Raw genomic sequence first — 72,089 nt, forward strand, 5'->3', positions numbered from 1 at the left:
CTTCGTGATGAACTATAATATGCAATGGATGAATAAGACTATTCCCGAGCTCTTCGCAATGCTGAAAGCTGCGGAGGTAGAAATCAAAAAGGAGCATCAAGTGTTGATGGTCAAAAAGACCACTAGTTTCAAGAAAAAGGGCAAAGGAAAGAAGAAGGGGAACTTCAAAAAGAACAGCAAGCAAGTTGCTACTCAAGAGAAGAAACCCAAACCTGGACCTAAACCTGAAACTGAGTGCTTCTACTGCAAGCAGACTGGTCACTGGAAGCGGAACTGCCCCAAGTATTTGGCGGATAAGAAGGATGGCAAGGTGAACAAAGGTATATGTGATATACATGTTATTGATGTGTACCTTACTAATGCTCGCAGTAGCACCTGGGTATTTGATACTGGTTCTGTTGCTAACATTTGCAACTCGAAACAGGGACTACGGATTAAGCGAAGATTGGCTAAGGACGAGGTGACGATGCGCGTGGGAAATGGTTCCAAAGTCGATGTGATCGCGGTCGGCACACTACCTCTACATCTACCTTCGGGATTAGTATTAGACCTAAATAATTGTTATTTGGTGCCAGCGTTAAGCATGAACATTATATCTGGATCTTGTTTGATGCGAGACGGTTATTCATTTAAATCAGAGAATAATGGTTGTTCTATTATGAGTAATATCTTTTATGGTCATGCACCCTTAAAGAGTGGTCTATTCTTATTAAATCTTGATAGTAGTGACACACATATTGATAATGTTGAAGCCAAAAGATGCAGAGTTAATAATGACAGTGCAACTTATTTGTGGCACTGCCGTTTGGGTCATATCGGTGTAAAGCGCATGAAGAAACTCCATACTGATGGACTTTTGGAACCACTTGATTATGAATCACTTGGTACTTGCGAACCGTGCCTTATGGGTAAGATGACAAAAACACCGTTCTCCGGTACTATGGAGAGAGCATCAGTTTTGTTGGAAATCATACATACAGATGTATGTGGTCCGATGAATGTTGAGGCTCGTGGCGGATATCGTTATTTTCTCACCTTCACAAATGACTTAAGCAGATATGGGTATATCTACTTAATGAAGGATAAGTCTGAAATATTTGAAAAGTTCAAAGAATTTCAGAGTGAAGTTGAAAATCATCGTAACAAGAAAATAAAATTCCTACGATCTGATCGTGGAAGAGAATATTTTAGTTACGAGTTTGGTGTACATTTGAAACAATGCGGAATAGTTTCGCAACTCACGCCACCCGGAACACCACAGTGTAATGGTGTGTCTGAACGTCGTAATCGTACTTTACTAGATATGGTGCGATCTATGATGTCTCTTACTGATTTACTGCTATTGTTTTGGGGATATGCTTTAGAGACGGCCGCATTCACGTTAAATAGGGCACCATCAAAATCCGTTGAGATGACGCCTTATGAACTGTGGTTTGGCAAGAAACCAAAGTTATCATTTCTGAAAGTTTGGGGCTGCGATGCTTATGTGAAAAAGCTTCAACCCGATAAGCTCGAACCCAAATCGGAGAAATGTGTCTTCATAGGATATCCAAAGGAAACTATTGGATACACCTTCTATCATAGATCCGAAGGCAAGACTTTTGTTGCTAAATTCGGAAACTTTCTAGAGAAGGAGTTTCTCTCGAAAGAAGTGAGTGGGAGGAAAGTAGAACTTGACGAGGTAACTGTACCTGCTCCCTTATTGGAAAGTAGTACATCACAGAAACCAGTTTCTGTGACACCTACACCAATTAGTGAGGAAGCTAATGATGATGATCATGAAACTTCAGAATAAGATACTACCGAACCTCGTAGATCAACCAGAGTAAGATCCGCACCAGAGTGGTACGGTAATCCTGTTCTGGAAGTCATGCTACTAGATCATGATGAACCTACGAACTATGAAGAAGTGATGGTGAGCCCAGATTCCACAAAATGGATTGAAGCCATGAAATCTGAGATGGGATCCATGTATGAGAACAAAGTATGGACTTTGGTTGACTTGCCCAATGATCGGCAAGCAATTGAGAATAAATGGATCTTCAAGAAGAAGACTGATGCTGATGGTAATATTACTATCTACAAAGCTTGACTTGTCGCAAAAGGTTTTCGACAAGTTCAAGGGATTGACTACGATGAGACCTTCTCACCCGTAGCGATGCTTAAGTCTGTCCGAATCATGTTAGCAATTGCCGTATTTTATAATTATGAAATTTGGCAAATGGATGTCAAAACTGCATTCCTGAATGGATTTCTGGAAGAAGAGTTGTATATGATCCAACCAGAAGGTTTTGTCGATCCAAAGGGAGCTAACAAAGTGTGCAAGCTCCAGCGATCCATTTATGGACTGGTGCAAGCTTCTCGGAGTTGGAATAAACGCTTTGATAGTGTGATCAAAGCATTTGGTTTTGTACAGACTTTTGGAGAAGCCTGTATTTACAAGAAAGTGAGTGGGAGCTCTGTAGCATTTCTGATATTATATGTAGATGACATATTACTAATCGGAAATGATATAGAATTTCTGAATAGCATAAAGGGATACTTGAATAAGAGTTTTTCAAGAAAGACCTTGGTGAAGCTGCTTACATATTGGGCATTAAGATCTATAGAGATAGATCAAGACGCTTAATTGGACTTTCACAAAGCACATACCTTGACAAAATTTTGAAGAAGTTCAAAATGGATCAAGCAAAGAAAGGATTCTTGCCTGTGTTACAAGGTGTGAAATTGAGTAAGACTCAATGCCCGACCAATGCAGAAGATAGAGAGAAAATGAAAGATGTTCCCTATGCTTCAGCCATAGGCTCTATCATGTATGCAATGCTATGTACCAGACCTGATGTGTGTCTTGCTATAAGTCTAGCAGGGAGGTACCAAAGTAATCCAGGAGTGGATCACTGGACAGCGGTCAAGAACATCCTGAAATACCTGAAAAGGACTAAGGATATGTTTCTCATATATGGAGGTGACAAAGAGCTCATCATAAATGGTTACGTTGATGCAAGCTTTGACACTGATCCGGACGATTGTAAATCGCAAACCGGATACGTGTTTACATTAAACGGTGGAGCTGTCAGTTGGTGCAGTTCTAAACAAAGCGTTGTGGCAAGATCTACATGTGAAGCGGAGTACATAGCTGCTTCGGAAGCAGCAAACGAAGGAGTCTAGATGAAAGAGTTCATATCCGATCTAGGTGTCATACCTAGTGCATCGGGTCCAATGAAGATCTTTTGTGACAATACTGGTGCAATTGCCTTGGCAAAGGAATCCAGATTTCACAAGAGAACCAAGCACATCAAGAGACGCTTCAATTCCATCTGGGATCTAGTCCAGGTGGGAGACATAGAGATTTGCAAGATACATACGGATCTGAATGTTACAGACCCGTTGACTAAGCCTCTTCCACGAGCAAAACATGATCAGCACGAAAGCTCCATGGGTGTTAGAATCATTACTGTGTAATCTAGATTATTGACTCTAGTGCAAGTGGGAGACTGAAGGAAATATGCCCTAGAGGCAATAATAATGTTATTATTTTATTTCCTTATATCATGATAGATGTTTATTATTCATGCTAGAATTGTACTATCCGGAAACATAATACTTGTGTGAATACATAGACAAACTAAACGTCACTAGTATGCCTCTACTTGACTAACTCATTAATCAAAGATGGTTATGTTTCCTAACCATAGACATGTGTTGTCATTTGATTAACGGGATCACATTATTAGAAGAATAATGTGATTGACATGACCCATTCCATTAGCTTAGCACCCGATCGTTTAGTATGTTGCTATTGCTTTCTTCATGACTTATACATGTTCCTATGACAATGAGATTATGCAACTCCCGTTTGCCGGAGGAACACTTTGTGTGCTACCAAACGTCACAACGTAACTGGGTGATTATAAAGGAGCTCTATAGGTGTCTCCAAAGGTAAATGTTGGGTTGGCGTATTTCGAGATTAGGATTTGTCACTTCGATTGTCAGAGAGGTATCTCTGGGCCCTCTCGGTAATGCACATCACATAAGCCTTGCAAGCATTGCAACTAATGAGTTGGTTGCGAGATGATGTATTATGAAACGAGTAAAGAGACTTGCCGGTAACGAGATTGAACTAGGTATTGAGATACCAACAATCGAATCTCGGACAAGTAACATACCGATGACAAAGGGAACAACGTATGTTGTTATGCGGTCTGACCGATAAAGATCTTCGTAGAATATGTGGGAGTCAATATGAGCATCCAGGTTCCGCTATTGGTTATTGACCGGAGACATGTCTCGGTCATGTCTACATTGTTCTCGAACCCGTAGGGTCCGCACGCTTAAGGTTTCGATGACAGTTATATTACGAGTTTATGAGTTTTGATGTACCGAAGTTAGTTCGGAGTCCGGGATATGATCACGGACATAATGAGGAGTCTCGAAATGGTCGAGACATAAAGATTGATATATTGGACGGCTATATTCGGACACCGGAAGTGTTCCGGGTGATTTCAGAGAAAACCGGAGTACCGGAGGGTTACCGGACCCCCCCGGGAGAAGTAATGGGCCATATGGGCCTTAGTGGAGAGAGAGAAGGGCAGCCAGGGTGGGCCGCGTGCCTCCTCCCCCCTGGTCCAAATTGGACTAGGAGAGGGGGGGGGGGCGGCGCCCCCCTTTCCTTCTCCCTCCCCACTTCCTTCCCCCTCCTAGTAGGAGTCCTCCTTGGCGCGCCTATAGGGCCGGCTGGCCTCCTCCCCTTGCTCCTTTATATACGGGGGCAAGGGGCACCCCTAGACACACAAGTTGATCCACGTGATCATTTTCTTAGCCATGTGCGGTGCCCCCTTCCACCATAATCCTCGATAATATTGTAGCGGTGCTTAGGCGAAGCCCTGCGACGGTAGAACATCAAGATCGTCACCACGCCATCGTGCTGACGGAACTCTTCCCCGACGCTTTGCTGCATCGGAGTCCGGGGATCGTCATCGAGCTGAACGTGTGCTAAAACTCGGAGGTGCCGTAGTTTCGGTGCTTGATCGGTCGAGCCGTGAAGACGTACGACTACATCAACCGCGTTGTGCTAACGCTTCCGCTGTCGGTCTACAAGGGTACGTAGATCACACTCTCCCCTCTCGTTGCTATGCATCACCATGATCTTGCGTGTGCGTAGGAATTTTTTTGAAATTACTATGTTCCCCAACAAGCCCCAGACATCAAACGGTTCAATAACAAGAGAATAATTCATAGGAATTTCTTGACGTCTACTAATATTACCAATTCTTTGACATTCATCACAAGACAAGACAAACTTATGGGCATCCTTGAAAAGAGTAGGCCAATAAAAACCGGATTGCAATACCTTATGTGCAGTTCTGTCTCCAGTGTGGTGTCCTCCATAAGCTTCGGAGTGACACTTGCGTAGGATCTGTTCCTGTTCATGCTCAGGTACACAACGTCTAATAACACCATCTACTCCTTCTTTATAAAGATGTGGGTCATCCCAAAAGTAATGTCTCAAATCATAGAAGAACTTTTTCTTTTGTTGGTATGTGAAGCTAGGTGGTATAAACTTAGCAACAATGTAATTAGCATAATCAGCATACCAAGGAGTACTACGAGAAGTACTTATAACATTTAATTGTTCATCAGGAAAGCTATCATTAATAGGTAGTGGGTCATCAAGAACATTCTCTAACCTAGACAAGTTGTCTGCTACGGGGTTCTCAACTCCTTTTCTATCAAAAATATGCAAATCAAATTTTTGCAGCAAGAGAACCCATCTAATAAGTGTAGGTTTAGCATCTTTCTTTTCCATAAGGTATTTAATAGAAGCATGATCAGTGTGAATAGTTACTTTAGAATCAACAATATAAGGTCTGAACTTATCACAAGCAAATACAACTGCTAAAAGTTCTTTTTCAGTAGTAGCATAATTTCTTTGAGCATTGTCTAGAGTCTTACTAGCATAATGGATAACATTTAATTTCTTGTCAACTCTTTGCCCTAGGACAGCACCTACAGCATAATCACTAGCATCACACATAATTTCCAAGGGTAAATTCCAATAAGGTGGCTGAACAACAGGTGCAGAGACTAATGCTTTCTTAAGTATTTAAAATGCTTCTACACAATCATCATCAAAGACAAATGATATATCTTTTTGCAATAAATTAGTCAGAGGCCGAGAAATTTTTGAGAAGTCCTTAATGAACCTCCTGTAAAATCCGGCGTGACCAAGTAAACTTCTTATACCTTTGATGTCCTTGGGACATGTCATCTTTTCAATAGCATCAACTTTGGCTTTATCAACTTCAATACCTTTTTCGGAAACTTTGTGCCCCAAAACAATACCTTCATTAACCATAAAGTGGCACTTTTCCCAATTCAAGACAAGATTAGTTTCTTCACATCTCTGCAACACTCGATCAAGATTGCTCAAGCAATCATCAAAAGAGGAACCATAGACGGAAAAGTCGTCCATGAAAACCTCACAAATCTTTTCACAAAAGTCAGAGATATAGCCATCATGCATCTTTGAAAGGTAGCAGGTGCATTACATAGACCAAAAGGCATACGTCTATAAGCAAAAGTACCAAAAGGGCATGTAAAAGTAGTCTTTGATTGATCTCTAGCCGACACAGGTATTTGAGAGAAACCAGAATAACCATCTAGAAAGCAATAGTGTGTATGTTTGCATAATCTTTCTAGCATTTGATCAATAAAAGGTAAAGGGTAATGATCTTTCTTAGTAGCTTTATTTATTTTGCGGAAATCAATTACCATCCTATAACCTGTGATAATTCTTTGTGGAATCAATTCATCTTTATCATTAGGAACAACAGTAATACCTCCCTTCTTAGGGACACAATGGATAGGACTTACCCACTGACTATCAGCAACGGGATAAATTATACCTGCCTCCAGAAGCTTGAGTATTTCTTTTCTTACCACTTCTTTCATTTTAGGATTTAGACGTCGTTGAGGATCACGAACTGGTTTGGCATCTGCTTCCAAATTTATTTTATGTTGACATAGAGTGGGACTAATGCCCTTAAGATCATTAAGAGTATATCCAATAGCAGCACGTTGCTTCTTCAGAGTTTTCAATAATCTTTCTTCTTCATGCTCTGAAAGGTTAGCACTAATAATAACATGATATATCTTCTTTTCATCAAGATAAGCATATTTAAGATTATCAGGTAAAGGATTAAGCTCAAACACGGGATCACCCTTGGGTGGAGGGGGATACCCTAAAATTTCAACATGCAAATTGTGTTGCAGAATAGGTTCTTGTTTAAAGAATACATCATCTATTTCCCTTCGTTCGTTCATGAACATATCATTTTCATGGTCTAGCAAATAGTGTTCTAAAGGATCACTAGGAGGTACGGCAATAGAAGCAAGACCAATAATTTCATCCTTACTAGGTAATTCTTCCTCACGATGTTGTTTACTAAATTTAGAGAAGTTAAACTCATGAACCATATCATCCAAGCCAATAGTAACAACATTCTTTTCACAATCTATCCTAGCATTAACAGTGTTCAAGAAGGGTCTACCAAATATAATGGGACAAAAGCTATCTTGTGGAGAAGTAAGAACAAGAAAATCAGCGAGATATTTAGTTTTCCCACACAAGACTTCAACATCTCTAACAATCCCAATTGGTGAAATAGTATCTCTATTGGCAAGTTTAATTGTGACATCGATATCTTCTATCTCAGCAGGTGCAATTTCATTCTTAATTTCTTCGTACAAGTCATAAGGTATAACACTAGCACTAGCACCCATATCACATAAGCCATGATAACAATGATCTCCTATTTTAACAGAAATAACAGGCACGCCTACCACAGGTCTATGTTTATCTTTATCACACGGTTTAGCAATTCTAGCAGTTTCACCATCGAACTGAATAACATGCCCATCAATATTATCAGACAAGAGATCTTTAACAATAGCAATATTAGGTTCTACTTTAATTTGCTCAGGAGGTACATAAGTTCTGATATTGCTTTTACGACAACAGTTGAAGCTTTAGCATGATCCTTTACTCTAACAGGGAAAGGTGGTTTCCCAACATAAGAAGTAGGAACAATACGATCATTATAAGTGACAGTCTTTTCTTCAATTTTAATAGGTGCAGCTACTTTTACTTCTATGGGAGGATGATATTTAAACCACTTCTCCTTAGGGAGATCAACATAAGTAGCAAAAGATTCATAGAAAGAAGCTACTATCTCAGAGTCAAGTCCATATTTAGTGCTAAACTTACGGAAAATATCGGTATCCATAAAAGATTTAACACAATCAAACTTAGGTGTCATACCTGACTCCTTACCTTCATCGAGGTCCCAATCTTCGGAGTTGCCTTTAACTCTATCCAATAAATTCCATCTGAATTCAATAGTCTTCATCATAAAAGAGCCAGCACAAGAAGTATCAAGCATGGTGCGATTGTTTCCAGAAAGCCAAGCATAAAAACTTTGCATAATTATTTCTCTCGAGAGCTCATGATTGGGGCATGAATATAACATTGATTTAAGCCTCCCCAAGCTTGAGCGATGCTTTCTCCTTCGCGAGGCCAGAAATTATATATATAATTGCGATCACGATGAACAAGATGCATAGGGTAATACTTTTGATGAAATTCCAATTTCAATCTTTTATAGTCCCACGATCTCGTATCACATAGCCTATACCATATCAATGCGTCTTCCTTCAAAGATAAAGGAAGACCTTCTTCTTAGCAACATCATCGGATACACCTGCAAGCTTAAATAATCCACGAACTTCATCCACATATAATAAGTGCTCATCAGGATGCTTTGTTCCATCTCCTGTAAAAGGATTAGCGAGCAGTTTTTCCATTATACCCGAAGGAAATATAAAAGGAGTTTCATTTTCAATAGGTTCAGTAGGTTGAGGAGCAACTGTTTGCTCTACTGGACGGGGTGAAGATACCCCGAACAAGCCCCTCAGAGAATTACTTTCCATAGTAACAAGTGACAGTAAATTTCAGCACACTATATAAATTTTTCCTTACCAATTCCACCTACCAGAAGCGCTACACTCCCCGGCAACGGCGCCAGAAAAGAGTCTTGATGACCCACAAGTATAGGGGATCTATCGTAGTCCTTTCGATAAGTAAGAGTGTCGAACCCAACGAGGAGCAGAAGGAAATGATAAGCGGTTTTCAGCAAGGTATTCTCTGCAAGTACTGAAATAAGTGGTAACAGATAGTTTTGTAATAAGGTAAATTGTAACGAGCAACAAGTAACAAAAGTAAATAAGGTGCAGCAAGGTGGCCCAATCCTTTTTGTAGCAAAGGACAAGCCGGAACAAACTCTTATAATAGGAAAAGCGCTCCCGAGGACACATGGGAATATCGTCAAGCTAGTTTTCATCACGTTCATATGATTCGCGTTTGATACTTTGATAATTTGATATGTGGGTGGACCGGTGCTTGGGTGCTGTTCTTACTTGAACAAGCATCCCACTTATGATTAACCTCTATTGCAAGCATCCGCAACTACAACAAAAGTATTAAGGTAAACCTAACCATAGCATGAAACATATGGATCCAAATCAGCCCCTTACGAAGCAACACATAAACTAGGGTTTAAGCTTCTGTCACTCTAGCAACCCATCATCTACTTATTACTTCCCAATGCCTTCCTCTAGGCCCAAATAATGGTGAAGTGTTATGCAGTCGACGTTCACATAACACCACTAGAGGCTAGACAACATACATCTTATCAAAATATCAAACGAATACCAAATTCACATGACTACTAATAGCAAGACTTCTCCCTTGTCCTCAGGAACAAACATAATTACTCACAAAGCATATTCATGTTCATAATCAGAGGGTTAATAATATGCATAAAGGATCTGAACATATGATCTTCCACCAAATAAACCAACTAGCATCAACTACAAGGAGTAATCAACACTACTAGCAACCTACTAGCACCAATCCCGGACTCTGAGACAAGAATTGGATACAAGAGATGAACTAGGATTTGGAGATGAGATGGTGGTGGAGAAGATGTTGATGGAGATTGCCCTCTCCCGATGAGAGGAGCGTTGGTGATGACGATGGTGATGATTTCCCCCTCCCGGAGGGAAGTTTCCCCGGCAAAACAGCTCTGCCGAGGCTCTAGATTGGTTCCGCCTCGGTTCCGCCTCGTGGCGGCAGAGTCTCGTCCCGAAAGGTTGCTTCCTATTTTTTTCTCATCAAAAGACTTCATATAGGAGAAGATGGACGTCGGAGACCCACCAGGGGGCCCACGAGGTAGGGGGCGCGCCCCCACCCTCGTGAGCAGGGTGTGGGCCCCCTGGACTTCATCTTTGGCGATGATTTTTTCTTTATTTATTTTAAGATATTCCGTGGAGTTTCAGGACTTTTGGAGTTGCACATAATAGGTCTCTAATATTTGCTCCTTTTCCAGCCCTAGAATTCCAGCTGCCAGCATTCTCCCTCTTTATGTAAACCTTGTAAAATAAGAGAGAATAGCCATAAGTATTATGACATAACGTGAAATAACAGCCCATAATGCAATAAATATCGATATAAAAGCATGATGCAAAATGGACGTATCAAACACCACAATGTAATGGTGTGCCCAAATGTTGTAACCGTACTTTATTAGATATGGTGCATTCTATGATGTCTCTTACCGATTTGCCTTTATCATTTTAGGGTTATATGCATTAGAGGCAGTTGCATGCATGTTAAATAGGGCACCGTCTAAATCTGTTGAGACGACAACGTATGAACTATGGTTTGGCAAGAAACCTAAGTTGTCGTTTCTTAAAGTTTGGGGATGCGACACTTATGTCAAAAGGCTTCAGCCTGATAAGCTCGAACCCAAATCGGAGAAGTGCGTCTTCATAGGATACCCTAAAGAAACTATTGGGTATACCTTCTACCACAGATCTGAAGGCAAGATCTTTGTTGCTAAGAATGTGTCCTTTCTAGAGAAGGAGTTTCTCTCGAAAGAAGTGAGTGGGAGGAAAGTACAACTTGATGAGGTAATTGTACCTTCTCTCGAATTGGAAAGTAGCACATCAGAGAAACCATTTTCGTTATGCCTAGACCAACTAGAGAGGAAGTTAATGATGATGATCATGAAACTTCAGATCAAGTTACTACTAAACCTCGCACGTACCGCGCTAGTGGTATGGTAATCCTGTCCTGGAAGTCATGTTGTTAGACAATGGCAAACCTACGAACTATCACTACAAAAAAGTCACATCTGTGACATTTTGGGCCAAACAATTTTTTTTCCTGTCATGCTTATGACACTTCTATGACGATAATTGTGACAAAACCCGGTATCATCATAGATGTGGTGGGCTCTTACTTCTATGACAAAAAATCATGACAGAAAATGGGCTTTTTGTCCTAGGCGGGCCGGAGACGCAGCTGCATGAAATTCTTTGGGCCGTCTATGACGGAAAAAAACATGGTAGAAGCGAGGGCGAGGAAAATTTCGGGGAGTTCCCGGTTACGGTGGGTGTTCGGGGCCGAGCGATGCACGGAGGTTTGTTCGTTTCTCTCGCACACTACGCACGTCTGTGCGAGGCATTGGGCTCTAACTGAACCTGAGCGAGGCGTTCACTTACTGAACCTGTCGTGGAATTGTCACGACAGATGTCCTAGTGTAAGGACTTAGTCGCGAGGCCAACGCATCTATGTGGTAGCTTGAAGGGGTTTAGCGGAATCGAGAGACGCAACACACAAGACGAGGATTTAGACAGCTTCGGACCCCGGGAAACATCATCCGGTAATAACCCTACATGCTGTTTGTGGCTAGGTCTCATTATGATTATGAGGGAGTCGCCGTAAGCCGGCTCTCCTCTTTGTGTCTAGCCCTAGATATTGTTTCTTGTTGCTTGTCCCTCTTTGGGGAGCCCTGCCCCTCCTTATATAAGTTGAATATGCGGCTTACATATAGAGTGCTAGTAGGATTAGAACTAACTTATTCTTATTACAAGTCGGATACAAGTACGGGTCTTACTTCCTTGTAAAGGAAATATTTTCTCATGCCTTCCGTCTTAAGCCGGCCCACAATAACATGAGTCGGCCTACTGGGCCTTGGGCCCTTGTCATTCGTCTGACCCACCGGGTCACCAATGAGTCTTCAGGCTCGTGAGTCGTCACACCAGTGAACCGCCAGACATGTAAGTCGCCAATCCTCTGGCGGGTTACTAATGAAATGCCAAGTCTGGCCGGGTCATATATCCGGCTGGATCATACCGCGGGGTATATCCCCGACATTAGCCCCCATTTTAATTTGGATTTATCCATGTTAAACTGATCTACAATATAAACACAAGAGCAAATTTGACAGGTTGTGATCCGGGTTAAATATTCTTGTAAGCTGGCTCCTGATCATCCTTAAGTCTTTGTCATTTCTAGAAAATCCGGGTCAATAAGACGGCTTCATAATCAACTTGCTTGTAGAAGAAATATTGTAAATAAAGAATCCATTTGAGTCGGTCTTCAATGCTCTTACTTGACAAAAATATTGGTCTTCAAATATTCAACTGATATTAGCCAGCTTGTAAAACTTGCCGGTTTATCATTGCCAAAACATCCGGTTGTAAATGTTGATAGCACCGGGTCATAATTGTTGCCAACACCGGGTCATAGTTATTGGTGACGCCGGGTCAATCTGGTTTACTCAAAACTGAGAATTTGAAGATTTTTCTCCCTTATATCCATATTACCTATAGCCCCCAAGTGCCGGGTTATCATGCTTGCATCAACCTGGGACTTGTAATTGTCTTATACTCACAAAAACTTCAACCGGTCTAGCCCCCAAGGGCCGGGTCATTATGCAATAATGAGCAGGGACTTTGTAGATGTAGACTTGAGCAGCAATATGTAGCCCCCAAGGGCCGGCTCAGTAAGATAATATTGAGCTGGGACTTTATATATGATTCATTGATAATAACATCATATGATGTAATCTCCACCATGGGGCTTGAACCCACGTCCACAAGGTTAAGAGCTTTGTACTCTACCAACTGAGTAGTGGATCTTTCAATATAATTGATTAAGGCTTGTGTACCTTGAATTTCCGATAGGAGCAATTGGTAGCCCCCAAGGGCCGGCTCATTACAATGTGATGAGTCGGGTCTTCAATAGGGCCAGTAAAAATGACTTTGGATTAGCCCCCAAGTGCCATGGTGCATGCTGGCAGTGACATGGGACTTGCATATTTGATGTAATCTCAACTTGAATAATGTAGCCCCCAAGTGCCGGGTCGTAAGCCTGAAGCGACTCGGGACTATTCCTTCCATTGTAAAATAAATCATATCCATTGATAAAAATAATAGCCGTTGCGCTAAAGCAACTTTAAAAATCTCAATCATAACACTGGTTATTGATAATCACAATAGAAATCCAGCCATGTTGGCTATTCAAGATTTGAATAATATAATCCGGTATGAAAACCTCAATCATTCAATATCATCATGAAAATCCAGCCAATTTTGGCTATTAAAGATTTGAATACCTCATCGGTTGACAAGTAAATCCGGAGTTTAAATAGCTGGCGGCTCTTGGCCAATGACGACTTAATGCGCATTCATTGTAAGCCGGAATTTTTGTAACCCGGTGGCCTATAGCCCTTGAGAAAATCAATAATTGATAACCCTTTTGAGACACCAATTTCAGTGATGAGCTTGGACTGAAGCATTTATATAAGTCATAATTCTGCAAATCCTGCACAGAGTTTAAACAACATATGCCTTGGCGACTTAACGTCAAGAGCCAGGGCGGGTAACCACCCAAATGTAGTCTTAGCCTGCACACAAGTAGATCACAAGAACCCTTGGTGGTTTACCGCAGGGCGGGTCATAATACCTCACATATAACCATTGTGATATTTAATTTGTACTGCTGGTTTACATGACCTATGCTGTAAGGGTGATAACCCAATCCTTAGAAGCCAATACTTCCAAATATATGATGATTGTCATATGCTGACGACTTATCATCCAAAGCCAAGCTGGGTTTAAACGAAACCACACTTACATGCTTCAGATATGAGCAAAAAGTCTCAAAACCTAAAAGATTGTTTGAAAAAATTTAAACCAAATAAAAATCGAGGTTTCTGATTCGAATACGATCAGTAAACCATTCCAAAGGGGTTAAGCTAGGATTCGAATATGATCACGTTGCCCCCAGTGGCTTTGGCATTGCGCCGATCAAGAGGGTACCGATAGCTATGTTCTCTTTGGTTCGAATACGACCTATGTTTGAACAGGAAGCCCCCAAATGACCTTGAGAGGTTTTTAATGACCTTGATTCGAATACGATCCAAGTCGGACCCAAAAGGGGTTAAGCTATGATTCGGATACGATCAAGAAGCCCCCTAGTGAGTTTGGCTTTGCGTCGATCAAAAGGGTTACGACAGCTATGTTCTCTTTGGTTCGAATACAACCTATGTTTGAACAGGAAGCCCCCAAGTGACCATAATAAGGTAAGCCGTAAGGCAGGATACCTATGTTTGAACCGTGCATCATGGCAACAAGTTCTTTTTGCCAACCTTTAATTTTTCTTAGAACTCGAACTTGCGAGAGATTAATTCTTTTTGAACCGGAACTTTAAACCGGATTTGAAAGCTTCAAAAATTTGTGAGGGACAAATTTACCTTGAGCCGGATTTTGAACCGGATTTGAGAGCTTCAAAAATTTGTGAGGGACAAATTTACCTTGGGCCGGATTTTGAACCGGATTTGAGAGCTTCAGTGCTTTGTGGAAGAAAGATGTCTCTTGAACCGGATTTTAAACCAGAATCCTTATTTTGAGCCGGAAATCTTCTAATGGCTTTTAAATTTTCATCGATCTAGCAGTAATCTCCGGGGCCGGGTTTTTCCCCTTCAATGACCCGGAGTTTTTGAATTTATTTAAACCGGTTAATTTTGCCGAGTCATACCATTGTAGCCCCCGAGTCTCAAGACGACTCAAGGAGTTGGCTTGAGATTCTCCATATTTGACTATAGCAGAAGGTGTATATCATTGGCGTTGATAGCATGATGTGAATCCACAGAAGGTTGAGGTGACTGTGGCGGGTTATAAATGATCCCGTATGAGCCGTGTTAGCAACTCGGCCAATGGCTCCTTCCAACGGGCTGTTTGAAGTTTAACCAAACTGTAGTGGCGGCGACTTATGCGACTGCCCATTGAACCATCCAGTGCAGACGGCGGCTGATAATATATGATAATTTGCCTCCAAATTGTTGGAAGAAAATCGGGCTTCCCAAGTAGTGACTTGCTCATATTCAATAAACAGCTCATCCAGACAAGTGCGGTCCGATGTGTTGATGTAGATCAGGCTGCGAGAAACGGACGGTAAAGACAACCGTAACATCAGAGGCGACACAGACAGATGAGTCGGCCGTGGCACTGTAAGCCGGTGCTGGCGAGCTAACCACGTCGTTTTGATGTAGTGGATAATTGTCCTGCATCAACAATATTGCAGACCAAGGCAAAGATAAACCGCTCTTTGACAAAAATAATATGCGCCAATAAGATATATTTTAGATGGATACCACCTGACTTGTCCGGACAGTAAATGAGTCGGCTGCGGCGTTGTAAGCCGGTGCGGACGGAAGAGTCGACCACGGTGCTGTAAGCCGGCGCGGACGAGCGAGTCGGCCATCGCGTTGGAAGCGGCGCAGACGCGTGCGAATCGGCCGCGAGCGCGGACGATGAGTCAACCGCGTGCGTTGATGTAGCGGGGGTGACGACTCTCTCGTCCGCGCTAGTGCAAAAGATAATATTGGCGGACGTCCCTTTGCGACACCTTTGTAACGAATAATAGTCCTGTGAAAAAATAGCACAGACCAGAGTAATTGTTCTCAAACAATTTAATATGTGCTATTTAAAATAGTCTGGACGGATATCACCTGATGTATTTGGACTTTATGATCCCCACCGGTGTCCGTTAGTCAACCCGACACGTTGAATAAGCCAGACCGCAGGGCGGATAGTAAAACGACCGCAGCATCAGAGACGGCTCGGACAGATGAGTCAGCTATGGCGTTGTAAGCCGGTGCAGACAGATGAGTCGGCAAAAGTGTTGGAAACGGTTTGGCCGCGGGTGCGGATGATGAGTCAATCGTGGGCGCGGTAAGCCGCATGGATGACCAGTTAATCGCGGGCGCGATCCTAGCGAGTTGATGTAGATCGAATTGCATGGGCGGCGGCTTGCGCACACCCGTCCAACAGCAAACGATGAATCATTGTCCTGCATATATAAAAATACACAGACAAAGTAGTTGTTCTTTGACAAAAAAAACAATATGTACTAGAAATAGACTTGGATAAATATCGCCTGATATTTTTTTATCGGATGATACTGACGCGCAAACCAAGTTTAGATAGCCAGACCAAACAAGGATCGAGGTTTGTGCTTATTGCCTTTGTTGAATTACCGGCTCTTTGGCGTGTTTGAAGTAGATTGTACCAATAGAATGTACTGTAGGGGCGGTGGTTTACACACCTGACCAACGTGCATGCCTGCTCGTCGGGCAGCTTTACTGACACTGACGCGACGTCTTTGATGTAAACTCAAATGACAGGAGCCACGAGATTAAGAGAACAGCTCACTAAAACCCGTGCTCCTTTTTGTGTTTGGCATAATGGTCTTTGAACCAATCATGCGTATATGCACTTCTCCTTCATGTGAATGTTCCAATGGAAAGAAAATCAGACTTGACTAGTACTCTCTGTGCTCAGTATATAGTACGCGTAGCCAGGACTGCGCGTAGCTTCACACACAAATACCAATCAGTGACCATCTACTCCAAGCAATGCACGCTCGACGGGTGCATGTCCTGGAACGGACTAGGATCAGGTGACATGCCTCTTGGCAATCACGGGGTAACTTGCGGCTAGCCATCTAGCATTCCTTCTCCATCCAACGGCCGCCAGCGACCAAAGTGAAAAAAGGCCAACACTTAGCAGTTTTAGCACAACAACCGAGAACAGAAAACTGATTTATACGAGTTGTTTTTTGTACAGGAAAAACTAGACTCAACGTGCAGGGACATCAAAGAAGTAAAAATTGAACAATTTAGTAACACTTGTCATTACAAATTACAAGTAATTAGCATAGAAATTTTGTAGCCAGATCAAGCACACATACATGCGTAAATCAGCCCTAAACCTATGCATAACGTGGCCCGCCCCGGCGGCGTTCAACTCGACCTGGGGTACGTTCCGCTACCCTGGTGGTGGCGTCGGAGGAGCAGAAGGCGGAGGCGGCCTACGAAGCAGGCGGGCGCACGCGGAGGAGGTGCGGCGCCGACGGGCGCTGCTGACGCCGGAGCAGCGCCGCGAAGCCGCGTACGCCTTCGACTTGTCATACTGGGCTCAATGGTTCGCCTTCGAGCACGAGGAGGCGAGGCGACGCGGCGTCCGCGAAGTCGACCGCAGCGTGCCGCCGCCCCCGCTCGTCACCCGCGAGGAGGATCAGGAGGCGGAGGCCGCCTACCAGGCGGCAGTTGCAGCTGTCTTCCGGGAGAGCGAGGAGAACGAACGGCGCAGGGTGGCGGCAAACGAGGAAGAGGAGGCGACGTACCTCAAACCGTGGCGCCAACGACGGCTGGCCGAGGAGCGCCGCAACGGCACAGGCCCCCGCGGTAGCACAGCCGGCGGTCGACATCGCTGCGCTTGAAACACGCATTTCCCGAGGCCGGCCCTGCGCCGACGCTCATCGACCTCATGTACTGTCGCTGCTTAGGGCAGCGCGCCGCCTCGTAGTTTAGTTCATTTTTAATTTTTGTTAATGCAAACGTGGATGCGTGTACTCTCACCGGCCTTCATGGCCGACTTTTAAGATTTAATTAATGTTTGTTTTTATTTGCGAAATGCCTGTATTTTTTTCGTGCCATCATAATGGGTCAGGCCAGCGTTGGGTGCAAGCATCGATCCAAACGCGTAAACGGACGTTGGTGTCCGCTGGACCAACCCAAACGAATAAAAAGATGGATAAAATCGCTCTTCATTTGATCGACACGTTGGAATTGCATTTATTGACTTGAGCGAGCTCGCCTATTCCTCTTTTTCACTGTGTCATTTTGGTTGCTCTGAAATTGCTAAGCGTTGGCTTTTCTCGCTTTGCTCGCTGGTGACCGTTGGATGAAGAAGGAACGCTGGATGGCTAGCCGCATGTTACCCGGTGACTGCCAAGAGGCATGTCACCTGATCCCAGTCCGTCCTGGAACAAGTGCTTGTGAGCTGCACACAAAATACTCTGAAGAACAGCTCATGTATGGAAATATATTATGTAGACACTGTCTTTCATTCAGACCAACCAACTTTCAGTGAGCGATACCCAGGCGGAGCACCCGGCCTTGGGCAGGGCAACCAGACGGAGTCAAGCCATCAAGCGAGCGGCTCGGGGACGGGCGCACAGGCGCATCAGCCAAGGCAGGGCAGAGCCCGTGGACAAACTGCGAGGGGAGGCAGGGGCGCGAGGCTAGCCAAAGGCAGAGGCGGACTACTGCGGTAGGTGGCCGCATGGCTGGGCGGCTCACGGCGCGGGTGGCCTAGAGGCGAGGTCGCGCGGTGGCTGACTGAAGAAGTGAGGTGACAGACACGGCCCGTCGGCTGGCGGGTCAAGGCCGGACGGCTCAGAAGTCGGTAGCGACTTGAATCAGGCACAAAGCCGGATAGTGACAGCGACTTGCCCAAAGCTGTGGGAGCGGCGCCAGACGGTCGGCTTGACGCGACGGGGCTGATCAGAAGGCCCGTGACGGGGCGGGTCACGGCGGCGACTCGGACAGCCGCCAACCCGGCGGACGGTGACTCGGCTGCAGAGTTGAAGACGGAGTCCAAATCTGGATCGTGTAGACCAACCTTGACCGTATGCTTGTTCACGTGGCACAGCGACAATATTTCCATCGGATGTGCTTTTTCCTCCCTTCTGATTTTGACTTGCCTTGGAGGACGTACGTGTGTATATTGCTTGGCTGCATTAGTATGCATGCTTGAGATTGCATTGACTTGCTTGACTCCTCTCCATATGCTGCTGTTGGACGATACACATGCATAGGTTTCCAATTATTCTGCAGGCTTCGGCCTTAGTACTTGGCTGATCAATGTTACGTGTTCCAATTAGAACATAAGTCGCCGTATTTGCTTTTGAGTCGGCGAAGAAAATTCCTTTTGCCTCCATGACAGAAAACAATCTGTCAAAACGCGTGTGACTGCTCCTGCTTGACTCTTGCGTCCATAACAAAGACCCGTTGAACTGTTGAATTTCCAAGCCGGCTTCTCCTCATCCGGAAACTTGCAAACTTCTCGAAACCCTAAAAAAATCCCTCCAAGAACTCAACACCACCATGCGCCAGCCCCATGATGGGCACCAACTGTCGTGGAATTGTCACGGCAGATGTCCTAGTGCAAGGACTTAGTCGCGAGGCCAACACATCTATATGGTAGCTTGAAGAGGTTGAGCGGAATCGAGAGATGCAACATACAAGACGAGGATTTAGACAGCTTCGGGCCCCGGGAAACATCATCCGGTAATAACCCTACATACTGTTTGTGGCTAGGTCTCGTTATGATTATGAGGGAGTCGCCGTAAGCCGACTCTGCTCTTTGTGTCTAGCCCTAGATATTGTTTCTTGTTGCTTGTCCCTCTTTGGAGAGCCCTGTCCCTCCTTATATAAGTTAAAGAGGCGGCTTACATATAGAGTCCCAGTAGGATTACAACTAACTTATTCTCTATTACAAGTCGGATACAAGTACGGGTCTTACTTCCTTGTAAAGGAAATATTTCTCATGCCTTCCATCTTAAGCCGTCCCACAATAACATGAGTCGGCCTACTGGGCCTTGGGCCCTTGTCATCCGTCTGACCTGCCGGGTCACCAATGAGTCTTCAGGCTCGTGAGTCGTCACACCAGTGAACCGCAGACACGTAAGTTGCCAATCCTCTGGCGGGTTACCCATGAAACGCCAAGTTTGGCCGGGTCATATATCCGGCCGGGTCTACGTGTTACTGAACCCAAGTGATCGATCTGGCTGTTAACCGAACCCGATCGAGTGATTACTTTGCTACTGCTGCTAACTGAAGTCGACCGAACCTGCTGCCTCTTGATTAACAGTGAGCATTGTTGGGGGTTGGATGAACAGTTTCTGGTGGTGGTTGGATGAACATGACCTGTAAGTGCATCTAGTGCCACCCCTAGTTGGTTTTGGAGTATTGACGACAAGCTTGGTTGAGAGACTAATGTGTTTGCGGAAATTGTAGGATAACACAGGTAGTAGTCCCTTATTGATTCGGTTTACCTACCAGAGATGACCCCTAAAAATATGTGAAGACATTGAAGACAATGGTGGTCTGTGAAGATATTCACAGTGAAGATTATGACATGAGAAGACATTTATGTGAAGACTATGAAGTGCGAAGACATATTTGTTTCGTAGTTTCTTTTCTTATTTTTTCAGTCATAGGAAGCACCGTACTATTAAGTGAGGTCCAAGTGAACAAAGTCAGAGTGACTGAAGTGATGCTCAACCAAAATCCTATGTCTTCGAGCGAAGATACTAAGAGCAAATCTCATCCAGAGCTAGATGAGTCAGCTTTACTTATAGCCCAAGTCAAGTTGTCGTGTGTGTTTAAAATCTGACCATTGGACACGTTTCGGTTCCTTAGTGACCCAAGGTCATTTCGGACATATCATGTCGGGTTGCCTCCAGGCTATAAATAGCCCACCCCCTACACCATAAATTGGTGGCTGCTCAGAGTTAGTGCACGGCTTTTGTCGTTTGAGAGCAAACCACCTCCGAAGCATTTGAGAGAGAGATCCTTGCGAGGACAAAGCCCAAAACACCCAGAGCCAAAGAGTGTTAGGCATCACTGAAGTCTTTCTGTCCGCGTGACCTGAAGACTTGTTATACTTGAGGACTGTGTATCCTCCAGCCGGTTAGGTGTCGCATTCTGAGCATCCAAGAGCCATTGTGGATTGCCAGTGAACGAAGTCTGTGAAGGTTTGAAAGTCTACCTTTGTCGGAGTAATTGGACACATATACCCTGAAGACGGCGAGACGATATTTCAAGACATCGGGGCTAGCAAAGCCCCTCAGTCTGACTGCTCGGTCGGCTGCCAGCTGCTGGCTACCGACTGCTCCACCAGGCCGACTGCTGGCTGCCGACTCCTGGCTGCCAACTTCCCGGCCGCCCCTGTCGACTGCTGGCTGCCGACTCCTCCACCAGACCGACTGCTGGCTGCCGACTCCTCCGCCAGGCCGACTGCCCGAAGTCAACTGCAGCCTGACCCGATATCGACGGGACAGTCATGTACAGTGACACTTATCCCTGGACACTATTTATGAAGTGACCCAGGAGACAAGTGTGACACCCCACCATGCCTCTACCATGCCTACGTAGCTTACTTCCTAAGCTAACCTACCACTATATAAGCTAGCAACCATCCATCCATCCATCGGGGGATGAAGGACACTCACGCACACACACAAGCTAGCTAGCTAGCAAGAGAGCTAGCTAGCAATCCATCCATCCACTCCTACGGGCAAGCATGCCCAAGCACACCCATTCGGCCAAGAGCAACAGTCACCATGCCACATGCATATACGAGGCCAGATGCCTATGACACTGATCTCAGATATAGCTCCAGGAGCACTTTGTACCAGATATACCACATATACTCAGACATGCATGAGTAGGGGTGTTATCTCTCCGGAGAACCCCGAACCTGGGTAAACTAGCGCGTGATACTCGCATACCCGTCCCTGGATATTACGGCAGTAGTCTTTCCCTCACACGAAGCCACCTTATGGCATATGTCGTCTTGCACCCCCCGTGAGAATACCACGACATTTGGCGCTCACCGTGGGGCGGTACTATGCTACCGCGCTGCTGCTGGTTTCACAGTCCGGGCGGGACCATTTTCGTCATCACCACATCGTCGCTGTTGTCTCTCCGGTAGCGCTCGGGGGCCCGACGTCAACACGCCCTCAGAGCGTCCACGAGGGGCGGCGCGTCCTCGCCGTCGGCCTCTCCGTCTTCCTCATCGTGGCGTCACGCCGTCTCTTCGATAGCGGTCGGGGGCTCGACATCGACATGCCCCCGGAATGGACACTAGGGGCGGCGCGTCCTCGCCGTCGGCCTCGCCTTTTTCACCACCGTTGCGACGCCGGTAGTCCGTCCGCGCGCGCGCCGTGCGCGGGGCCTCTCTTTGGTCGGCCGCGTCTGTCCGCGCATCGCTCGCGTCCGCTCCCCTCCACGCTGTGCTTCGGCCGAAACGCGCGTCACTCCTCCATATACCATCTGCTTGCAAGCCAACTAGATGCAAGTCAACTGTGGTCACACACTACCCATACACCATTCGTATATAGGTTGTACACTTCCCAGACGCAAGCAAGATATGCCTAGTACACTGCTCGTACTCGTTCAGATAACTTGCTGGCTGAATGCTACCCATACTATGGCTCGACTTCAACCACGGCAACATCGCGGGCAGCCTCCCATCGGAGCTCGGCCTCTTCTGCGGCCTCGCGCTGCTTCGTCTCAACCCCGACCGCTCCCCCGAGCGCCTCCTGCACGCACCTCCGCCTGCTCCCCGGTGTCGCGTCCTCCCGCCCGCGTCGCGCCGCTGACCCTGCGCTCAGCCGCGTCGTGGCGCGCTCCTTCCAGCGCCTGCCGGCTCCACCGCCGCACCTTCGGCTCGGCCGCCTGCTGGCCATGCGTGCTCGGCGGGTGGGCCGGCTCCGCCTCCCGCAGCTGTCTCGTGCCGGGTCCGCGATGGCCTCGCGCCGCCTCCCCGGACCGGCTCCGCCTGCTCCGTTGGGCCGCCTTCCCGCGTTGGCCTCGCGCCGCCTCCCTGGACCGGCTCCGCCTGCTCCACCGGGCCGCCTCCCTGTGTTGGCTCCGCACCGCCTGCGCCGCCTCCTCACCCAGCTCGCCGCCTGGTCGCCTTCCGCTGGCCCAGGCCGGCTCCGCCGTGTCTGGCTCACCTCTGAGCCGCCCCAGCGCTTCGCGCGCTCCAGTCGAGCCTCCCGCGCGCGCCGCTTGCAGCACCTCCACCCGCCGACTGTACGCATCGCGTCGGCCCCGTGCTCGGCCTCCCCCGCTCCAGGCTGCGCCCCTCCCTCCGCGGCGGGCCGTCCTGCATTGCCCCGCTCGCCTGGCCGGCTTCGCCCCGCGCCGACTGGCTGGTTCCGCGCGGGTGCCGCGTGTTGGGCTGGCTCTGCCCCATGTCGTCTGGTCGCCTCTGCCTGCATCCAGCTGCTCAGACAGAAAAAAGAGAGAGACATTGCCGGCTGCCCAGTCGGCTCGAGGAAAAGTCAACAACCGGCTGCTCCAGGCGGAGATAAAAAAAGTGACCGAGTGAGATGGCCGGCTGCCCGAGAGTCAGATGAAATAAAAGAAAAGAAGAAGAGGCCGGCTGGCCGAAAGCACGAAAAAAAGAGAGATCCAATGGAAAAGAAAAGAAAAATAAAAGGGTCGGGTGAGAGAAAAGTCAAGGGCCGGCTGCCCAAGCCAGCTAAGAGAGAAAAAGGGCCGTCTGCCCGGTGGCTGGCTGGAAGAAAAGTCAGAGGGCCGACTGCCCAAGGCTGAAAAAAAGAAGAGAGAGGGAGGATCCGACTCTGCAGACTGCAGTCCAGCCGACTGCTTTGGTCGACAGCCGGTGTTGTCGCTCGGTCGGCTGGTTCGTCTGTCCCTTCACTGCCTGCCCGACCGACTAGCCGGCCCGGCTGCACACAGCCGACTGACGAGAAAAAAAAGAAGAAGACAAAGTAGTCGCCGGGAGATCCGGTCCGACTGGTCAGTCGGCCCGGATCTCGGGGGCTACACCCAGCAGGTGCACTGACGCACCCCCGCGAGGATGAAGACAAAGTAGTCGTCGGGAGATCCGGCCTGACTGCTCAGCAGTCGGCCCAAATCTCGGGGGCTACACCCAGTGGGTGCGGTGGTGCGCCCCCACCGAAGATTGCAAGAAGCAAAAAACAAGAAGAGTTTTGTCTGGTTGCCAGCAGCTGGCAAAAGAGAAAAAGAAGAAAAAGGGCATTGTAACACACCTCGCCGCCTAGCCGGTCGAGCCTGACCGGCTGGGCCCCCTTCGAGCACCCGAAGGCCGCACCTAGCAGGTGCGCCGGCGCGCTCCGCGAGCGCCGAGCCGCGCTGGCTGTCTTCGGCAACCTCCGCCTCGACTACAGGAAAATCAATGTGAGCTCCTCACCCGCAAATTTTTTGCACCACGCAAGCATGGATAACCCCGAGCAATGTTTGGGGGCTGTCTCCGCATTTTATTACAATAGCATCACTGTTCGCCCCGGCGCCAGCTAGAGTTGGCCCGGGGGCTGGCCGCTTGGCTTGAGACGTTAGTTCTAGCAGACGGCTTAGTAGCGTACGCGGTACCAAAGGCCCACTCTTAGTCACAGACCGCAGAGCGGCTGTCCGGCTAGCATGAGTGAACGCTGGAGGCCACCCACGCGAAAAACGTCCGGGAATAAAAACGGATTGGGCGATCCGGCCGTTTCCTTTACAAGTATCTACTCGGTTGAATCTGCTCCCAGACTCTGAGTACTGTACACTCCACTTCGCGGCCCACTCTCTGCCAAAGACCGCAGAGCGGCTGTCCGGCAAGCAAGAGCACAAGCCAAGAAGTGGAGGGAACACGAAAATGATTAAGGGGGCTCGGACGAAACCGAGTCGGCACCCTCCGCATAAAACTTGCAATGCTAAAAGCAAGCATTTGATATATCTCCGTGGACTAACTTTGTCTTTTTCATGATCATTTCCATGAACACTCGCCAAAAAACCTCCGCCCAACTTTGCCAAGTTTCCCGGAGGCTTGGGGGCTACTGTCGGAGTAATTGGACACGGATACCCCGAAGACGGTGAGACGATATTTCAAGACATCGGGGCTAGCAAAGCCCCTCAGTCTGACTGCCCGGTCGGCTGCGGGCTGCTGGCTGCCGACTGCTCCACCAGGCCGACTGCTGGCTGCCGACTCCTGGCTGCCAACTTCCCGGCCGCCCCTGCCGACTGCCGGCTGCCGACTCCTCCACCAGGCCGACTGCTGGCTGCCGCCTCCTCCGCCAGGCCGACTGCCCGAAGTCAACTGCAGCCTGACCCGACATCGACGGGACAACCATACCGCGACACCATCATGTATAGTGACACTTATCCCCCAGCACTATTTATGAAGTGACCCAGGGGACAAGTGTGACACCCCACCATGCCTCTACGATGCCTACGTAGCTTACTTCCTAAGCTAGCCTACCACTATATAAGCTAGCAACTATCCATCCATCCATCGGGGGATGAAGGACACTCACGCACACACACAAGCTAGCTAGCTAGCAATCCATCCATCCACTCCTACGGGCAAGCATGCCCAAGCACACCCATTCGGCCAAGAGCAACGGTCACCATGCCACATGCATATACGAGGCCAGATGCCTATGGCACTGACCTCAGATACAGCTCCAGGAGCACTCTGTACCAGATATACCACATATACTCAGACATGCAGGAGTAGGGGTGTTATCTCTCCGGAGAGCCCCGAACATGGGTAAACTAGCGCGTGATACTCGCATACCCGTCCCTGGATATTCCGGCAGCAGTCTTGCCCTCACACGAAGCCACCTTGTGGCATATGTCGTCTTGCAGCCCCCCGTGAGAATACCACGACAACCTTGAAGACTTACCAGAGTGATTGGGCGAGGACTGGGTGAGAGTCTTTTAGAACAACATGGTAATTTGCTTTGGTTATAAAATTAGCCCTAATATGATGGGCATTCAAGATGGGTATAATTAAAACTTTCATATAGAGTTCATTGAATACTATGAGAAGTTTGATATTTGATGATTGTTTTGAGATATGAAGATGGTGATATTAGAGTCGTGCTAGTTGGGTAATTATGAAATTGAGAAATACTTGTGTTGAGGTTCGCAAGTCCCGTAGCATGCATGTATGGTAACCGTTGTGTGACAAATTTCAAGCATGAGGTGTTTCTTTGGTTGCCTTCCTTATGAGTGGCGGTCGGGGACGAGCGATGGTCTTCTCCTACTAATCTATCCCCCTAGGGGCATGCGCGTAGTGCTTGGTTTTAATGACTTGTAGATTTTTGCAATAAGTATGTGAGTTCTTTATGACTAATGTTGAGTCCATGGGTTATACGCACTCTCACCCTTCCACCATTGCTAGCCTCTCTTGTGCCGCGCAACTTTCACCCGTAGCATAAACCCATCATTTACCTTCCTCAAAATAGCCACCATACTGTAACACCCACGATGCGGCTATATCTCCCACGTGTCAGGGCACGACTTAGAGGCATATCCGCATGGTAGGTTTATCGCAAGAGGGGTAATCTTCACACAATCCCATGTACTGAATAGAAAGGGGTAAAGAGTTGGCTTACAATCGCCACTTCACACAAATACAAGTTAAACATACATCCTCCAGAATACAATCAAGGTCCGACTACGGAACCAAAATAAAAGAAGACAACCCCAATTGCTAGATCCCCGATCGTCCCAACTAGGCTCCACTACTGATCAATAGGAAACATAACAAAACAATGATCAAGATCTTCATCGAGCTCCCACATGAGCTAGGTTGCGTCACCTGCATTGGTATCATCGGCACCTGCAACTGTTTGGAAGTATCTGTGAGTCATGAGGACTCAGCAATCTCACACCCGCGAGATCAAGACTATTTAAGCTTATGGGTAGGAAAGGGTAGTGAGGTGAATTTGCAGCAAGCACTAAGCATATATGGTGGCTAACTTACACAAATAAGAGCGAGAAGAGAAGCAACACAACGGTCGTGAACTAGAAGTGATCAAGAAGTGATCCTGATTCTACTTACGTTCAAGCATAACACAAGGACCGTGTTCACTTCCCGGACTCCGCCGGAAAGAGACCATCACGACTACACACGCGATTGATTCATTTTAATTAAGTTAAGTGTCAAGTTCTCTACAACCGGACATTAACAAATTCCCATCTGCCACATAACCGCGGGCATGGCTTTTGAAATTTCAAACCCTGCAGGGGTGTCCCAACTTAGCCCATCACAAGCTCTCATGGTCAACAAAGGATATTCCTTCTCCCAGGAAGACCCGATCAGACTCGGAATCCCGGTTACAAGACATTTCGACAATGGTAAAACAAGACCAGCAAAGCCGCCCGATGTGTCGACATCCCGATAAGAGTCACACGTATCTCGTTCTCAGGACACACCGGATAGGTCATGCTACGAGTAAAACCAGCCCTCAAGTTGCCCCGAGGTGGCCCTGCAGGTTGTCCGGTTCAAACCAACACTTAGACAAGCACTAGCCCGAGGGGGTGGGGGGTTAAAAATAAAGATGACCCTCAGGAGCGGGACTCCCAAGGGAAATGTAGGTGGTGGTGAGGCAAATGGTAAAACCAAGGTTGGGCCTTGCTGGAGGAGTTTTATTCAAGGCAAACTGTCAAGGGGTCCCCATAACACCCAACCATGTAAGGAACCCAAAATCAAGGAACATAACACCGGTATGACGGAAACTAGGTTGGCAAGAGTGGAACAAAACACCGGGCATAAGGCCGAGCCTTCCACCCTTTACCAAGTATATAGATGCATTAAATAAATAAGAGATATTGTGATATCCCAACATATCCATGTTCCAAACATGGAACAAACTTCATATTCACCTGCAACTAGTAACGCTATAAGAGGGGCTGAGCAAAGCGGTAACATAGCCAAACAACAGTTTGCTAGGAAAGGTGAGTTAGAGGCTTGACATGGCAATATGGGAGGCATGATATAGCAAGTGGTAGGTATCACGGCATAGCAATAGAGTGAGCAACTAGCAAGCAAAGATAGAAGTGATTTTGAGGGTATGGTCATCTTGCCTGAGATCCCGCAAGGAAGAAGAACGAGCCCATGAAGAAGACAAACGGACGTAGTCGAACGGATCCTCACAAACGTGACATTATCGGAACTAACCAAAAGAAGCAACACCAGAAAGAAGCAAACAACATAGTAAACAACCATCACATAAACATGGCCTGATGCACAACCAAGTATGATGCATGTCCGGTTTAATGAGGCATGGCATGGAAAAATGCACAAACAATCCTACAAATTAAGTGGAGCTCAATATGCAACTCCGTTGCATATTGACGAAACACCACGTGACTTATTTAGCTCTCTCTTGTTTAGGTACGCAACAATATTAAATGTTCTTAAACATGGCAAGGGGTGGAGCAAAAGAAAACTACCTATCTAGGCAAGTTTAAATGAGGCCGGAACAACAAACAACAAGTCCGAAAACTCATCATGTGCATATTTTAGGTTTGGCACTATTCTGTCCTAAAGCATATTTTAGAGTTGTTAAACATGCAAAGTAAGTACACCATGTTAAACTAGGCATTTTTCTACCCCATTTACATATAAAGTTTGTTAGGTTTGGAGCTACGGTTATTTAGTTATGAATTAAATCATTTTAACAAGTTATTTAAGCAAACTTAAACAAACAACATTTTAAACATTTTTAACATGCATGAAAGTTGCAAATTATTAATCTACACAAAATTCTAAGCAAGTTTCATATATCAAGTTTCTACATGTGATGCATGGTTGGTGAGTTATTAAATGCATGTGCTAGAAGGGGTTTTCTGTAAAACTGCCAACTCTGGAATATTGGCAAAATTTGCAGGACCTGGGAAAAAATATAGCGGGCTGAATCTGGCTGGGCGCTGGGGCGCTCACCATGGGCCATGGCCCGTCTGCAGAGGAGGCCCGCTGGACCAACGGGTGAGGCTCGGCTGTGGAGATGCGGGGAGGCAGGCCGAAGCTCTCCCGTGGGCCGGTGCCGCTGTAGAGGCCCACGCGGCAGAGCAAGGGCATGCGGTTGCGGCCCAACCATGCTTGCGGTCAACAGGGGAAGCCAGATCGATCAAACGCTCGTTTATGAAGAACAGAAAACACCAGCACTCCCCGCGCGATGCAGGAGGCGACGACAGGGGGTCATGCGACAGGGTCGGTGGGAATCGGCGGGAACGAGAGGATCGAGGCGTGAATCTGAGATGCGGGACCCCATCTCCGATTATGTTGGCGCCGGTTGGTGCTCCTGCTGGTCGCCGACAGCGGCAGGATGAGGTGGTGCCGGGGTTCGACGGGAGCACATGGGCGGTGCCATGGCGTGTGCAACCTCCTGGGGTTGCCGGCGACGACGAGGATGGTCGTTGGAGGAGCGAAGGCGAGGCCATGGTTGCCAGCGCGGCAAGGCAAGCCTCTGCTTGTAGTGTCCATGGCGGCGCTGCTGCGGCAGCACGTGCACGGCTTGCAGAAGGACGGGGCAGCAGCGGGTTAGGAGCGTCGACGAAGCAGGCGACGACTGGGGAACGAGGCACAACTCGGGTGTGGGTCCAGAGACGAGAGCGGCTAGCCTGGTCGGGTACTCCGGCGAGGTACTTGGGTGGCTTGCGGCTTGCGGCGGAGCTCGTGTGGCTCTCCATGGCGATGGGCCAAAAAGAGGTTCCTGAGAGAGAGGGGAGATGTGTGATACGTCTCCGTCGTATCTACTTTTCCAAACACTTTTGCCCTTGTTTTGGACTCTAACTTGCATGATTTGAATGGAACTAACCCGGACTGACGCTGTTTTCAGCAGAATTACCATGGTGTTATTTATGTGCAGAAACAAAAGTTCTCGGAATGACCTGAAACTTCACGGAACAACTTTTCGGAAATAATAAAAAATCCTTGCAAAAATATGAAGGCCAGGGGGCCCACCACCTGTCCACGAGGGTGGGGGGCGCGCCTGCCCCCCTAGGGCGCGCCCCCTACCTCTTGGGCCCCTGGAGCTCCTCCGACCTCAACTCCAACTCTATATATTTGGTTTCGGGGAGAAAAAAATTAGGGAGAAGGATTCATCGCGTTTTATGATACGGAGCCACCGCCAAGCCCTAAAACCTCTCGGGAGGGCTGATCTGGAGTCCATTCGGGGCTCCGGGGAGGGGAATCCGTCACCATCGTCACCATCAACCATCCTCCATCACCAATTTCATGATGCTCACCGCCGTGCGTGAGTAATTCCATCGTAGGCTTGCTGGACGGTGATGGGTTGGATGAGATTTATCATGTAAGGGTTTGATCCCTAGTATCCACTATGTTCTGAGATTGATGTTGCTATGACTTTGCTATGCTTAATGCTTGTCACTAGGGCCCGAGTGCCATGATTTCAGATCTGAACCTATTATGTTTTCATCAATATATGAGAGTTCTTGATCCTATATTGCAAGTCTATAGTCACCTATTATGTGTTATGATCCGTTAACCCCGAAGTGACAATAATCGGGATACTTACCGGTGATGACCATAGTTTGAGGAGTTCATGTATTCACTATGTGCCAATGCTTTGTTCCGGTACTCTATTAAAAGGAGGCCTTAATATCCCTTAGTTTCCATTAGGACCCCGCTGCCACGGGAGGGTAGGACAAAAGATTTCATGCAAGTTCTTTTCCATAAGCACGTATGACTATATTCGGAATACATGCCTACATTACATTGATGAATTGGAGCTAGTTTTGTGTCACCCTAGGTTATGACTGTTACATGATGAATCGCATCCGGCATAATTCTCCATCACCGATCCATTGCCTACGAGCTTTCCATATATTGTTCTTCGCTTATTTACTTTTCCGTTGCTATTGCTATCATCACTACAAAATACCAAAAACACTACTTTTACTACTGTTACCTTTTGCTACCGTTACCACTACTATCATATTACTTTGCTACTAAATACTTTCCTGTAGATATTAAGTTTCCAGGTGTGGTTGAATTGACAACTCAGCTGCTAATACTTGAGAATATTCTTTGGCTCCCCTTGTGTCGAATCAATAAATTTGGGTTGAATACTCTACCCTCGAAAACTGTTGCGATCCCCTATACTTGTGGGTTATCAATGTGAGACGAGAGAGAAAGAGAAGAAGGAGGGGAAAGGAGCAGGGCTGTCGGGACTCATCTCCGGCGAGGGTCCGGTCGTCGGTGTCGGCCGGACGACGAGGCGGGGTCGAGGTTGACGGGGAGCTGCGGGAGGAGCTCAGGAAGAGGATTGAGGAGGCAATCGGGTGAGGTGGAGTTGGATCGAGGGGAGGGGGCTGGTTGGCTCGGTGCTGAAAACAAGGAGAGTGGCGGCAGGGGGGATTGGACAGGGGAGGATCCCTAGAAATTAGGTCTTGATTTGGATAGAGGTGGACTATTTATAGGGACAAAAAGGAGTAGGTTTGGACCCTCCGATCGAAATTGGGCGGTCGAGAAAATAGGCTAGGGAGTTCAATTAACAAAACGGAGATGTTTTGTAGATGTTTGAGGATGATCCGGACCCAACGGTGACGACTGCCCGGGTCGGGTCCGGGGAAGTTTCGGACACGCACGCGAGGGGTCGGTTGCACTGTGCAAGGAGGGGTTTTCGAGGCCTGGCGGTAGGTAGTGTACTGTGTAGACGGTCTAGGGAGGAAAGAGAGGGAAAGCCCGGCAACAGTTTTCGGAGACCGAAAACGTCCGACGATTTGACCGACTATATTGTCGCTATAGTTATCCGTTGGGGCGTCAAACGGACTCCGAATGCGATGAAACTTGGCAGGCGGCCTATCTACACTCTAACAACACCGCACGCCAACTTTCATCCCACCCCAAGAACATTTTCTGGCCACTTATTAAATAATATTTCAGACGTGCCGCGGGCGCGTGCAAGTGTGTCTGGGCTCAGAGCGGACAACGGAAAGAACTTGGAGACTGGGACGGATGCAAGTTCTGAAAACATGATGATGCAATGCACATGATGACATGGCAAGACGCAACACGCAAACAAAAGACATGGCAACGACGATGAAGAACTGGAAGACACCTGGCACATCGGTCTCGGGATATATTGCCATGTCATCATTCCTACCTATGTGAATGCCTCCGGCGATGTACCTGGATGCAATTAATCAAGAGTGACATGTACCTATTATGGCATTTCCATAGCCATTCCGAGATATATTGCCATGCAACCTTCCACCGTTCCGTTTATTATGACACGCTTCATCATAGTCATATTGCTTTGCATGATCATGTAGTTGACATTGTATTTGTGGCATGGCCACCATTCATAATTTTTCATACATGTCACTCTTGATTCATTGCATCCCGGTACATCGCCGGAGGCATTCACATAGAGTCATATTTTGTTCTAAGTATCGAGTTGTAATTCTTGAGTTGTAAGTAAATAAAAGTGTGATGATCTTCATTATTAGAGCATTGTCCCATGTGAGGAAAGGATGATGGAGACTATGATTCCCCCACAAGTCGGGATGAGACTTCGGACGAAAAAAAGATGCCATAAAAAGGAGAAGGCCCAAACAAAAAAATGAGATAAAAAGAGAGAAGGGACAATGTTACTATCCTTTTCCACACTTGTGCTTCAAAGTAGCACCATGATCTTCATGATAGAGAGTCTCTTATGTTGTCACTTTCATATACTAGTGGGAATTTTTCATTATAGAACTTGGCTTGTATATTCCAATGATGGGCTCCCTCAAATTTCCCTAGGTCTTCGTGAGCAAGCAAGTTGGATGGACACCCACTTAGTTTCTTTTGTTGAGATTTCATACACTTATAGCTCTAGTGCATCCATTTCATGGCAATCCCTACTCACTCACATTGATATCTATTGACGGGCATCTTCATAGCCAATTAATATGCCAAGTTGATGTGAGACTATCTTCCTCTTTTTTTGTCTTCTCCACAACCATCATTCTATTCCACCTATAGTGCTATGTCCATGGCTCGCGCTCATATATTGCATGAAAGTTGAAAAAGTTTGAGAATACTAAAGTATGAAACAATTGCTTGGCTTGTCATCGGGGTTGTGCATGATTGGAGCATTTTGTGTGATGAAAATGAAGCATAGCCAAACTATATGATTTTGTAGGGATGAGCTTTCTTTGGCTATTTTATTTTGCTTGGTTAGTATGCTTGAAGTATTATTATTTTTATGTCAATATTAAACTTTTGTCTTGAATCTTTCAGATATGAACATTCATTCCACAATAAATAAAATTACATTGAAAATATGTTAGGTAGCATTCCACATCAAAAATTCTATTTTTATCATTTACCTACTCGAGGACGAGCAGGAATTAAGCTTGGGGATGCTTGATACGTCTCCAACATATCTATAATTTTTGATTGTTCCATGCTATTATATTATCTGTTTTGGATGTTTAATGGGCTTTAATATGCTCTTTTATATTATTTTCGGGACTAACCTATTAACCGAAAGCCCAGTGCCATTTTATGGTTTTTTTTGCCTATTTTAGTGTTTTGCAGAAAAGGAATACCAAACGGAATCCAAACGGAATGAAACCTTCGCGATGATCTTTCTTGGAATGAAAGCAATCCAGAAGACTTGGAGTTGAAGTCTGGAACTCGGCGAGGCGGCCACGAGGCAGGAGGGCGCGCCCCCACCCTCGTGGGCCCCACGGAGCTCCACCGATGTACTTCTTTTGCCTATATATACCCTTATACCCTAAAAACATTAGGGGGAGCCACAAAACCACTTTTCCACCGCCGCAACCTTCTGCACCCATGAGATCCCATCTTGGGGCCTTTTCTAGTGATCTGCCGGAGGGGGAATCAATCACGGAGGGCTTCTACATCAACACCATAGCCTCTCCGATGATGTGTGAGTAGTTTACCATAGACCTGGTCCATAGTTATTAGCTAGATGGCTTCTTCTCTCTCTTTGGTTCTCAATACAAAGTTCTCCTCGATGTTCTTGGAGATCTATTCGATGTAATACTTTTTGTGGTGTGTTTGTTGTGATCCGATGAATTGTGGATTTGTGATCAAGTTTATCTATGAATAATATTTGGTTCTTCTCTGAATTCTTATATGCATGATTTGATATCTTTGTAAGTCTCTTCAAATTATCGGTTTAGTTTGGCCTACTAGATTGATCTTTCTTGCAATGGGAGAAGTGCCTAGCTTTGGGTTCAATCTTGCGGTGCCCTTTCCCAGTGATAGTAGGGGCAGTAAGGCACGTATTGTATTGTTGCCATCGAGGATAAAAAGATGGGGTTTATATCATATTGCTTGAGTTTATCCCTCTACATCATGTCATCTTGCTTAATGCATTACTCTGTTCTTATGAACTTAATACTCTAGATGCATGCTGGATAGCGGTCGATGTGTGGAGTAATAGTAGATGCAGAATCGTTTCGGTCTACTTGACACGGACGTGATGCCTATATTCATGATCATTGCCTAGATATTCTCATAACTATGCGCTCTTCTATCAATTGCTCGGTAGTAATTTGTTCACCCACCATAACATATGATATCTTGAGAGAAGCCACTAGTGAAACCTATGGCCCCAGGGTCTATTTTCCATCATATAAGTTTTTGATCTACAATTCTAGTTTCCTATTTATTTTATTTTGCAATCTTTACTTTCCAATCTATACAACAAAAATACCAAAAATATTTATCTTACTATCTTTATTAGATCTCACTTTTGCGAGTGACCATGAAGGGATTGACAACCCCTTTATCGTGTTGGTTGCAAGGTTCTTGATTGTTTGTGCAGGTACTAGGTGACTTGCGTGTTATCTCCTACTAGATTGATACCTTGGTTCTCAAAAACTGAGGGTATACTTATGCTAGTTTGCTGCATCACCCTTTCCTCTTCAAGGGAAAACCAACGCATGCTCAAGAGGTAGCAGCCCACTCCCGGTGATGACCGTAGTTTGAGGAGTTCATGTATTCACTATGTGTTAATGCTTTGTTCCGGTTCTCTATTAAAAGGAGGACTTAATATCCCTTAGTTTCCAATATGGACCCCGCTGCCACGGGAGGGTAGGACAAAAGATGTCATGCAAGTTCTTTTAATAAAGCAGGTATGACTATTTACGAAATACATGCCTACATTATATCGATGAACTGGAGCTAGTACCGTATCGCCCTAGGTTATAACTGTCTCATGATGAATACCATCCAACAAGTCACCAATCCAATGCCTACGAATTTATCCGTATTGTTTCTGCTAAGTTACTAATGCTATCATCACTATTACACTTGCTACAAATTACTGCTATCACTGTTATTGTTACCATTGCTACTGTCACTACTATCAAAGCTATCAAACTATTTTGCTATTTATCGTATTGCTGCAGATAATTGATCTCCAGGTGTGGTTGAATTGACAACTCAGCTGCTAATACCTTCATAAATTCTTTGGCTCCCCTTGTGTCGAATCTATAAATTTGGGTTGAATACTCTACCCTCGAAAACTGTTGCGATCCCCTATACTTGTGGGTTATCAAGGCCTTTTTCTGGCGCCGTTGCCGAGGAGCATAGCTATATTTGTTGAGTCACTTGGGATTATTATCATATTATCACTATGAAGAACCTGAAGGATCCAAAGACTAAGATTTATCCCTCTATAAGACGAGGGGAGGTAAGGAACTGCCATCCAGTTCTGTTGGCGTTCTGGGAACGGGGGTCCCCAGACTTGCCTGCCTGCGGCCTGCGGCGTGGCTCGAGTGGGGGCCTAGTGCGGCCCAGCCTCATCAGCTCAAGCTCAAGACCCTCGCAAGGGGCCAAGCCTTGCGGGGCGGACGACATGAGGCTTCCTCACGAGCAGCCTCATCAGGCAGGCTCGCGAGGAGGCGGAGAGATCAAGGCAGGGGTGCCTCGCGAGGAGCCCGTGACGCAAGCCATGATGATCGAGATTAGGAGGGCGCTGGCCTGCGCAGTGTCCTTGTTTCCCCTTCGGTGCAAAGGGAGCAAGCACATGCCAAGGCATCGGGAAAAGGTTACCATTCCGGTGCAACGAGACCAAGACCAGCAGAGCGGCAGGACGGAGGTCACCGTGGAGCCCAAGACGGCGTCATCACCAGTGCTTTTGGCAGCCGAAGACCACCTTTGGTCAGGATAACTTGTACTAGATGTTCCCCTTTAAAATGGCCAATTGTTGGCGCCCTTCCCGCTCATTTTTTGGGAAGAGGACCAGGGCCTCTATAAATAGGACTAGCCCCCGAAAGAAGGGAGGGGAGAGAGGAGAAAGAAGAAGAGAGAGGTCCAGAGAGAAAGAAAGAGAGAAGAGAAAGAAAGAGAGAAAGGTCCGAACCAAGTAGAACACACTGCACCAGCTCAAGAACACCTCTCGCAAGGCCGTTCTTCCCCTGTATTGTTCATCATCAGCCCCTGAGGCAATCCACTACACCACACACTAGAGTAGGGTATTACACCACATCGGTGGCCCGAACCAGTATAAACCTCATGTCCCTTGTGTGTTCTTCTTTCTAGCCTAGATTTCTTGCGAGCCATAGAAGTGCGAGTCGGTAGGGGAAAGATCTCCGTGCGCACCCCAGAGTTCGAACCTTAAGGGCTGCCAGAACCCGAAATCCGACATTTGGCGCGCCAGGTAGGGGTGCACCGGAATCCTTCTTCCTCCACGTCGCGTTCCGTCGCCTCGCCGTTCATATGTCGAGTGACCCGGCTGCCAACGCCAACCACTGGGCGGTGTGGCCCGCCCATGCCGTGTCGCCGGCTCAGGGCGACCTCAACCTTGCGCCTCAGGCAGCCCGTGCTCCGTAGGGCGCTGCGGGGCATGGGCGACGCGGCCAGATGCCGCCTGCCCTCACACCACGGCAGGTGCGGGCCGCAGCAAGGGCCTCAAACCACGCCACGGCCACAGCGCCGCACACCCGACGGGAACAGGCGAACTCCAGGGCCGCGCTCACGGTGGCCCGAGAGCTGCTACGGTGCCGGCTGCTGGAGGGCGGCCGCGACGTGTTGTTGGAGCGAGTAGCCGAGCTCCTGGACACCGCCGCCTCAAGAGCACCTCCCTTCTGCGTCCAGCTGCCGCCCCAGGTCCAGGGCGGGCTGTATGGCGGCATTATACGTGCTCACGCAACTTCAAGCGGACTCCAGGGCCTGTTCAGCGCCAATGCCTTTGTCGGCACAGGGCGACAAGTCGCGCCAGCCCCACCTCCGGCCAGTGAAGGGGTGCACGCCATGGCCTCCGGCTTCGGCGGACCGCCGTGCCATCACCCCCAAGACGACGCTCCAAGCTGGACTGTGTGGCATGCGGGGCGCTACGACAAGGCCCACGAGGTGGTGGACCCAGAAGCTTATGTGCCCCTCATGGTGGATCAGGGGTGCGCGCTGGAAGAAGATCATGGCTCATTCCTCGGGCCAGGCTGGGGCGAGGAGGCGCCAGAAGCTGAGCTCTTTCAAGAACCCCAAGAGAGCCTCGACAACCGCACCAGCGGCATCAACTATCGGGTACCACTCATTCCTCAGGAGCAAGCTTATGCTAACCATGGGTCGCAGGAGATACAGGTCACCGCAGCAGATGGCTGCCCCAATGCTGCAGCCTCCTATCCCTCAGGAGGAGGGCGCAGGGGGCTGCAGGAGAGGGGCCGAGATCTGGGTTCTCCCCTGCGGCGGTCGGAGCAAGGCGCTCTTAGGAGGTAGGCCCTCTGCCGGGAGGTGCCCTAGGGCCTGCCCCCGGCAGAGGACCCGTGGTCATCGGGGGAACCGCTGGCGACCACTCTACCCCATTGGCGTCATCCTTGGTCTCCGGCTGCTGTCAATGGCGGTAGAGTGTGGCGCAAGGCGGGGCCCTTGTCAGGTGATATGAAGAAAGGCTGGTACCTGTGAAGAAGGCCCAGTGCCTGTGATGCTCGCCGCCCATGACACTCTCACGTAATAATGAGTAGGGCTGTACATGCCCCGGAGTCTCCGGAGATCCGCCCTCGGGCCTCGAGGGCTCCCGCCCACGCCCAGTGGCAGCACTTAGCTCCACGCTGGTGAGAAGACGTCGAAGACTAGACTAGGTGCTGGACACGGCCTTTTGCTTTTTTGCTTCTTCCTTGTTGACAAGTTTCTTCGGTTTGGATTTAAGTTGGATTTGAGCTCGAGACTTGCGTGCGTTTGGGGAAGGGGTGTTTAGTCTCGTTCGAGCAATCTCTCATGTTCTGATTTCGGCTTTGCGTCCAAAGTTAGCGTCGGCTGCCCCCCCCTCTCACGAGCCCCTCGCGAGCCGGGCCGGGCCAGGCACGACTACAGACGGGACTGTCATCGCACCCTCTCCGGAGGTTCTCATCACAGGATCAACAGGATAATCAGAAGACACCCGAGACGCGGCGGCCCCCGCAAGCCCGCTCGGAACTCGCCGGAGTCGAAAGGAAAACAAGTCGGCTGACCCATCACCGGGCTAGCAGCTAAGCTCACACGCAACGTTATGTTTACCAGGATACTGATCGCAAACCTTTACATGAGGGGCCTCCCCTCCCAAAATGCTGTTACATTCTTCAGGGCCGAGCCCGAACCTTCTTCGTGCAGGGTAAACAGCAGCAACATATGGTCAGTCGGACATATCACTCACCGCGTCTTCTGGGGCACCCCCGGAGGCATCACTGGCGTCGCTGACATCGTCTCCACCGCCAACACCTCCGATAGCGCCAGGCTTGTCCACAACGCCGCCTTCATCGGCGGCCACGATCACGCCGTCATCATCAGACGGAAAGTCCCTGACGAGGGCGTCCACGTTGTCCTCCACCCATTGTGCCAGGTCGCCTCGGACGGCTATGGGCACGGGTGCAATGGCAGCGTCGAAGTCGAAGTGGGGGTCCCTGTCCTGCAGATAGCTGAAGACATGGGAGAAGGCACGCCCGAGCAAGGCTCGGATCCTCTCTTCGACAAGCCAATGGGACCTCTCGGAGCGGTTCTCCAGAAGCGTCACCACGTCGGTGAAAAACTGGAGGTTGCCGGCGTAGCTGGCCTCATGCGGCTCCTTAGCGGCAGCCTCGCAAATGTTGCCCAAAGCTGTGTTGGCCCTCTCCCTGAGCGTTCGAAGCATGGGGACATGCACGTGTTCCAGAATCCACTGTCGACGGATCTCGTCCTCATTCCGCTGCGCGACGGCCTCGGCATCATCAACCCTCTGTTGGAGAAGAAGCAGCTTAGCCCGAGAAGAGGCCAGCTCCGCCTGCGCTGTGCCAAGGGCGGCTGTGGATGAGTCCGCATGCCGCGTCACTTCAGCCAGTTTGGTCCTGAGGGCCACAGTCCTATCCTCAGCCTCGGCCCTGATCAGCCCCAACCTCGCTTTGTATTCGCGCTCGAAGGTCGAGTGAGCTTCTGCCATGCGGCGGTTGACCTCTTCCTGGGCCCGGACTTCGCGCGCAGCAACGTCATCCTCCGCCTGGGCTACCAGGCGCTTCCTCATCTCCAACCGCTCAAGGTCAAGGTTGCGCTCGGCGGCCTCCAGCGTCAGCGCCTCCTCGCGCTTCAACAGCTCCGCCTGGTCGACGGAGGCCCCCTTCAGCGACTAAAGGGCTGCCTGGCACAGTTCCACTTGCTGCTCTAGGGAGTTGCTCCAGGCTTGGAGCTCCCATGCACGCTCCTCCGTAGCTCTGCGCCGACGGTCTGCTTCCCGAGCCTCCTCGACGGCCTGGGAGGAGGCCTCTCGCGAATCCACCAGCGACGCTTCAGCCTTCGCATTGTCAAGATCATGTTGGTGACGCGCGAGGGCGACGACTACCTTCAGTTTGCGCCTCTCCTCAGCAAGGCGCAAACCTTCGGCCTCGAGGCGCGCATCCTCGCCAGCAAGCTCTGCCCCGATCCGGCTCACTGCATCCGCCGCCCCCTGGAGGAACTCTTGGCGAAGGGCGCGACGCTCCCGAGCACGCCTGAGCACGTCTTCTGCATCACCCTCTTCCACCGGAGTATGTGGAGGGCCCCAAGGTGGCATGCCCCCTCCCGGCGCGGGGCTGGGGGCTGGCGCCCTAGCCATCACCGAATGGACCCCTTTGGGAATCCAGCCGGGCGTCGGTCCACCCACAGAGGAGGAGCTGAAGGCAGACTTCAACCATTCACCCTCTATGATCAGAGGAGGAACGCGGGGCAAGCCGGATGTGCCCCAGGGGGACTCATGAAGAATGGACAGCGGGCGCGTAGGCTCAAGGTGCCCGGTGGAACAGACCACTCCACCGACTGGTCCAGCAGCGGGGGTGCCGCTCGAGCTCGGCGCGCCCAGAGCCAGCGAAGAAGGCGAAAAAGCTTTGGGGGCTGGCTCCTGGGCCGACTCGGTGAATTTGGCAGGACGGGGCCTGAAAGGCCACAATCAGCCGCAGGGATAGTAAAGTAAATGAGCAGAGAAAGAAGAGGACTTACTCGTCCATGGCGAAGTACTTCATGCACTTCAACAAGCGGCAAGGGCGGTCGTCGCCACCCAAGGCCTCCTTCCTCTTGTGGAGGGCCTCGAAATCTACACGGAACCGGCCTAAGCACCCGACGCAAGGGTCGGCCTGGGGCGCGGAAGAAGCATCAAGAAGATCAGTGACGAAGGAGCCGGCCTGGGGGACGCCATCAGGCAACGCCTCACGAGGAATGGCCGGGGCCTCGGGAGCCCCGGCCTCAAGAGCCAAGGGCCGCAACTCCGCGCCAGCCGCCGCTCCAGGGCGGGCCTCGGGAGGTGCCATCTTTAGAGCTTCTCGCGGCATTGGCACCTCGACATTAGTCGCCTCAGCTCCCGCCGATTCTCGTCTCCCCACTCTATCGCCTGAGGAAGGACCACTTTGGATGACAGGGGGAGCAACCATGGCGGCTGGGTTCTCACGGGTCCCCGTGAAGCCAGCCGGGCGCAGCCCCCACTCGTCGAAGCTGGGCATCTACCTCACAAAATCGGCCCTGCCAGAGTAAAGATACAAAAGGGCACCATCACGCCAAAGGCTGCTTGGGGAAGGATCGCCAGTCAAGACCCTGAGCACCTTCCGCAGCACTTCAGGTGCCAAGTCCTCCTCCTGAAGTCGCATGCGGTCTCTATGCCCCGCAAAGTCCCACATCCGGTGAGAGTGGCGCTGGAGAGGAGCAATGCGGCATTGGAGGAACTCCTTCACCACCTTGGGCGCAGCCACATTGAGCGCCCTCAAACTCTGGAAGCGGCGCCAGACGAAGGCGAGCCGGGGGTCACGAGCATCTCATGGTCCCAATCAGAGTGGGGAACAATAGGCGAGGTCGGGTGCGAGAGCAGAGGGTTGGGCACTCCAACGTCCACATACAGCCACCGCTCTCTGAACCTGGCCTCAGAAGGAGGAAGGCCGAAGTCGATCCCTGAAGCGGCCGTCTCTGACATGGCGAAGAAGCCCACTCACCCTGAGCACTGAGTGGGGTCGCTCAAGCGCAAGGAAAAGAAGTGGCGCAACAAGGCAACGGAAGGATGAATGCCTACCATTGCCTCGCAAACAAAAGCAAAGACAGCCAGAAGGGTGATGGACTCAGGCCCGAGGTGCATCATGCGGATCTGATAATGGAAGAGCACCGCATTGAAGAAAGCGGAAAAGGGGGGAACCAGACCCGCCCACAGGGCATCGACGAAGAATCGGACCTCCGTGACGATCCTATCAAGGGAGGCATGGGACATAGGCCAGACTGTGGTCCTGCCACACTCATTTAAGATAGTAGCAAGGGCAGAGCGGACCTTGTTCAGGGCTTCTAGATTGAGTATGATCAACCGATCAACGGCGGGGGCCGCCACCGGAGATGAGCGGGGCGAAGGCACGGGCTTCTTCCCCTTTCCTTTCTTTGTTGGCGCCATGGCGATGGAAAGAAGGAAGAGCTCGAGCAGGATTGGCGGCGGAGGTTGGAGCTCGAAGAGAAGGAAAGGTAGGAGGCGAGCGAGCAGCAGAAAAGGGAACAACTGTGTGCAACTACGGGTCCGCTTAGCCGGGCGCGTAACAAGGCGTCGTGGGGAAGCGCAGATGCCCACGTCCAATCAATCGCCACACGGCGCCCAAGGCCGCAGGCTATTGGGGCCCGCGGCGCTTCGTGCTTGCCCCTTAGCTTCTCTGCCAAGCCAAGCCCGAGCGCGCCTTGGGCCCGGGGGCTACTGTCGGTGTTTTGGGAACGGGGGTCCCCAGACTTGGCTGCCTGCGGCCTGCGGCGTGGCTCGAGTGGGGGCCCAGTGCGGCCCAGCCTCATCAGCTCAAGCTCAAGACCCTCGCAAGGGGCCAAGCCTTGCGGGGCGGACGACAGGAGGCTTCCCCAAGAGCAGCCTCATCAGGCAGGCTCGCGAGGAGGCGGAGAGATCAAGGTAGGGGTGCCTCGCGAGGAGCCTGTGATGCAAGCCATGACGATCGAGATTAGGCGGGCGCCAGGCGGGCGCCGGCCTGCGCAGTGTCCTTGTTTCCCCTTCGGTGCAAAGGGAGCAAGCACATGCCAAGGCACCAGCAAAGGTTACCATTCCGGTGCAACGAGACCAAGACCAGTAGAGCGGCAGGACGGAGGTCACCGTGGAGCCCAAGACGGCATCATCACCAGTGCTTTTGGCAGCCGAAGACCACCTTTGGTCAGGATAACTTGCACTAGATGTTCCCCTTCAAAATGGCCAATTGTTGGCGCCCTTCCCGCTCATTTTTTGGGAAGAGGACCAGGGCCTCTATAAATATGACTAGCCCCCAAAAGAAGGGAGGGGAGAGAGGAGAAATAAGAAGAGAGAGGTCCAGAGAGAAAGAAAGAGAGAAGAGAAAGAAAGAGAGAAAGGTCCAGACCAAGTAGAACACACTGCACCAGCTCAAGAACACCTCTCACGAGGCCATTCTTCCCCTGTATTGTTCATCATCAGCCCCTGAGGCAATCCACTACACCACACACTGGAGTAGGGTATTACACCACATCGGTGGCCCGAACGAGTATAAACCTCGTGTCCCTTGTGTGTTCTTCTTTCTAGCCTAGATTTCTTGCGAGCCATAGAAGCGCGAGTCGGTAGGGGAAAGATCTCTGTGCACACCCCGGAGTTCGAACCTTAAGGGTCTGCCGAAACCCGAAATCCGACAAGTTCTGCTTTAAATTCACCTTCTGTTATGAGTAAACTTGTAACACCACCACATGCAATTAATTCTGACATGTCGCGAGTTATTGATGATGCTACTTCTACTATGAATGATGCTTATGATGATGCTAGTACCTTGGTTGATAATGATGATGTACCACTTGGTGAATTTCTTGATAAACAAATTGCTAGAGTTATACAACATGATGTTGTTGAATTTGCTGATGACCTTGAAACTGAAACTCCTGAAACACCTGCTAGAACTAGCCTTGCTAGATATGAATTGCCTAAGGTATCGAAAGGTTATGCTATGAGTGAAGAAGCAACTAGAGATATTCTTGCTTTTAATGATAGAGATGATTTAGAGAAATTACTACAAAAGTATAAAGAAAAATCTCTGGATGCTAGAATGAAATGTGATCCTAAGTTTGCTACTTCACCTATCTATATTGATGATAATGATTATGAATTCTCTGCTGACCTAGAGTTAATTACTTTGGTTGAATCCGATCCTTTCCATGGTTATGAAACTGAAATTATTGTGGCGCATCTTACTAAGTTGAATGATATAGCCACCCTTTTTACTCATAATGAGAAAACACGTTATTACTTTATTCTAAAATTATTTCCTTTCTCGTTAATGGGTGATGCTAAAGCTTGGTGCAATACTCTTGCACCTAGTTGTGTGCCTAGTCCCCAGGATATGGTTTATTACTTCTTTGAAAAATATTTTCCTGCTCATATGAAACATGCTGCTTTACAGGAAATATTTAACTTTGTGCAAACTAAAGAAGAGAGTCTCCCACAAGCTTGGGTGAGGCTTTGCGTGATCATCCTCTTAAGAAAAATGAAATACTTGATATCTTCTATAATGGACTAACCGATGCTTCTAGGGACTTCCTAGATAGTTGTGCTGGTTGTGTTTTCAGGGAACGAACTATTGCTCAAGCTGAAGAATTATTGAATAACATATTGAAAAATTATGATGATTGGACTATTCCTGAACCACCGCCTAGACGCACTCTGAAGAAGAGGGGTATATTATATCTCAGTCTCGAAGATATGCAAGAGGCAAAGAAATCTATGAAGGAAAAAGGTATTAAAGCTGAGGATGTTAAAAATTTACCTCCTATAGAAAAATACATGGGCTTAATACACCACCAATGCCTAAGGTGGTAGAGGTAAATTCTCTTATGAAGTTTAATGAAAATGATAATCCTCACAATATGCATCCTAGTCAATGCCTTTATGAGTTTGAAAACTACATTAGGAAATAAGATCACTTCAATGCAAATGTTCTGAAACAATTGAAATACAATTCTGATATGATTGCTCGCTTGAGTGACTTGTTATTTAGAATATCTAATGATGTTGGAGGTGTTGAAAACATGCTTCTATGGTTCAAACTCAACTAGAACAAGTTGCTAAATCACAAAGAGAATTACTTGATGAAATGAATCATAATATGCATGACTTTGTTGTTAAAGTTGCAACTAGAGGAGGTAAAATGACTCAGGAGCCACTTTAACCTGAGGGACACCATAAAAGAATTGAACAAGATTCACAAAGAACCAACACTAGTGCACCTAGTTCTTCTAGAAAGAAAAATAAAAAGAAAAATGATAGGACTTTGCACACTTCTAGTGAACGTGAAATAGAAAAACCTCCTGACAATGAAAATGAAGCTTCCATCTCTGATGCTGAAACCCAATCTGTTAATGAACACTCACCTAGTAATAATGAAAAAGATAATGATGAGGTTCATGAAGACTCTCAACCAACCAATGATAAAGAACCAGATAATGATGTTGAGATAGAACCACCTGTTGATCTTGATAACCCACAACCTAAAATTAAAAGATATGACAAAGGAGACTTTGTTGCTAGAAAACACGGTAAAGAAAGAGAACCGTGGGTTCAAAAACCTATGCCTTTTCCACCCAAGTTAACTAAAAAGAATGATGATGAAGAATTTGAACGCTTTGCTGAAATGCTAATGCCAGTCTTTTTGCGTACTCGCTTGACTGATATCCTAAAAATGCCTCCTTATGCAAAGTATGTGAAAGACATCATCACAAATAAGAGAAAAATACTGGAAGCTGAAATCTCCACTATGCTTGCTAATTATACTTTTAAAGACGGAGTACCTAAAAAACTTGGAGATACGGGAATACCAACTATACCTTGCTCTATCAAAAAGAATTATGTGAAAACTGCTTTGTGTGATTTAGGAGCTGGTGTTAGTGTTATGCCTTTCTCTTTATATAAAAGACTTGATTTGAATAAACTCACACCTACTGAAATATCTTTGCAAATGGCTGACAAATCAACTGCCATACCTATCGGTATCTATGAGGATGTGCCCGTTGTAGTTGCTAATGTTACTATTTTGATTGACTTTGTTATACTTGAGATTCCCGAGGACGACAACATGTCAATTATCCTTGGTAGACCCTTCTTGAATACTACAGGGGCTGTTATTGATTGCAATACAAGCAATGTCACTTTTCATATTAATGGTAATGAGCATACGGTGCACTTTCTGAAGAAACAATTCCAAGTGAATGGTATTAATGTTATTGAAAAAATCTCCGACAAACACTATTGGAAGTTTTCAAATACCTCTACCTACTGTCAAAAAGAAATATGAAATGGTTATTGTTGGGGAGATGCATATCCCCATTGAGGTAACTTAGTGATTTACGAAAGTTCTTCGATTTCATGCTAATTGAAAGTGGTTATTAATAAGACTTGATCAACCTTATTAATGAATCATTTTTGAACGGAATGAAGTTGATGAATTTAGTAAGCACTACTTTCTGTCCCTACCTTTTGGTTTTTGTTTTTATTAGTTAAATAAAATAAAATGCCATGTTTTGTCTATTTTCTGAATTTCCCATGCAATAAAAAATGACCCAAAAATAAAAGTTCTCAGAATGCCCTGAAAATTTTATATGATTTTTTCCTGAATATTTAAGAATTTTTGGTGCAAAAATAACCAGAGGGGGGGTGTGCACCATGTGGGCACAACCCACCTGGGCGCACCAGCACCCCCTGGCGTGCTCTGCGGGGGGGGGGGGGGTTGTGGTCCCCACATGGGCCCCTCACTTATCTCTTTAGCCCACATTGTCACCTACCTCTAGAAAAAAAATCACTCTCCCTCTCTCTCCAGTGTTCTTGCTCATTTTGCTGCCAATTTTGATCTCTTTGCTCGAAGCTCCATTTCCGAAACTGTTTCGGGAGATTGTTGCTTGGTATGTGACTCCATCATTTGCCTAATTAGTTTTTGTTTTAGTGGTTTATACTTTGAATAAATAGCTACTCTTGGTGCTGCTGTAGATGTGCTTGCATGTTGAATTCTTAGTGTTCTAAGTTGTTTGAATGCTTGTTATGGCCTCTATGTATCCCTATGAGTAGTTGCTATCAATCTTAAAACGTTTTGTTGACAAATTTTTGTCACTCCAAAATTTTTATTTTCAGAAAATTGTTCGCGGACATGAATATCTTCAGGAAATATGGCTCAAGGAAGAACTCCAAGGGTGTCATTGGGGAGTCTTATGATAATGATCTCCACCCTCGGAGGTTGGCAGAGGTACGGCCGTGCGAATGGCTGCACATCCCATTCCTGCAATAAGCTAGAATTCACAATGAGTTCATGCAATTCATTGCCAATGCCGATCTCACCGACTTCATCGCACATGAGTGTGACCAGCACCAAATCCTCACAAATATGTTTGTTCAAAGCTTTACTTTCTTTCCTAGAAATAATCCTCCTGAAGCGAGCTTTGATCTATATGCTGAAAATCATCAGATACCACTTACTGAGTTTTGTGACATATGCTTGATCCCTTTTGACAGGAGCTTGGCCGAGCCTAGGCCGGCTGAGTCTGAGGATTTCTGTCGCACTTTGATAGTGGGTGATGAGAGGAAAGTGTCAGCCATCACTGCTGGTGGTTTACATTCCCCTGATGTCTGTTACTTTGCATATTTCATTACCAAATGCTTGCTTGCTAGGGAGAAGGTGGGTGCACTTAGTTCACCAGACCTTGCTGGTTTATGTCGTGCCATTGAGGGCGACAACACATATAGCTTGGGAGCTATCGTGGCTCGTTGCCTGCACCTTAATAAATCTTAGGGTAAAATACATGGTGGGATTTATGCTACTCGTTTGGCGTCTCACTTCGAGGTTGAGATATGCCCTCATGATTTCCCTTTGACCAAAGTTTACCTAAACCGTGCAGCCATGGATCACCATGACTTTCTTGCACATGATCATCCTGACATTGCCATTCCTTATAACTTGGTCTATAACATTGACACTCGTGATGTTATCCCCTTGCCTGCACCTGCTTTGTTTGATTCTGTTGCTAGGGGCGGATACCGGATTATGCCTGCGGAAATCCTCACCTACTGGAACGCTCATGTTGCTGCAGAGGCTGCATAGGCACCTCCACAGTGGGATCAGTGGATGCCTGCTCCTCAATAGTGGGACGAGTGGATGCCTGCTCCTCAGGATCCATACTACCCTCCAGGCTACTGATTCACTACTAAGTTAGGCCAAAAGCCTAAGCTTGGGGGAATATGTGTTCTCACCGACTTTATATTCATGTTCACATACCATTTCATTTGTCGGTGTTCACACTTTTTCATTGTATCATCCATGCTTAGATTTATTTTCTTGCTTTCTACTTGTGTATTTGAATTTTTTTTAGAAAAACCAAAAAAAAATAGTTGTAGTAATTTACTTTCTATGCATGCTTAGTAGTAGCACTAAAAAGAAAATCCAAAAAGATTTCCTTGTTCTTCTTTTGCTTGTTGCGAGCTTTCCATGTAAATAGTTTTTCTTGTTTTTGCTTATTATTTTCTTGTTGAAGAAAAACCAAAAAATCCAAAAATATTTCAGTGGGTTTCTCTGAACTCCTTTTCTTTTATTCGAGTTGTACCAAGGAGAAGACCACGATGAAAATGTTGAGTGGCTCTCATTTGAATAACTGTTGAACTAATAAGAGCCCATTTTACCTTGTCTTCTCCTGTTGAATAAAATGTTTTGCAGATTCCATCTTAGTCCATGGCACTCTTGCACTATTATTATTTTCTTATCATTCGGTCGTGCGAGTGAAAGGCAATAATGACGACATTCGATGAACTGGCCGTGGCAAAGAGAAACTGGTATGAACTCGACTTGTATTGTCTGTGTAAATATGTTTAACCTAGTGCCCATGCTTCTGCCCATTATGATTAAACATGTTGCAATGACAATTAGAGATTATAGTTTTTCATGCCATGCATAAGTATCTGGGAGTTAATAATGATTTATCTTGGATATCAACATAGCGTTAAGATGATTGTGATGTAGTATGATGATATGGTATCCTCCTCTGAATGTTCAAGTGGCTTGACTTGGTACATGTTCATGCATGTAGTTGAATCAAAACCAACATAGCCTCTATAATGTTTATGTTCATGGTGTTCATATCCTACTCATGCTAGTGTCCAATGTTCCTTATGCATAATGCCTGGTTATGATCGTTGTTGCTCTCTAGCTGGCCGCTTCCCAATCTTAAAATTGCTAGCCTTTGCCTGTACTAAGTGGGGATTCTGCTTGTACATCAAAAACCTTGAACCCAAAGTTATTCCAGATGAGTCCACCATACCTACCTATATATGGTATTACCCTGCCGTCCTAAGTAAATTTGCATGTGCCACCTCTAAAAACTTCTAAAAAATTTATCCGTTTTGTGTGCCTGGATCGTTTATGGAATGACAGGAAGTGGTCGATATCTTCCGTGCTAAGCATGTTATCCTCAGGTCGAGTGTATTCACTCGCCATCGCGCGAGGAAATGGGCGGTAATAGGGATGCCCGGTCCCAAACTGCAAAATAAGTGCTTAGCATGGAATATGTTGATAACTGATGGTCGTGAAGTGAATGAGAAGGGTGCATGTCTCAAAATATCCTTTATCTTTGTTTTAAAAATTGAGATCTGGCACCTCTGCAAATCACTGCTTCCCTCTGCGAAGGGACTTTCTATTTACTTTTCTGTTGTGTCATCACCTTCTATAAACAAGCGCCAGAAACTGAGTAGAGCACAACGGTCATGATTTATGCATTGTGTATAGCTAATGTTGGGTGCATCATGACTGGATCTTTTCTACCATGAATTACAATGTTTAGCCGCTGCTTAAACTTCGGAGGTGCTCTGCATTTATGTTTTGCGGTCTCACAAAGGGCTAGCGAGATACCATTATTGTCATATTATATCATGATAGTTTTGACAATGTGTTGCTGTTTGAGATATCTTATTATTGCTCACTAGCTGATTATGCCATTGATATGAATCATTATAATCCTTAAGAGTTATTGTTGACATGGTTAGTTATAATGCTGGCTAAAAACCTGGGTGTTGTTTAAGCTTATTTATGCAAACAAGAGGAAAAGAGTTCGTAAAAGTTTTTCTTTCTCACTTTCAGTTTATCAACTGAATTGCTTGAGGACAAGCAAAGGTTTAAGCTTGGGGGAGTTGGTATGTCTCCAACGTATCTACTTTTTCTCACGCTTTTCCTCTTGTTTTGGACTCTAATTTGCATGATTTGAATGAAACTAACCCCAGACTGACGTTGTTTTCAGCAGAACTACCATGGTGTTGTTTTTGTGCAGAAATAAAAGTTCTCGGAATGGAACAAAAATTTTTGAGGATTTTTATACTAATAATAAGAATTTCTCGAGCTAAGACCCACAGGAGAGGGGCCCCTGGGTGGGCACAACCCACCATGGCGCGCCCCCTCTCCTGGCGCGCCCAGGTGGGTTGCACCCACCTGATGGCCCCGCTGATGACCCCCCTGATACTATAAATTCACATTATTCCAGAAAAAATCAGGGAGAAAGAATTATCACGATCCACGAGACGGAGCTGCCGCCAAGCCCTGTTCTTCCTCGGGAGGGCAGATCTGGAGTCCGTTTGGGGCTTCGGAGAGGGGGGTCTTCGATCTTCGTCATCACCAACCTATCTCCATCGCCAATTCCATGATGCTCCCCTCCGGGAGTGAGTAATTCCTTCATAGGCTCGCTGGTCGGTGAGGAGTTGGATGAGAGTCATCATGTAATCGAGTTAGTTTTGTTAGGGCTTGATCCCTAGTATCCACTATGTTCTTAGATTGATGTTGCTATGACTTTGCCATGCTTAATGCTTGTCACTTTGGGCCCGGGTCCCATGAGTTCAGATCCAAACCGTTTATGAATTCATCATTATGTCCATGTTTTAGATCCGATCTTGTAAGTTATAGTCACCTGTTATGGTTATGATCGGGCAACCCCGGAGTGACAACAACCGAGCCTACTCTCGGTGATGACCGTAGTTTGAGGAGTTCATGTATTCACTATGTGTTAATGCTTTGTTCCGGTTCTCTATTAAAAGGAGGCCTTAATATCCCTTAGTTTCCAATATGGACCCTGCTGCCACGAGAGGGTAGGACAAAAGATGTCATGCAAGTTCTTTTAATAAAGCATGTATGACTATTTACGGAATACATGCCTACATTTTATCGATGAACTAGAGCTAGTGCCGCATCGCCCTAGGTTATAACTGTCTCATGATGAATATCATCCAACAAGTCACCGGTCCAATGCCTATGAATTTATCCTTATTGTTTCTGCTAAGTTACTACTCTATCATCACTCTTACACTTGCTACAAATTACTGCTATCACTGTTACTGTTACCATTGCTACTGTCACTACTATCAAAACTTTGAAACTATTTTGATACAACTCAGCTGCTAATACCTTCAAATATTCTTTGGCTCCCCTTGTGTCGAATCTATAAATTTGGGTTGAATACTCTACCCTCGAAAACTGTTGCGATCCCCTATACTTGTAGGTTATCATGGTGCCGCCCACTGCTTGAAACTGCCGGCGAGTCAATATGCCTGCTATAACTCCGACTTGGATGAGGGGTTGAATGAATCCGTTCACGACTGTACAAATAAGCCGCCTGTTGAGCCACCGCTGTCTGAAGAAGCTCTCCGGCCCTCCATATCTCCATCGCGGCTGGTGACTCGCCTTCAATGGGGAGAGCCGCCAATCATGTAGCCGCAACAATCATATTGTCCAGAGGGTGAGAATAATGACCCGGTGGTGTCGGAACATGCTGAGGCGGAGTTAAATTCAAACGAAGCGGGTCTACATCATGTAACTGAACCAACACTCCAGTCACGGGTGTCTCAATGGCCCGGTTCACCACGGGCGGATCAATGGTCCCTGCCCTAGGCGTGTTGAAAAGGTTCCTAGCCTCAAACTCTGTGGGTAGACGGGTCTGGTGCCTCCTCCTCATAATAGCGTTTGGGGCGTTCTGGTCCAAGGTGAGCTGGAATGACTCTGCCTGAATCCGTTGTGATTGTGCGTCCAAGGCGGCTCACTCTATCGCCATCCTAGTATTCTCAGCAGCAAGTTCTTCCTTGGCTTGGGCTATCTCATCTCTCAGCTTCGCGACATCCACTTTGTGTTGTTCTTGAGTCTCCGAGGTTATCTCTGCCCCCATTAAAGTCACCAAAGCATCCAACAGCTCGGTCAAAACCTGAGCCAGCGGGTGCGCAAAGTCGCTTGCTCCAGCCGTTGCCGCAACTGTTGAACTGGTAGTCATGGCCGTAGTAGTTGACGAATTGAGAACTGGTTGCGTACCGGCCATGAAGATCGCAACCCTATTCGGCGGCTCATAGGGGTCCGGAATACTGTCGCCATCGGAACAGCCCCCAAGCCTACCGTCCTGCAGTTGATACATAGAATCGGTCTCACCAGTTGAAGACTCACCATCAGAACAGATTACCGTCTCTCCCATGGACACAGACCCTTCCTCAAGATCCGCCCCATGGATGAAACCAACAAAGGCATGCTTCACGGCGGCTTGAACCTTGGTGGGTCGTGCGCGCTGAGCCATCTCGACAATGTCGGTGCAGGTGTCCGGCTCAGGCTCCGACTCATTGATCTTGCCGATTAAGACATGGATTCCACCTAAGGGGACCCAGTACATGTACTCGATTGAGCCGGCCTCGGGGCCCCAGCCAGCGTCGTCTATGTAGAGCTTACCGCGGCGGCTTTTGGTCATCCAACCGACGGCGTATCCCTTGATCCTTGTGAAGTTGTCCTTCAAGAACTCGAAACCACCATGCGCTGGCCCCATGGTGGGCACCAATTGTCGTGGACTTAACACGGTAGATTCCCTAGCGAAAGGACTTAGGTGTGGAGCCATCGCAGCTAGATTAGCTCGAAAGGGGCTAAACGGACAAAGGACATAGAGAGTTTACCCAGGTTCGGCCCCTCTCAACGAGGTAAAAGCCTACTCCTGCTTTAGGTTGTATTGCTTGGGTTTCGATTACCAGGGAGCGAATACGCTTGATCTAGTTCTTGATGAGTTGTTTCTTGAGTTAACCCGCTGCCGGGTAACCCATTTATATTCACAGGTTGATGCCCGACGGCTTTACAGAGTCCCAGTGGGCTCATACAAGACGTGCCTGGCTCGGTATCTAATTAAGCTTGCATCACAACATAAGTTAAACATATGGCGGTTCACACCCATGGGCCTCAAGTCGTCCCCGGGTCTTGGGCCATCAATAAGCTTGCTCTATGGACCGCCCTCTTCACATCTTCTTGGGCCTCCTCATCTTAAGCCGCCAGTGGCATGACCCGGCCCCTCCTGGGTGGGTCATACCCAGTAGTTATATCCCCAACACCATCTCCAATGCGTGGGCTTCGCACCATGTTGCCTCCAAGTAGCTCCATGTGATTATTCATAACTTTTTCCATCCTTTTATTGTGCGGTCATCTCTTTTAGAAATCGTGTATGCACAGTGGAGAACTGTAGGCAGACTTGGTCGTAAGTTCATGATATCGATGTCACCTTTCTATGCATCAGATGAGGCACACAATCCTTCGGGATTTTCTGTTGAAGAGCATAATAATAACGTAGTAATCATAGTTTAGATTTAATTAGAAGAATGTATGCAAAAGATGCACTGGTGTCATAATAGTAAAAAAAATATTACCATGCCATCTCCATGGATGTTGCCGTAGTTCAACACGTGGACTAGTGGCACACATTGACCATAATGTGGAGGAATTTCATAATTCTTATCGAAAGTCCCAACATCATTAATAAATGAGACAAGATGATCTTTCTCCTCGTAAGTTAGTTCAGAGCCATCAGTGTAGTAGGTTTTGTGTACTATTTTCCATACATTTTTTGAAGAATAGAAATCAGTTGTCAATGGAAATAAGATGGCAACTAGTTTTAAATAAACAATACAAATTACTTAATAAATATGTTTAAGAAACTCACATAGAGGTAGAAGTGGAAGCGTATCAACATCGACCCAAATGTCGATATTATCTTCGTCGATGTCATCTGCTTCAGGATCACCAAGATCAAAGGTGACATGCATATCCTCTTGAAAACCATACGCCTTGCATAGTGCTGCCCAATTCGAGCAACCAAAATGGGAGTAGGTCGCCGCATTGAATAGCTTTATGTCAAAAGCATAACCATGATGGGTCCTAAGGTGAACTCTCTTTATCTCAATATTCTCATGATCTTCAAAATCCATCTTCTCTAAGACATAACGTCTTGCATGGCAGGGGATTGTGACGCCCTGAGACCGGAGCTTCAGATGCCTTCTAGGGTTTCTGAGATTCGTTCTGTGATTTGTTTTGTCTGTTGCATTCATCTTTGCATCATGTGCATTGCATCATGTCATCATGCCATCATGCCAATAATCTTTGCACCTCAACTCAACTAAATAAATTGCATAGATCTTTCTATCTATTTAAATCGAGGGAATTCACATGGTGTTTCTCTTTATAACATATCCTCCCAATATTGAGGGAGCTATATAAAACCATTCCATTATCTTGGAATCACCCATAACACATTTGCATCGTTCTTGAAATTTCTTTTATCCAACTCAACTTCATTTCTTCCTTTGGGGCCATTTAGTAGAATTAAGTTGCAATTTTACTTCATCCATAAATGTCCCAAATTTGCCCATAAATCACATCTAATGTGTGGGATCATCTCCTCAAATCTCAGCCCGTTTAGAGTCTTTTCAAAGGGGCTTCAAAAATTCAAACATGTTCCTTTGTGTGAACTTTATTCTCTCAAAAATTCCTTTCGCCATTTTATTTAAATTCCTCATATTTTTATGAGTCCAGGGAAATTATCCACATGTCCAACTTTTCCCCCTAACCTCTATTTCTTTTTCTTTCATATCTCTGTTTTGTTTTTTTGTTCTTTAGAGTGAGAGAGAGCCCAGCCCAGCTACAACCTATGCCAGGCCGGCTCAAAGCCCAGCCAGCTCCCTGTTTTAACCTAGCGTGCACCTACCATCACCCTCTTCCTCTCGTCCTCCCACACCGCCGCCATCTGCCTACTTCGTCCTGATCCCATCTCCTCCTCTCTTTCCCTCTGAAGCGCCACCCAACCGCACCGGGAAGGAGTCCCACTCGGCCCCTCGTCCTCCTCTCATAGGAGCCCTCACACTAGCGCCTGGCCGATCCCCTCCTTCCTCCTGGCGCCTTCCATCTCGCGTTCCACCAGCGCGCCGGCCTCCCCGCCTCTGGCAATGGCCGCCGCCTGTTCGTCGCCTCCGCCGCAGGTAGGGCTGGGCATTCTGTATAAAATGAAAATTCGGTTTCTACCGTTCAGTGTTTATTAAATTTCGGTTTGTAAAACTGGAAACTGAAAATGTTAGCTAAAACTAGCTAACCGAAAATTCGGCTAACCGAATATTCGGTACGGTTTTCGGTTTTGTACCGATGTACCACGCCAAGTATTTGTGCTAGGATTTTAGAAGTGGCACCCTCTTATATAGGCAGCAGATCTGAATCATCCCGTCCGTCTGGCGAGGTGGGACTAAAGGAGTTGATGCCTGGTCGGCTATGCGCGCGTGACTATCGGGAGACATTGCTGAGATGGGCCTTGCAACTTTGCATGCACTTTGGTCAGGTAGGCCCATGTGATGTGCACGATGCATTGGTGGCCGATGGTGGGCGCGTGCGCACGTGACTATCGGGAGACGTTGTTGCGCGCCTGTGCCTGCATGTGCGTCGTTTCTTAAGCTAATTAAGGTTTCTTTGGTTTTTGTTCGGTTAACCGAGAAGAAAACCGAACCAACCGAATTCTGTTCGGTTAGTGCACTTGAAAACCGAATTTTGTTGTGACATGAGAAAAAACTGAAAATTCGGTTTATTAGGTTTCGGCATCGGTTCGGTTTTCGGTTTGTCGGTTTTTATGCCCACCCCTAGCCGCAGGAGCCTCGTGCCTGATCCCTTGTTAAGGCCAAGGATGCCTGCAGCCGCCGCCGTCCTGCTGCCATCCTGCACCGCCCATCGCCATCAACTCCTCTGGCCGCCGCGTCCTCCCTCTCCTCCGTGGCCGCGCGCTGCCCGGTACCTCCTTCTCCTGCGAAGCCCGACGCCTCTCGCCGTGTCAGCGTCGACCCCAACCAAATGTGCCCGAGGAGCTCCCCGAGCGAGCTCGCCTACAGCTCCTCCGTTCCTCGCGACCTCCATTGCCTGCCGGCCCCTTCTCCGCCTCACTGTCACTTTGGTGCAGGAGCCGAGGCGTTGCCTCCTTCAGTTCGTCGGCCACCGTCGCGGCCTCAACCTCCATGGATGGCCTCCTGTACATCCAGCGGGAGGAGACCCGTTGCGTTGACTGGTTCGGTGCCGCTCCAGGCCACCGCACTGTACAACTACATTGAGAGAACCTGGATACGCCAAGACCCGGACCCACAAGCACCACGATGTCCGTTAACATGTACCACTACACCGCACTAAAACGCGAGACCGTCCCGGATATTGTCTAGTACCACTTAGGTTCCGGAACGCGACGAGTACCGCGACACCCATGTCTCGTCAAGTTCGACTACAACGGCTACAACGTGTACCACTACCATCGTCAAAGACCCGTGTAACGCATGCGTCAAGTACCTCTTTGGAAGACCCAAACATCTATGAACCGTGTACGACTACCGTCGATGAAGACCGCGAGTAGAACCACTTCCCAATACGGCGCCAAGTTCCACCACCGACAACCGTGTTGGATTCGCCAAGTACCGCACCGGAACGCCAAGTACATGGATATGCCAAGTTCCCCTCCGAACATGTACGAATACGCCCGGTGATGCGACAAGTACCCCGATAACATGTACAACTACTCCGTCAAGGCTGGACCGATGTCGTGTGAACCACTACCGTCACCCCAAAGACGTTGGAGTCATCAAGTACCTCTCCGAACGAATGTGAACCACTACTCCCGCTACTATAGAACCCAATCCGCTTCGAAAATGAATGCTTCGAAGGTATAACTGCCGAGACGACCACCCGTGAACGATTGCTTGTGTAGTATGAGTTGCACCCTATGTTTGCACCATGTTCGAGTTGTCACTTGCTCGGTCCTCCTCGTTTGCCGCTAATCCGTGGGACACCCAGACACCGGGATCATCCCACCATCCTTGCATGACACGCTCCCATCACTTTTCCTTTTGCACCGGTATCTCCATGAGCTACCGGAACTGATATGTTGACGTGGCATCATTTTTGGATTCGTTGCCGTGGCACCCCTTTCATTTCCGCCATGATGACAAATGCTTCATAATGCTCATGTCAACTTTTAATAAAATTGCATAAACTTGCACATGTCATCTGCATCATGATAACAACATCAAGAATGTTTAAAATTGTTCTTTGCTTTAAATTGCTAAATGCATATGGGGATCTACCGGATTTGTTGTTTGATGTTTTTGGCCCCATTTAAATTTCTTAGATTGTGTAGTTTAATTTTGCTTCTTCTCTTGCCATGCTTAACAACATTTAATATTGTTGGGTACCTAAACGGGAGAGAACTAAATAATTGATGTGGTGTTCCGTCAATATGCAACCCGTCGCATATTGAGCTCCACTTAATTTGTAGTTTTGGTTGTTGCACTTTTCCATGTCGTGCATATTTAAACCAGACATGCATCATACTTGATTGTGCATTATGCCACGTTTATGTGATGGTTGTTTACTATGTTGCTTGCTTCTTTCCGGGTTGCCTCTCTCGTTAGCTTTCGTTTCACTCCGGAGTTGTGAGGATCCGTTTGACTGCATCTGTTTGTCTTCTTCATGGACTCATTCTTCTCCCTTGCGAGATCTCAGGCAATATGACCATACCCTCGAAATCACTTCTATCTTTGCTTGCTAGTTGCTCGCTCTATTGCTATGCCGCGATACCTACCACTTGCTTTATCATGCCTCCCATATTGCCATGTCAAGCCTCTAACCCACCTTGCCGTAGCAAACCGTTGTTTGGCTATGTTACCGCTTTGCTCAGCCCCTCTTATAGCGTTGCTAGTTGCAGGTGAAGATGGAGTTTGTTCCTTGTTGGAACATGGTTATTGTTGGGATATCATTATTATATCTTGTTTAATTTAATGCACCTATATACTTGGTAAAGGGTGGAAGGCTCGACCTTATGCCTGGTGTTTTGTTCCACTCTTGCCGCCCTAGTTTCCGTCATACCAGTGTTATGTTCCTTGAATTTGTGTTCCTTACGCGGTTGGGTGTTATGGGAACCCCTTGACAGTTTGCTTTGAATAAAACTCCTCCAGCAAGGCCCAACCTTGGTTTTACATTTGCCTAACAACCTAGCCTTTTTCCCTTGGGTTTCCGGAGCCCAAAGGTCATCTTTATTTTAAACCCCCAGGCCAGTGCTTCTCTAAGTGTTGGTCCAACCTGAGCGATGTCCGGTGCCCCCTGGGCAACCAGGGTCTATGCCAACCCGACGTCTGGCTCATCCGGTGTGCCCCTGAGAACGAGATATGTGCAGCTCCTATCGGGATTTGTCGGCACATCCAGACGGCTTTGCTGGTCTTGTTTTACCATTATCGAAATGTCTTGTAACCGGGATTCCGAGTCTGATCAGGTCTTCTTGGGAGAAGGTATATCCTTCGTTGACCGTGAGAGCTTGCGATGGGCTAAGTTGGGACACCCCTGCAGGGTTTTGAACTTTCGAAAGCCATGCTCGCGGTTATAGGCAGATGGGAATTTGTCAATATCCGGTTGTAGAGAACTTGACATTTAACTTAATTAAAATGAATCAACCCCGTGTGTAGCCATGATGGTCTCTTTTCGGTGGAGTCCGGGAAGAGAACACGGTCTTGTGTTATGCTTGAACGTAAGTAGTTTCAGGATCACTTCTTGATCACTTCTAGTTCATGACCGATGCGTTGCTTCTCTTCCCGCTCTTATTTGCGTATGTTAGCCACCATATAAGCTTAGTGCTTGTTGCAGCTCCACCTCACTACCCTTTCCTACCCATAAGCTTAAATAGTCTTGATTGCGAGGGTGTAATATTGCTGAGTCCTCGTGACTCACAGATACTTCCAAACAGTTGCAGGTGCCAATGATACCAGTGCAGGTGGCGCAATTGAGCTCAAGCGGGAGCTCGATGAAGATCGTGTTCGTTGTGTTGTTCCGTTTCCAGTTGATCAGTAGTGCAGCCCAGTTGGGGTGATCGGGGATCTAGCATTTGGGGTTGTCTTTCTTTATTTGGTTCCGTAGTCGGACCTTGATTATATTCTGGATGATGTATTGTGATATTTATGTATTGTGTGAAGTGACGATTGTAAGCCAACTCTTTATCCCTTTCTTATTCAGTACATGGGATGTGTAAAGATTACCCCTCTTGCGACATGCCTACTATGCGGTTATGCCTCTAAGTCGTGCTCCGACACGTGGGAGATATAGCCGCATCGTGGGTGTTACAAGTTGGTAATCAGAGCCATCCCCGACTTAGGAGCCCCCTGCTTGATCGAATCACTGACGTTGTTGAGTCTAGAACAAAATGTTTTGAGTCTTAGAGGATTATATATATCGGAGAGTAGGATTATTTTTACTCCATAGTCCCTTCGTCGCTCTGGTGAGGCCTCTTGACGTAGAGTCTTGACTCTTCTCTCCTCAAATTTCACGATTTTTTTAGGATCACACGGGTATCTTGGAATCGTTTCCGATGGTTTTGTGACGAGAACATTGTTCTTGGTGCCTCCTGACATTTAGGGGTTGTGGCAGTGTCCCGGGGAGTTGAGCTCCGAGGTGTTATTGTCACAATTTTATCGTTGCACTGGAACACCTGAGTTCGCCGACATCGAAACTCTCTTTTATGCAGTTGGTGAGATAACCTCGACGTCACCCAGTACTGGGGCGGGAGTTCGGGAGTATTGCCATAACTCGTATAATGGATGCTTTTCGAAGGTTGAGGTAAATGATTTCCGAGGGTTTTCTTGGTTATGTGTTGAAGGATGGATACAATTGGATGTAGGATTTGCTAGTTTTGGGCGAGATATTATGCTTCCCCTGTATCCCCAACACCTGATTGCATAACCAGAAAGTTTCGGGAGTTTATAAGTGGGATTTCAAGTAGCTCCTAGGATACCTTTCCGACAGATGTATGATATGAAATTGGGTTTCGACGTCTAGTGGTCCGCCTATCTACGGTTGGTTTTACAGTGGTCTTGTTGTGTCTTAAAGAGTCCTTGGCTATGCTGACTTGGGGACGCTTCGTATGTCATGTGCACTGCCTTGTACATGATGGTGTTCTACGATCGAGCCCGTGTGGGCCCCACCACAAAAACTTCGGACGAAATCTCTATCATATATTTGTTCCGGCTTATTTTGCAAGCCAGTCCTTTGTTTTTGTTTTCAGTTGTGGTATTCGAGTTGCTTCAATGTCAAGTGTTGATTCCATACCTTTCCTAAGCATTGTTCTCATATTCCTATGTGAATACTAACCCTTCTTATTTATCGAGATTGTCATCTCAATTCTATTTCCAACCGGTGCGATCCTCTTCAAGTTGATCCTATCATTTTTCCCATTTGCAAGATCCAGTCTCAGCTTTCTCAACGGTGTTCGTTTCATCCATCCCAAGCTGTCTTTTGTTTTCCCACCCTCCCACCCTTTTTCTTCAAGGACTCATATTTCTTAATCAAGTATCCATCTTATGGGTGTGAAGTCTCTCCACTCTTTTCCGTCAATGTTCTTATTTGGTGGTTCTCAGGAAGATTCTAACGGAGCTTCTAGTTCATCACTCTTTGTTCTCTTTCTTCTCTGGTGGATTCAATTCAAGCCTTGTTGATCATATTCCTTTCCTCATTTAAAATGCCTTCTCATGTCGGTGCACCTCTTAATCATCCACTTATCACTATTCAATTGATCCGAAGTGCTGAAGATATCTCAAAGATTCGTGTTTCCACTCTACTTTCGTTCAAGCTCTTTTTGAGGTTGTTATCTCATTCAAGCCATTTAATTCTTACCGGTGCAATTTCCCTTTTAAGTAATCGTTCAACAGTGTATCTTTTGAGTGGGCCCTAACCCACAGGTCTTTTCCCAGGATCTTACCTGACTCTTCTAGTTTTCTGGAGGTATTCCCAAATTCATTTCAAAGGTTGACGTAAGAATGAATTGTCATCAGTCATATGTTTTTCTCCAAGATCTTTCAAATTCTTTTCATTGCTGGTTCAACCTTTCTAATTTCCATTCCAGAGTGCCTCAACAATTCAAGGTGGTGTTTCTCATCATCATTCTCTGCATTTGAAGACTGAAGAAGAATTTCTCTTAAATCCGGCTCCATTCTCTTCAAGATTCATGGGTCTAGCTTGACGCCATCCTCTCATAATTGGTTTTGATTGTGAGAATTCTTTTCACCCATCTGAAGCAATTCAGGAGTATTTTTTCAGTTTGATTCTTCAGAGCCCATCATCTCAGAATTATTCATTCCAGCTTTCAGCTCTCGTTCTCCAAATCTTACCGGTGCATCATTCAAATATTCTCTAATCTGTTCGCGATCTATTCGTTCTCATGTATCAAATTCCCTCAAGTATCTTCATTCGTTTTTCCAATTCTACCCAGTGATTTGTGCCTTTGCTACTCTCTTTTTCAATTCTTACAGTGGTTCATTCAAGAGTTCCCTTCCTTGGTTATCATATCAATTTATTCGTTGTTTCAATCCTACCGGTGGTTCATCGAAGTCCTCTTCAAGTTTGCGCTATATCTATCTTAATCCTTTTGTACGAGAATAAGTAGAATGCTAAATCCATTACTTGTCATCAATCTAAATTGATGAAAGGATACGTATAACATAATTCTTATTCTTGCTTCATCCAAGTGATGGATTCATTCTTCCGGAGTGTAAGCTCCATCTAAATCTTTGCAAGGATTCACCTTGTGTTCTCAACTTCTCTTTCTTCTCGTTATCCTTTTATTACCGGAGTTCTTCATGGAGGCTCTACATGATGGCTCATCAAGGATTTAATTCCTTCTCGAAGTTCTCATCAAGATTCTTTTTAGAGGAGCTCAAGTATTCTTCATCTTGCATTCCGTAGTGCAATTCTTTCTACCTTATATTTTGAGGTGGTGTTATGTCATTCTTGACAATTTCCCTTCGTGTTTCATGATTCACAAGTTTTCAAAGAGTGACGTATTTAAATCCATCATTTTCTCTTCGCTCAAGACATCTCTTCAATCCATCAATCTCTTCATTGGAGTTATCTTGAGTTATATTTCACCTAAAGCTTTCCCTAAGGATTGTTGCTATTTATGGTGGTTATAAACGACCCAAGTTCTTCATTTATCCTTCCGCCCTCTTTTCAAGTTCTTCCCATCCTGTCAAGTTTTTGCCTCCACTCTCAACCGGAGTGCTGTCTGAAATCTTTCTCACCCATGGTGCCATTCTTTCAATAGTTCCAGAGGCAGTGTGTTCTTGATTTCATCAAGTATCCTCTCATCTTGTCAAGATCATGTTCGATTCCTTCCATTTACAGTTGGAATGCTTCCCAAATTATATCATCCTTATTCCTTCTCTATCTTGTTTTAACCGGAGTGTTCTGTCTATCATTCATCTTCTAACCGGAGTCCCATCCAAGTGCTATAATTTTGCCAAGTTCATATTCTATGCCTTCCATTTCCAACTAGAGTGTTGTCGAAATTGATCCTTATCATTCCGTGTACATCTCGTTTCTACCGGAGTGCTTGCATGTACTTCTTGTCCATTGCAACCCTTTTCTTATGTCTTGCAACCTACAAAGTTCTCGTAATGTTCCTTGTTCCTCTTTTCTAATGGAGTGTTTTCAACTTCGTTCATCTCCGTTGTATTCTTCTTTCCAATTGTTTAACCTCTCAAGGTTCATTGGTTTCACTCTTTGTCAAAGAAGCAACTTTGTTTTACCTCTTCCTCTTCCATTTTCTATCCGGTGCCATCCTAGATCTCGGGACGAGATCCTCTCGTAGTGGTGGAGTGTTGTGACGCCCCAAGATCGGAGTTTCAGATGCCTTCGAGGGTTTCCGAGATTCGTTCTCTGATTTGTTTTGTCTGTTGCATTGATCTTTGCATCATGTGCATTGCATCATGTCATCATGCCATCATGTCATTAATCTTTGCACCTCAACTCAATTAAATAAATTGCATAGATCTTTCGATCTATTTAAATCGAGGGAATTCACATGGTGTTTCTCTTTATAACATATCCTCCCAATATTTAGGGAGCTATATAAAACCATTCCATTGTCTTGGAATCACCCATAACACATTTGCACCATTCTTGAAATTTCTTTTATCCAACTCAACTTCATTTCTTCCTTTGAGGCCTTTTAGTAGAATTGAGTTGCAATTTTACTTCATCCATAAATGTCCCAAATTTGCCCATAAATCACATCTAATGTGTGGGATCATCTCCTCAAATCTCAACCCGTTTAGAGTCTTTTCAAAGGGGCTTCAAAAATTCAAACATGTTCCTTTGTGTGAACTTTATTCTCTCAAATATTCATTTCGCCATTTTATTTAAATTCCTCATATTTTTATGACTCTAGGAAATTATCCACATGTCCAACCTTTTCCCCTAACCTCTCTTTATTTTTCTTTCATATCTCTGTTTTGTTTTTTTGTTCTTTAGAGTGAGAGAGAGAGAGAGCCCAACCCAGCTACAACCTATGCCAGGCCGGCCCAAAGCCCAGCCAGCTCCTTGTTTTAACCTAGCTTACACCTACCATCACCCTCTTCCTCTCGTCCTCCCATGCCGCCGCCATCTCCCTACTTCGTCCCGATCCCATCTCCTCCTCTCTTTCCCTCTGCAGCGCCACCCAACTGCACCAGAAAGGAGTCCCGCTCGACCCCTCGTCCTCCTCCCGTAGGAGCCCTCATACCAGCACCTGGCCGATCCCCTCCTTCCTCCTGGCGCCTTCCATCTCGCGTTCCACCAGCGCGCCGGCCTCCCCGCCTCTGGTAATGGCCGCCGCCTTTTCGTCGCCTCCGCCGCAGGAGCCTCGTGCCCGGTCCCTCGTAGAGGCCATGGATGCTTGCAGCAGCCGCCGTCCTGCTGTCATCCTGCACCGCCCGTCGCCATCAACTCCTCTGGCCGCCGCGTCCTCCCTCTCCTCCGTGGCCGCGCGCTGCCCGGTACCTCCTTCTCCTGTGAAGCCCGATGCCTCTCCTCGTGTCAGCGTCGACCCTGACCAGATGCGCCCGAGGAGCTCCCCGAGCAAGGTCGCCTGCGGCCCCTATGTTCCTCGCAACCTCCGCTGCCTGCCGGCCCCTTCTCCGCCTCGCCGTCATTTTGCTGCAGGAGCCGAGGCATCGCCTCCTTCAGTTCGTCGGCCGCCGTCGTGGCCTCAACCTCCATGGATGGCCTCCTGTACATCCAGCGGGAGGAGACCCGCTGCGTTGACTGGTTCGGTGCCGCTCCAGGCCACCGCACCATACAACTACATTGAGAGAACCTGGATACGCCAAGACCCGGACCCACAAGCACCACGATGTCCGTTAACATGTACCACTACACCGCACCAAAACGCAAGACCATCCTGGATATTGTCCAGTACCACTTCGGTTCCGGAACACGACGAGTACCACGACACCCATGTCTCGTCAAGTTCGACTCCAATGGCTACAACGTGTACCACTGCCATCGTCGAAGACCCGTGTAACGCATGCGTCAAGTACCTCTTCGGAAGACCTGAACGTCTATGAACCGTATACGACTACCGTCGCCGAAGACCGCGAGTACAACTACTTCCCAATACGGCGCCAAGTTCCACCACCGACGATGAAAGTGCAACTATCCCTAGGTGGTTTTGGTAATTCATAACAACATATAGCTCATTGAGCTAATGCTATTCCAAGATGACTATTTCAGGAAAGCTCAATGATTGGCATGGCATGGATGTGAAAGTGGAACCCTCAAAATGCTAAGGACAAACGATTGGCTCAAGCTCAAAAGCTCAAGACTCTTCTTTTCATATTTTAGTGATCCAAGATCACATTGAGTCTTTAGGAAAAGCCAATACTATCAAGGAGGGATGAGGTGATGCTTAATGAGCCTCTTGCTTCATGTGCTTAGTGATATGCTCCAAAACCCTCAACTACTTTCCCATATCCACATATGACCTAAACCCTAAGCCAAACTCGGTCCTACCGATTCTTCCTATCCGGCGCCATCGAGTTTCACTTGTCTTAAGCCACTGCCAAACCCTAGCAAATTGGTTCTACTGATAGGGATCTCGGTCTCACCGAGATGGGATTGCAAACTCTCTGTTTCCCTTTCGTAACTTTTCGGTCTCACCGAAAGAGCGAATTGGTCCCACCGAGATTGCAATGTAAATTCAGTGTTTCCTTTTTGTAACTTTTCGGTCTCACCGAAAGAGCAAATCGGTCCCACCGAGTTTGCCTGACCAACTCTCTGGTTAGCTAATTACCAAATTCGGTCTCACCGAGTTTGTGTAATCAGTCTCATCGAGATTACGTTATGCCCAAACCCTAACCATATCGGTCCTACCGAGTTGCATGTCAGTCCCACCGAAAATCTCTAATGGTCACTAGGTTTACATTTTCGGTCTGACCGAGTTTGTTGATTCGGTCCCACCGAGATTGGAAAACTGTGTGTAACGGTTGGATTTTGTGTGGAGGCTATATATACCCCTCCACCTCCTCTTCATTGGTGGAGAGAGCTATCAGAACACATACACAATTCCTACTCATATGTTCTGAGAGAGAACCACCTACTCATGTGTTGAGACCAAGATATTCCATTCCTACCATATGAATCTTGATCTCTAGCCTTCCCAAGTTGCTTTCCACTCAAATCTTCTTTCCACAAAATCCAAATCCTATGAGAGAGAGTTGAGTGTTGGGGAGACTATCATTTGAAGCACAAGAGCAAGGAGTTCATTACCTACACACCATTTGTTACTTCTTGGAGAGTGGTGTCTCCTAGATTGGCTAGGTGTCACTTGGGAGCCTCCGACAAGATTGTGGAGTTGAACCAAGGAGTTTGTAAGGGCAATGAGATCGCCTACTTCGTGAAGATCTACCGCTAGTGAGGCAAGTCCTGTGTGGGCGATGGCCATGGTGGGATAGACAAGGTTGCTTCTTCGTGGACCCTTTGTGGGTGGTTGCTTCTTCGTGGACCCTTTGTGGGTGGAGCCCTTTGTGGGTTGAAGTCTCCATCAACGTGGATGTAGGATAGCACCACCTATCCGAACCACGGGAAAAACATCCGTGTCTCCAATTGCGTTTGATTTCTCCAAACCCTTCCCTTTACATTCTTGCAAGTTGCATGCTTTACTTTCCGCTGCCAATATACTCTTTGCATGCTTGCTTGAATTGTGTGATGATTGCTTGACTTGTCCTACAATAGCTAAAATCTGCCAAGAACTAAAATTGGGAAAAGGTTAAGTTTTTATTTGGTCAAGTAGTCTAATCACCCCCCTCTAGACATACTTTCGATCCTACAGACGACCGTGTTGGATTCACCAAGTACCGCACCGGAACGCCAAGTACATGGATATGCCAAGTTCCCCTCCGAACATGTACGAATACGCCTGGTGATGCAACAAGTAACCCGATAACGTGTACAACTACTCGTCAAGGCCGAGCCGACGTTGTGTGAACCACTACCGTCACACCGAAGATGTTGGAGTCATCAACTACCTCTTCGAATGAACATGAACCACTACTCCCGCTACTATCGAACCCAATCCGCTTCAAAAATGAACGCTTCGAAGGTATAACTGCCGAGACGACCGCCCGTGAACGATTGCTTGTGTAGTATGAGTTGCACCCTATGTGTGCACCATGTCCGAGTTGTCACTTGCTCAGTCCTCCTCGTTTGCCGCTAACCCGTGGGACACCCAAAGTCCGGGATCACCCCACTATCCTTGCATAACACACTCCCGTCACTTTTCCTTTTGCACCGGTATCTCCATGAGCTACCGGAACCGATATGTTGCCGTGGCATCATTTTCGGATTCGTTGCCATGGAACCCCTTTCGTTTCCGCCACGATGACAAATGCTTCATAATGCTCATGTCAACTTTTAATAAAATTGCATAAACTTGCACATGTCATCCGCATCATGATAACAGCACCAAGAATGTTTAAAATTGTTCTTTGATTTATATTGCTAAATGCATATGGGGATCTACCGGATTTGTTGTTTGATGTTTTTGGCCCCATTTTAATTGCTTAGATTGTGTAGTTTACTTTTGCTTATTCTCTTGTGTAAGTGCATCTAGTGCCCCTTAGTGATTTTGGTGTATTGAAGACTTATAGGTTAAGGGACTAATGTGTTTATGAGTGTAGGCAGGTCTATAAGTCTATGTGGAGTTTGATATTTACAGAGAAAGTTGACCCCTAAAAATGAAGTTCTTCCTCTAAAGACCTTGGTATTCTGAAGAATTTTTGAAGACTTTGAAAGTGAAGAAAATGGTGTGACCTTGAAGACTTGGTATTCATTCGAGGAATATAAAGCATGAATACTTTTGTTTTCATAGTTTCATTTTCTCTTTCTCGAGTCATAGGAAACACCGTACTGTTAAAGGGGGTCGAGGAAATACTAAGGAAACATTTCCAAGTGATGCTCAACTCAAAATCCTACACCTACCAATCGCTTCGAGTGAAGCCATTGGAAATCTCATACAGTCCAATCATATTCTTTAGTGACAGAGACGAAGTTCTTCTGGTCTCTGAGGAATTTGTTCTGACTGAGGAGTTAGGAATTCGCTAGTGCGGATTTTCTACACAGTGAGGAACATGATAGCCCTGAGGATTTTGCTACTCAAAATTCCGACCGTTGCTATGCTATGCGCCAGCTGTCCCAAAATATCTATCCACCTAACGGTCATATCATTGAAGGGCATTTATGTCTTATCATGTTGGGCTGCTCCCTAGGCTATAAATAGCTGCCCCCTACAACCACTAGCTGGTTGGCTGCTCCGAGAGAAACTGAAACTTGTCATTTGAGAGCAACCCATCCTCTAAGGACTTTGAGCGAAAATCATCAAGTGAGGAAAAACCAAAAACCCAAAACCCAAACACCTATTGTCGGTGTCAAAACCGGCGGATCTCGGGTAGGGGGTCCCGAACTGTGCGTCTAGGCGGATGGTAACAGGAGGCAGGGGACACGATGTTTTACCCAGGTTCGGGCCCTCTTGATGGAGGTAAAACCCTACGTCCTGCTTGATTAATATTGATGATATGGGTAGTACAAGAGTAGATCTACCACGAGATGAGAGAGGCTAAACCCTAGAAGCTAGCCTATGGTATGATTGTCGTTCGTCCTACGGACTAAAACCCTCCGGTTTATATAGACACCGGAGAGGGCTAGGGTTACACAGAGTCGGTTACAATGGTAGGAGATCTACATATCCGTATCGCCAAGCTTGCCTTCCACGCCAAGGAAAGTCCCTTGCGGACACGGGACGAAGTCTTCAATCTTGTATCTTCATAGTCCAGGAGTCTGGCCGAAGGTATAGTCCGGCTATCCGGACACCCCCTAATCCAGGACTCCCTCAGTAGCCCCTGAACTAGGCTTAAATGACAACGAGTCCGACGCGCAGATTGTCTTTGGCATTGCAAGGCGGGTTCCTCCTCCAAGTACCTCATAGAAGATTTTGAACACAAAGGTAGTGTCCGGCTCTGCAAAATAAGTTTCCACATATTGCCATAGAGAGAATAATATTTACACAAATCTAATCTTCTGACATATTCCATAGCGTGACATCATACCACGGCCTAGTCTTTATTCGAATCGTTTCATTGTCCCACCTCAGCGCGTTTAGCGAGGCGGTTTCCTTGGCATGTCTTGTCAAAGCAGAGATTGTGTCCCCTTATTCCGGGATTCTCATCAATACGGGCGTGAGTAACCCAGTCGTACCCATTGGTATGTTTTCTCGATCAAAGGTGAGTCCCAAACGGCCACGGGGAGGGCCCTTGGTATTCAACCTCTTATAAAGAGACCAAGGCCTTACTCCTTTCTTTCAATCTCAAACGAGTTCGCCATTCACCTCGAGTTCCAACACCCAAGGCTCCAGATTTCAGGCGCTTCGGACCTTCGACAATGTCCGGTTCCAACCTTTGAGGCCGATGGATGCCCTCCTCCATCACGGAGGAGGACGTGCTGAAGTTGAGAGAGGCCAGGTTCTTGACCGGTGAAATCTGGCATAGGCTGCCTGCTCAAGGGCAGGTCATTCCCACTCCCAAGCCTGGTGAGAGTGTGGTGTTCATGTCTCACTTCCTTCGGGGGCTAGGCTTCCTGACGGATCCCTTCGTGAGGGGGCTCATGTTTAATTATGGGCTGGAATTTCACGACTTAGCCCCAGAGTCCATCCTCCATATTTCCTCATTCATCATCGTGTGTGAAGCCTTCCTCCGTATTACTCCTCACTTCGGACTATGGCTCAAGTCATTCAAAGTAGAGCCGAAGATGATCGAGGGACGGCACGCGGAGTGCGGAGGTGCTTTTATAAGCAAGAATGCTGGTGCTCCATGGCCCGAGGGCTCTTTTCAAGAGGAGTCCAGCTTATGGCAACAAGAGTGGTTTTATATCACCGCTCCCAGGAGCACCAAGTGGGTGGCGCCACCTGCCTTTCGCTCGGGTCCCCCACCACAGCTAGTGTCATGGGTCAATAAAGGACTGGACTGGGGGCCATCCAAGGACATGCCCTTGTTGCAGGGCCGCATTCGAGATCTCTTAGAAAGAGACATTAGCCTGGTCGCGGTGACGCAGGTCATGTTGATCCGCCGAGCCTTGCCTGGCAAACGTTGCCCCCTTCGCCTGTGGGAGTTCAATCCGGAGGGACCACGAGCTCTCCAGCATTTCATGGGCGCAACGCCCGTGGAGATGTACAAATTGTTCTTCGGATCACAAGCAATGTGTCTAGACTTGACCGAGGACGCATGCCTGAGCTGCAATCGCCCGGATACTCAAGTAAGTAGCCTTGTGCCCGGACTCACTATCCGTGTATTTATCATAAAATTGCCCCTAAAAGAGTTGTCCTTTAAACAGGAGTGGATAGCGAAAGCAAAGCTAATCAGGTGTCCGGCCCCCTCCCCGAGACCATGCCGGATCCCGTGCTGGTCAGGATGTTGGAGGTTGTGCCTTCGGAGGAAAGCGAGGGAGGGGACAAGGAAGCTACATCCTCCTCGAAGAAGGTTGTATGGAAGGGAGGAATCGAAAATTCCTCTCCTCAGGGGAAGAAGAGGACCGCCTCTGACGACCCGGAGACCATGGCCTCAAAGTAGGGGGAAAAATCTTCGTCAGAGGATCCTGCGCCGGGGGATACTTCGGCCGAATTATGCCCTCAAGGGGATCAGCCCTCCACCGAGCCGTAAGTAGAGAGGAGTTTTTCTTTTTAAGAAATGAGAGAAATCCTTGCGTTATATCTGAGAAGAGTAATCGAAAATTTACCTTGTAGCTCGGACCTTAGCCCTTCCCAGCAGAGCTCGTCTTCGGGGGATCTTCTTCCGGAGATGATGGAGAGTGGAACACCTCCCCTTGCCGTACCGCCTTGCGAGGCAGGCGACCCTGAGGTATCGTCGCGGAGGGTTTCTCCGAATCTAGCAGGGCCGGAAGGTAGTCATATGGCCCCCCAAAGCCCTCCGAGTCCGGCCTTCGAAAAGGGCCATCGGACGAGTCTGGCACCGTCTGGTGCACGGTCGGAGGAGCTGAAGGATCTGCTAGGGCAAGCATCTATCTCAGAGGAGCACCGTGCATTGATGGGTACAGTGATTGAGAGGATTTCATCCACGGATAGCGGATTGCACAAGGCTGTCAGGAGTTTACTGACAGGTTTTGAGGTACGCAAAATAATGTACCCTTTTTGGACAGTTGCACATAAATAAGATGCGCCCTGTGTAGATAGTAGCCCCTGAGACTCTGTGCGTTGTCAAAAGTGACGGCGCGCAGAGGATCATAATCCCAGGTCTAATATGCTTCCTTCATACGTAGGTGGCGAAGTGTCTGGTGGCCAGCCGAACTGATGAATTTGCCAAGCTAAAGCGGTAACTTGACGTGGCGGATGCCGACATCGCGCTTGTCAACAAGCGGCTTGACGAGGCACAAGGTATGTAATTACTCCGGCGGCACCTAGTAAGAGGAGCTTTATGGCAGTATCTTACAATGTGTGCGCTTGATGCAGATGGTGCTGCTGCCATGGAGAATCTTCGGGCGGAACTTGCCCGAGCCAAGGAGCAATCCAGAAAAAGTGATGCGGCTGCCGGAAAGGCAATTGAAGAGCTGAAAGCCAAACAGGCTGCTCACTGCCGAAGCAAGAAGGAAATGGCCGAGATGGCTGTGAAGCTGAAGAGCGCTGTTGACCGTTGCAAGCTTCTTGAAAAAGAAGAGCATGCGGAACAGACGGACCTGGAGAAGGCCGTTGCTGATGCCAAGGATGCTAGCTCTGCGATGAGAGCTATGAAGGAGGAGCTGCGTCAGGCCGGAGAGATCACGGCTGGAAAGCCCTTTATGTTGCGGAGGAAGTTCTGTGATCCTAAACATGCTCCGTTAAATCGGATGTGGAGTACGGCGGACACCTATCTGGATTTGGCAGCGAGTGCCGCAGATGCGGCCGAACACTTCCGAGATCAAGAAGATCGCGAAGTGGAAAAGCTCTTTTGGTCGCAGTTCCACAATCCAGAGCGTCCACTGTCATTAGCCGATCGTTTGGCCGAATGGGCCGAGCTAAATAGGTTGTCCAGACTCGCCATGAAGTATGTCATGAGTCATCTGTGGCCAGAGAGGCCAGAGCCGAAAAGTTATTTCAACTTGGTGCAGCAGTTCCTTGGTGCGGCGCCGCATATCAATGCGATGAAGAGGTCAGCGTGCATAGAGGGTGCGCGGATGGCTCTTGCCCGTGTCAAGACATACTGGGCGGAAATGGAGGCCACCGCTATTGCATCCCCAGACTTGGATGGAAGCCGAGTACCTGCCGAGCACTATTTTCAGGAAGTTCTGCAAGGCACTCGTTTAATAGAGACGTAGTGCTCGAAGGATACTATATTCGAATAGCATATATTATTGTAAAATAATATTTTGATAAATTGTAGAAGCTTTTTATATTTGTGCCTGCAAGTATTATAATACCTTCTATGCGGCCGTTTAACATATATGTATATATAATCTGAAAGATGGCAGTCGTCGGCTTCAGCCCCCACGCACATAATGCGGGGGTGTTCGCAGAAGGCGCATTTTCACACTTGATCCAACGTCTTGGTCCTACAAAGGAGGTGATAGCGCAGCGAACTAGGCAATCAGACTATGATGCTTTATCACTTTCACTTAGCCATAGGAGTTTGACAGTGAGGCTACTTATATAGCCCCTGGTGGCGCCTGCACTCGCCCGAACTCGGGGCGCGTATGTGCCTGGCTGGGAAACGGCCCTTCGTTAATGCGGAGGAATCCTAAAGATTCCGGTAAGTCATCGAGTGGTTGACCAGTCTCACGCTATGTCATGACAGTCAGTTTTCGGCTTTCTCTACTGAGGTGCTCGCCTGGCCGAACTGGGGCACAATTGCAGTAGTTCTCCTGGTGCCGCCTTAGCCGATAGAGTGGAACGTAAGGCAGCAAAACACAGGAGCCGGGCAAACCCAACATTTGACCAAAGACATGATTCAGAGCTGATGCATATAAGGCCAAACTCGCGACGCCGAACACTCCCTAAGGTATTCAGTCTTTATGAGGGCGGGCGGGATAGCGCCCTTAGTAATAAGCCCCTAGTGTCCAGGTACACGCAAAAACTCTAACGTGGCCACATGCCAAAACGCCAGCCTCCTCCTTGGTTATACCAAGAAACCATGGGATGTGTATCAACAAGAGACAGTAAGAAAGGTTTACGCAGGGTCTTAATCTGAAAAGAATCCTTGGAACGGGTCCCTGCTG

This window comes from Triticum aestivum, chromosome 5A, assembly GCF_018294505.1.
Source record: "Triticum aestivum cultivar Chinese Spring chromosome 5A, IWGSC CS RefSeq v2.1, whole genome shotgun sequence".
Taxonomy (NCBI): Eukaryota; Viridiplantae; Streptophyta; class Magnoliopsida; order Poales; family Poaceae; genus Triticum; species Triticum aestivum.